Genomic DNA, 72,089 nt, shown 5'->3' with positions numbered 1-72,089 from the left:
TTAATTTTAAAATAATTTTAAACTCAAAGTATCATTAATTTGACTTAAATATTTTTAGAAAATAAATTTTTGAATATAAAATCTTAAATAAATATAATAAATCATAAATAACTCATTAAGTAAATTTTCAAAAATTTGAAGTCTTACATTTAATATGTTAAAACAAAATTTTTTATTAATTATAAAAAAATCTTTGAATTTTGTGACAAATAAATAACTTGTTACAAAAATATTGTTTTTTGTGATAAATTAATTTTTTGTTACAAAATATTTAGAGCTTTTGAAATAAATAGATATTTTGTTACAAAATATTTTGAATTTTTACAACAATATAATCTTTTGTTACAAAACATTATAACATTTTGCAACAAAACAACAATTCGATACGAAAGCCAACATAATTTGTAACAAAAGAAATCACGTTGTTACAAAATATTGAAATATTTTGTAACAAATTTTTTTGTTGTTACAAAATATTCTTAATTTGTAACAATAAATAATTATTGTTACGAAAAAACTATAATTTGTAACAATTTTAAATCTGATACAAATTTTTTGTTACAAATGTTCCATTTTCTTGTAGTGGTACAAGCATTTTGGTAGTCAAATTGGTCCAAACTCAGTAAAAATCTTTCACATAAACATGCGAACGTTTTTTCTTCTTTTCCACATTTTTTTTATCGACATAGAATAGGAATTTTTGTCAAAAAGTACAGAAAATTATCGATATATCACATAAATTTTTGCACATATATAAGCACAAAATTTTTTGCTGTGAATATATATTTTGATCGGATAAGTCAATATTCTAGACATGAGATTTTTCAAAAACTTTTGTGTTGTGCGCACCAAAATATCTATATCCATTAATTTTGCTGGACACACTACAGGGGAGGCGCGAATTGGTAGCGGTTTTTTTTCTTGATTAGCGGTAATTTTAAACTGCCGCAAAATCAAATGCCGACGGTTAACCGAACCGCCATGGATATGGGCACCGGGATTGGATTTGGTGGCGGTTTTCAGCAATAGCTGGTATAACCGCCGCTAAATCAAACTTTCGCTGGACACCAATAAAAAACAGCCGGCAAATGAAACTGTCACGATTTGCTTCATAATTACCGGTGGTTTTCAAACCGCCACAATTTATCTCGATATCTCCATGTTCCTGCATGTTTAGTGACGGTTTTAAACCGCCGCTAAATGGTACTATAGTGTCACTCAAATTTACCGGCGGTTGCAAACCGTCGCCAGATATAACAGTTTTTATAATCTTTTAACCCAAAAAGAGGCAGTTTAAAACCACCGCTAACTTAAGAAAAAAAATGAAAATTGGATTTTTTCAAAAAAAAAGCGCATAATTTATTTAAAATATTATTGGATTATTTTTTTAATTTGTTTTATATTTTTTTATTATTTTAAGAGTGAATATTTTCAACTTAAAATCTAAACTAGTAGCATAAATAAAATTGAAATATAAGTAAAATAAAATAATATATCCATCAAAATACGAAGAAAATAAATCTCTTTCAAAGAGTTGTTCAGTCTAATTCAATAAAATGTTTGCTTCAATGCAAAATATCTCGAATCCTAATATTCTATTTTTCACTTTATCATTCCACGAACTCATCCCTGCAACGATGTCTGGTGGCAGCTCCTCACCCTGCCTTTGAAATAGATAAATCAGAGCACTCTCCATCGCCTTCATCTTTTTCTTCTCTGCTGCTGCCTCATCCTCCATCGCCTTGCTCTTCAACTTCTCGCCTTCCAGCTCTGACTTCAGTTCAAGCAGCTTCCTCTGGGTCTCCTCTTGTTGGACTCCGTTTCCAGGCGCATGTGAATTTGGACCGAAGAGTTGAGTAAGAGTCGGTCCAAAACCCACACCACGTACTCTACCCAATTTCTCTTTTCCAAAAACCTGAGCAATGGAATCATTTTGAGACAACACCCTAGATGACTCATCCTATTGTTCAATCTCCTCAATTTTTTTCTACAGACACAAATTAGCAAATACAATTATTTTGTTGATGGATCCATCTCATGTCAAGAACACACCAAAAGATAACAACATATGATGCCAACTACTATAAAAAGAAATAAGGGATAAATGAAACTCAAACATTTAAATTCTACCCTAACTGTTTTCAAATTATATAGAAGTTCAAAATGTCTAAAAATATAACAGGTAAATTTGCAATGATAATTAAAGTAAGCTAGATTAGAAATTGTAACGATGAAGATTGCATGGCTATAAATGCATGAAACTAGACCTTGTTACATATGGACATAGTAAATTGAATTATTGGGTTTCCCTTATTTGGATTTGAGCCATGGAATGAAGATGCTTTAACAATAATAATTAAAGTAGTAACAATAAAGCATATAATTGAGTTCGGTGAAAATTTTGACTTCATTTGCAATGAAACAAGAATTTGTATTAACAAAAAAAGAATAAGAAAGAGAAAACTTTCGTCATGCAAAGAAATTGAAATCATTTAAATAAATGTTGAATTAAATTAAACACGCAAAGTATATTATATACCCAATATTATTCATACTTGTAAAAACATTAACTTTCCTCTCTTCTCTACAACAATTTCTCTACCAATAATAAATACATAATCCAACCAAGCTAGCTAGCTGCACGAATTAATTAAGTACTATTTTCTAATTTCACATAACGGATAATACAAATGCAACTTCTGTATTCTGTACCATTTTCTAACATGCATGAATGCTGCAAAACATGAAATAGGACTAGGTTAACAATATACAGAAAGTGTAGTCAATGAGCTTTCACAAAATCAATGAATCAGACACAATAAACCAAATACTTTGATAATGCAGCCATCTCAGGAACTAAGCAGTAAAGAGAAATTAAAATTGTACAATGACATGTACAGGCTTAAAAAAGATTCAATTAAGCAAACAGATTTAAAATTGTTTCATCAAAGGTATTTGGATGGATCAAAGTTATCAGATCAAAATTTTGCTGAAATAAAATGTTAACCTTTTCTAGCAAAAATAGTTAAAAAAATACCAAGGTGTAAAGCACAATTAATGGACCAGCAACACAGCATATGAAAAATAAAAATACCAACGTTCAATGGTCACTTGGAAGAGTCAATAACAAAGTCCTTGTTATTGTAAAAAATGGCTTGGTTAGATATGTATTCTCTATATACCCTTCATCCTTTATCCTTAAATCATTACTAGGATTTCAGTCTCGTTAACTCCCACCCTTCCCATTTAATGTTCCTAGCAAGTAATGTATATTTTTATAAACTTGTGCTGATAACGAATCTAAAATACAGGTCATCAACCCAATAATCCACAATATACTATGTTATCAATTATCCAACAATACCAAAAACCACCAGAATATTGATTATAACAATTTGATACAACTGAAACTAGGGCCAAGTTGTAGTGTTGAGTAGTAGCCAATGTTGTATATTGCTTATAACACTTTAAGTATTATAGTTTATATCAGTCTCAATTCCTTCTTATTATTTTCCTTTTCTTTACTATAAAATGTTCAATTCTACTCCTCACAAAGGCTAAAGAGGAATAGTGCAATAATAATAAATCAAGATCATCATATTCATATATATTAAGAAATACTTAAGAAAAATAACCTTATTTGGAGTGTGCTCTAGAAGCCTCTCTACTGCAAATAATTTTGCAATTATTATTAACAGCGAAAACAAAAACACCCTTTGGCAATTTTCATGCACAGTACTTAACAATCGACAACAAACAAAGTCGCTTCCTGCACCAGAACAGAGTTTGTTGAAGAGCCTCTACACACTGTCAGTTTTAGAAAAATTTGCATTAAAACAACACAATTTCAGTTCCTAAAACTGTCTATAGAGTGCTGTATAGTGACTAAATTTCAAATCTTAGAAATAGAACATAGATGTTAGTAGCACACAAAGAGCCTATTGGAGATCATAATTTTTCTTTTATAATGTCCAAAATCCAAATGCATGTATCTTTTAATCCATAGTGTGCATTATTCTCACCTTATAGTCCTATTAATCTGGTCTAGTTTAATTACGTTTTCTTATCTATGTATAAAACAAGTAATACTTCCAACACAAGTTTTCTTTAGTTGGAAGAATTGAATCAAAATCTTGGTTAGGTGATCATCTCAAGAGATTTTAGCCTGGTGAATTATGGTATTGTTAGGGGCAGCCAGAAATGTTTAAGGCTTGTTTAATGTTCATGACTCATCTGAGAAGGAAAATTAATTTAAAGGGTTAACTGGTAAACTTAAAAGTAAAGATCACGTGTAGATAATAGATCGAAAAAGAGTAAATGATGACAACCATTTGGCCTCTATTTATTAGGATTCATCCAAAAACTTGTAACTAGATTAGTCTAAGAGTCTTCACTTTAAAAAGAACATGCATGCGGAGGGGGTTCAGTATGGGTTTAGAGGATAATGCTGTTTTCTTTTAACTCGTACTAAAACTTGCTTGATTCATTTCAACTCATATGATTGCCCTTCAAAGTCTACTAACTAAGGCCGGTTTAAGAGAGAAGGAAAAGATGGATGATCGATCATAAGATAAATGGGAGGAATAAATAAAAAATGAACAGTCGATTGAGAATCACAGTATCTTTAAAAATTAATTCAATTGAATGAGAACAACATGCTCTTTAGATCACTCGAACCAGTCAATCCTGTTTCTCTGCTCCACACTCATCACACTATGCAAAAAGTACTCGAGCTATTTACAGAATAAGAGAGTGACTCAAGGAGAAAGATAGACGAGATTAATTTTCTACAATCTAGTCTCATTACTTAAGAGAAACAAAATAACAGAGTAATTCGTTCTTGCTGATCAAGCACATATGTACGTATACTCTAATCAGCATTGTCTCTTAAAAGATAGAATTACAATATGCTAATTAATCTAACTCAATTAGCTATCTAGCCAATCAACACTCACGTGTTCAATTGGTTAAAATTATGACAGAAGCAGAATAATAATTAGCCAACTGAGCTTGCTCATATGGGACCAAGTCACATGAATCAAATTCCTAACCCTAAACAGCAGCAGTTAACCCCAATTAATAGAAGATATGGACAAATTCTTGTTCAAAATTCCGATCCAAGAGTGAAAACACGAAAGAAAGCTCAAAGTGTTAGAACTAACCAGTGACAGGGAGAGGCCGCGATAGCTCAGGATGGTGAACGGTGGAGGATGGACTCAACAGTTTTGTGCATGGCCAAGGTGATGGGAGACTTCGACACCGGTGGGAGAAGCGTGTATGGGAATTGCGTGACTTCACAACCCAAACAGAGGCACAGGGTGTTGCAAATCTTAGGGATTTCGCACACCCTGGACGAGGGAGTATGGGTTTCCGAAACTGTGGATGAGGCAAAGGCTCGACGGCAGCCAGAGGACAATTGATCGGCAACAGTGGCGCAATGGAGCAGCAACGGCAATATTCGCGCGCTTCCAAGGACTCTTCGCAGGGTTCTGCAAAATTTGGGGAGGAATCAATTAGAATTTATAGGATAAATTAAAAAGGGGTAAAACAGAAATTGAGTTAATAGATCGTTACCTAGCGGCGTTTCACTAAGCAATCGCCGCTGTTGTGGCGGCACACAAAAAGATCCTTCTTCCGCACCTTTACTTTGCGGTGGCAAGGTGAAACGCTGCCAATTTTCTGCCGCTATGCTCCATTTCTGGTGTAGTAACATATATAAAAAGAAGAAGAAGAAGTAACAATAATATGCGTACGTATGAAGAAAAAAAAAAGAAGCGTGCGATGACATAATTTAATTGGACTTAATAAAAAAATTGCTTGATTATCTAGTATTTTTGAACAAATTTAAGTTATTCTCATATCATGTGTCATATTTTTCCTTGGAAATATTTGTTAGATAATATTAACATATTTAAATATTAATTAGATTAATTTTAATTAATACTCTTATTAATAATAGAAAGTATTTATTATTTAATTATTTTTTGAATTGTTCATAACCAATAAATAAATGGTACCTTGTATCATACATATTGTTAGAGCATCTAGTTATTAATTTTATTATTTTTGAATTATTATCATGAATTTTAGTACGGTATTAGAGCTTTGTATTCTCATTGAACTCTTTGAGTTTTTTTTTTTTTAGTGGTCAAACTCTTTTATGAGAGTATTATTTACATTTTTTTTCGTAGTATTTTCATTTTCACCTTGAGTTTATGTAATTTTGTTTGTACCCTATTTTTCGACAGTTTCTTCCGCATTTGTTTGATATTTTATCCCGTTCTGACAATTTTGTTTATGGTTCTAACAATTTAGTATCGTGTTCTAACAATTTATTCAGTTCTAATAGTTTTATCTTTGTTCCGTTTTAACAGTTTTATCTGTGTCTTTTTAAAAGTTTAATCTACATTCTATTTTAATAGTTTAGTTTGCATCTCAAGTTCTAACAACTTTGTCTACGTTTAAGTTCTTAAAATTTTCTTATTCGAGATTTTTTTAGTAATAAGTGGTAAATTCAAATCGACACTTAATTTTGAGAGGAGATATTAGAGAATATTAAAATATTTTAATATTAATTAGATTAATCTTAATTAATAATTTTTTAATTATAAGATGTTAGATAATTATTATTTGATTGTTTTTTGAATTATTGTCCATCAACTATAACTCTATAAGTAAGTAGTGCCTTGTATCATATTGGCAAAGCGTCTAATTATCAAATTTAATATTCTTATTATCATGAAGAATTTTAACAACAATAAGTGTTTGTCTGATTCAATTTACAATATTCATATTACTTGAGGCTTTGAATGTGAGTTACAGAAGAGTATGAAAAACACTAGTTGATGATGTCCAAACTTCATGAAATTGAGAGCAACGAACAACTTCGTTCTTCAAGCTAAGGTAGTAATAAGGGTAAGATCATCCGGGATCCTTTCTTTGTAGGGTACAGATTTTGTAGTAGTCTTTTTGGCATCACAAGTTTTGAATTGTGCTGGAATCTTGGAAGAATCTAGATGATTTTCCATGTCAAAACTTTGAATTGTCACAAGATTTCTTCATGTTGTAAAGTTAGTATCATCAAATTTCTCATTAATTTGATGGTGGAATCGTTGACAGAAAATCATAAAGAACAGAATGCCTAATATATTAAGATTTAGAGAAAATGCCACTCCCCTCCCCTGCAAGATGCTAAAATATCACTCCCTTCTCCTCTATTTTATAAATGTATATTTTCCTCCCTTCTAACTTTTAAAAAACCTCCTCTTTAATCCATTTTAAATTTTTTGTGTTAATAATGTTAACTTTATCTATTTTTTATGAAAAAAATAAATTATTTTTTGAAAAAATATCCATTTACAAAAATTTTATTTTTTATCATTAAATTTTGCTTACCAAAATATCTTTTAATAAATTATTCTTTTATTAATTAAATTGTATTTTTAACGAAATATTTTCAAAAAAATTAATAATTAAATTATTTTTTTCTAAGATACCTATTTTTCAATAATTTTTTAATTATTAAATTGTGATTTTACTAAAATTTTTGTTAACAATTATTTTTATATTTACTATTAATTTTTTTTATATTAATATATATTATTTTAATATTAAATAAAAAAATCTTAACACTGGTAATATGTATAACAATTAATATTTATTGATATTGAAAAATAATCTTACTAAAATTTTTTATTTAATGTTAAAATAATATATAGATATCAAAAAATTAATAGTAAAATATAAACAAATTGTTAACAAAAATTTTGGTAAAATTATAATTTAATAATTAAAAAATTATTAAAGAGTATTTAAAAAAATAACATAATTATTAAATTTTTTAAAAATACAATTTAATCAATAAAAAAATAATTTATTAAAGAATATTTTATTAAACAAAATTTAATAATAAAAAATAAAATTTTTGTTAATGAATATTTTTTTAAAAAATAATTTTTTTCTTAAAAAATGGATAAAGTTAACATTAGTTAACACAAAAAGTTTAAAATGGATTAAAAATAAGGTTTTTTAAAAGTTAGAAGGGAGAGAAATGTATATTTATAAAATAGAGGGGAGGAGAGTGTCATTTTAGCATCTCACAGGGAAAGGGAGTGAAATTTTCTCTAAGATTTATTTCGAACTAAATGATAACATTCTATATTAAGATTCTTTAGCATGGATAAGTAGTAGGAGTGTGTTTTTTGTTTTGAGAATATAAACTTAAAATATATTGTTCTAATATTATTTTATTTTTGTTTGGTTGAAACTTTGCTATTTTGCCTTTTTTCGGTTGGCAACGTCTTACTATACATATTTTATGTTGAAATTAAAAATTTAATTAATTAATAAATTTATGATATATATTAAAGATTTTTAACGATCTAGAAAAAGGAATTAAATCTATGACTTTTTTTATTTATTTTAAACTTTAGCATAAAAAACAGATTTTGTTGTGTCTGCAATATAAATTATAGAGAAGATAATTTAATTGGGAGCCACTCCGATAAAGATACTTCAAACGTTTTTTTTAAATATTTTTTATTAATTAAAATTTAATACATATAATTGGATAAATTGTGTTATTTTTGTCAAAATTAACTCAGACAAATTGATTTAGCTGAAAAATCGATAAACCAAACCTTGTACCAATCTAAATTAATATTTTTTTTATAGAAAATGACTATAATAATCCTATTATAGAAAATAATTAAAATATTTCTATTATATATATATATATATATATATATATATATATATATATTTAATTTTAAAAATTCTAACCTTATAACAACACAGAGAAAAGAAAAAGGTTAGAGTTTAGGATTCTCAGAAAATAATAATAATAATAATAATAATAATAATAATAATAATAATAATAATAATAATAATAATAATAATAATAATAATTTAGTCATTTTCTATAATAGAGATATTGTAATTATTTTTTATAAAAATATTAATTTAAAATGGTTTAAAGTATAGTTTACCAATTTTTTGGCCAAATCAGTTTATCTAATCTAATTTTAATAAAAATAACATAGTTTAATCAATTATATATATTAATTTTTAATTACTTAAAAACATCTTTAAAAAAAGACGTTTTAAATATCTTTATCTAAGTGGCTTCCAATTTAATTTTGTATCCTGATTCAATCACTTTGTACAATATAATATAGCCTATATCCAATCTCCACCACAATAATAGTAGCTAAAATTATCATTATCTTTTCAAAGATTACATTCACTAATTCCTAATGATTCTTCATAACCCTATCAACAATAAACCAAACTTCTAACCAAGCTTGATTTGGCTAGGTTCACTTTCTAAACTCTCAACACTAAGTGCTCACCCAACTTAACAAAGAAAATCTCTTAGATTCAAGAAAAAAAATCATAAAATGATTACAAAAGATATTAATATAATTTTTTATTTTTTTCTAAGCTAACTCTTGTTTTTGTATTTTCTCCTAATAGCTTTTTTTAAATTCTCACATTTATGCCTTTTTTCATTGAATGAAATAAAAAAAGATAAATTAAAGAATCAAAATATTCAACAAATTAAAGAACCACAAAAGAGAAGAAATAATACAGCTTGAAAGCTATAAGAATATAACCTAATTTTAGCGGAATGCTCCCTTTAGTGTAAGTATATTACTTCCAAAATTTCAAACTTGAAAGGTGAAAGTGCTGGAAATTTCATATTTGTGAATTTTCTCTTTTTGCCATAATCTTTAGTTGATTACTCCCTATTATATGAGGTAATGCTTCCAAAACTTGAACTTATAAAAAGGGTGACATCTTAAACATTAACCCACCTGAATTCTTTTTCTTCTCCCAAAAAATTGAAGCAGAAAATTAGAATTGAATATCAGAATAGAATGATACAGAATCACCGAAAAAATAGACAACAGTAGTAACAATATCAAGATTATGAGACCTTTAATTGTTTGCCAAATTAACACTTTTAATCTTATGTTTGGACCCAAATTTCATTTCTAATCCTTGAAGATAAATAAAAAAAAAGTGATTTCCATTATCTTTTTCTTATTCGAATAATACTTCCTCTTTAAAGTAGCTCCAACAAATTATTATGTATGTACAAAAATAATAAATTAATTTATTTTATTTTATTTTTTTTTAACATTCTTGACTTAAGAATTTAATTTTTGCTCTATTAGTTTGACTTAGCCTCCATTATTTCACTTTTTTTTCGATGCTTGTTTAGTGAATTGTTTTAGTTCCCTCAAAAACGTGAACCATTCTTCCTTAATTTGTTTTACTATTTTTGGATAAAATTTCAATAACAGTTCCAAAAATTTGTCATCAAGTTTGAACTAAGTTACTGAACTTGTTAGTATTTGGACTCATACACAAGTTTGGGCTTGCAACAAAAATATTAAAAATATTTGATAACAAAAAATTTTTAGCCAAAATTAATTAAAATTTGTTTTATTTAGTATTTATTAATTATTATAACAATTGATAAATACTAAATAAAACAAGTTCTAACTATTTTTTTTATTTTTCTAATGTTATTGATTAAAATATATATATATATATCAAACAAATTTTTAGACTTTTAAATTCAACTAAAAATATATTTGTCATCATCAACAAATTATCTACTTAATATACTAAAACTGGGTTTTCCCCCAACTACTAAAAGTGACGTGTCGATCTCTTATACCTCCGTTTCCCCTCCAAAACGAATAAATTTTTTTTCTATTCTAAATTATTTTATTGTAATTATATTATAATTAATACTAAATGAATAATATATAATTATACTAATTTAGCAACATATCTTCATTATAATATCGAATCAATATTTAATTAACTATTAAACTACTTATCAATTATCAATTAAAAATATTTTTAATAATTTTAATGATAATAATAATATCAATAATAGTAATAATAATAATAAAAAATCTTTGTTATCCGATTCACGTATATCAAATAATTTTTCTAAATTATTTTATAAAAAATATCTTTAATATAATTATATTGTAATTAATATTTAATGAATAATATATAATTATACTAATTTAGAAACATATCTTAATTATAATTGTATCAAATCAAAATTTAATGCATTATTAAAAAATTACCTTAATAATAGGTAATTTACATATTTATTTTGTTTTATTAAAGTCTATATATAGTGTTTTCCTGTGGTACATGAATCTAAATTTGAGAGTCAATTCATAATTTTATATTTAGTGTTTTTTTTACTACTTCATAGAATAAGAACGTGTTCTTCGTTTTTTTATTGAAGTTGATCCTTTTAAGGTACAATTTATAATTTTTTATAATATTTTTTTATATATTCATTCTATTATATTATTCTTTTGATAATTTTTTATTTGTTATTACTCTAAGTTATTCTTATCGTCTAATGTTCTAGTTCGATTGTCTTTTGCCACAATCATTTACAATGCATCACATCCATAAAATACTTCATCGAGTTGTCTTTACTGATTTGGGTTCCAACTACATGGTTGTAAGCGTTCAGTTTTGCTAAATTCATGACAAATTCAGATATGCAATTTCAACAATTGGTAATATATTTAAATTTTCTTAGTTTAAACTGTTCGTTATTAGAATAATTTTTTAACATATTTTGATTTTTTTTTTCAGAAATTACCAGCTTTCTTTTGCATGCATGCAATGCCATTGAGGGACATAAGAGTTAGTTTGGTCTCTTGGTGTGGCAATTCTATACCTTGCCGCATTGCATGGATAGCGAATGATGAAGCTTATCTAACAAGAGGATGGTCTGATTTTGCACGAATTCTAAATATTGAAACTTACGATGTTATTTCATCAGTTGGTTATCGTTACAAGAATAATTCTATACTATACGTGACTAAGGACTAAAATAGGTTCAATATTGTTTAGGTAATTTGGTTTTACTATTAGTATTTGATTAAATTATAATTATAGAATTTTAAATTATTGCCTCAATTTATATATTACGATTATTTTTTGTGGATGTGCTATTTTTAAATAATTTAATAAAATAAAGTAGTGTCAGATATTATTAAGTTTATTTTTATCCTTTATTTCTTTATTTGTATTTTCATTATATTTGACAAAAAATAAACCTACACATATATTAAATCATTGACCTAAAGACAATTTATTTGCCAATAAAAACATATTTTATTTATAATTGGAATAAAACTTATTTGCCAATAATCGGTGGATAAAATTAAAATTACACCTGTGTCATATAATTATAATTGATTAATTGGTATAAAATGAAATTATACCCGTGCCATGAGTAATAATCTAAATAATTATATCTTAACAAAATATAATTTTGAAATAATTTATAAACAATTATCTTAACAAAAATAATTATTTAATAATTGATTTAAAAATCAATGCAAAAAATAATTATTAATAATAGTATTATTAACTGGGTAAATAATATAATTTCAAATTATTACTTGAAATATAAATAATATATGAAAATTTATTGAGTAAGTCAATGATTTTGCACCTTAATAATTTGACAATTATTACTCAATTAACCAGTTAATTAAATTAGTAATAACAATTTTCAATTTCAAATTTTGTATATTAAGTAGTTATTAAAAATTGGGTAATAACGATTTACACGGAAAAATCATTGATAAATTCAATTAACCATAAAGAAGATAATATACTAACAGTTTTAGTATATTATTTATGGCAAAGGAAATTATTTTCTCAAATTAAATTTTATATAATTATAGTAAGTCTCTATAATTAAAGCAATATAAAACTGCTTTATATATAACAATAATATTATACATATTTATATATCTCTTCTTTTATCTCTTTTTTTAAAATATTGCCATATAATTAATGTAAAAAATATATAATATTAAACTGTTTTGTTATGCATATATATGAATTTATATAATAACCCGTATAATTTATACGTATGGCATAATACATATGTTAAAAAAAGATTCCATAATTTTTGAAAACCACTGTTTTATTATATGAAATTGAAATTGAAATTAAATAATTTCTATTTATATAATTTTTTTTCTATTTATATAATTTATATAATTATGTGTGTGTGTGTCGTAATAGTCAATTGTTTCAATTATTTTGACGTTAATGCTCTTACGAATGAACTAAGTGGGTATTAAGAAAGGCTAACTAATGAGCAGAAATTTGCATACGATCAAATAATTGGTGCTGTTAGTGGTAATATGGGTGGACTTTTCTTCTTATACGGTCAAGGTGGTTGTGGAAAAACATTCTTATGGTCAACTATATCATGCTCAATTAGGTCTAAATGAGGTATAGTTTTAAATGTTACTTCTTGTGGGATTGCTGTACTTTTGTTGCCTAATGGAAGAACTGCACATTCAAGGTTTAAAATTTCTTTGGCCATAAATAAGGATTCTTTGTGTAGCATTAAACAGGGAAGTCCTCTTGCAAAGTTAATATTCAAGGCCAAATTAATCATATGGGATGAAGCTCCAATAATAAGTAAGTATTGTTACGAAACTTTTGACAAATGCCTCAGAGACATCTTAAGGTGCTCAGATTCGTATAATGCTCATTTGCCATTTGGAGGTAAAGTTATTATTCTTAAAGGAGATTTTAGACAAATTTTACCTATGATTCCCAGAGGCTCAAGGCAAGATATAATTCAGTTTTCTATTAATTCTTCATATTTGTGGCATAACTATAAGGTTTTGAAGCTTACAAAAAACATGAGATTGCCACTAGGTGAAAATAACAACATACAAAAACTCAGAAATTTTGCAGAATGGCTACTCAAAATTGGTGATGATTTGGCTGGTAATACAACAGATGGTGAATCGATCGTTCATATACCATCTGACATTTTGATTAAGAACTCTGAGACAGCTTTGGATGACCTCATTGATTTCGTGTATCCAGATATGTTATCCAATTTATCTGTTGAAAATTATTTCAAGGATAGAGCAACTCTTGCACCAACTTTGGATTGTGTCACTGATGTCAACAACAAGATGACTGCAGGGTTACTTGGACAAGAAAGAGTCTACTTAAATTCAGACTCTGTATGTGCTGAAGAGGAAAATATGGAATTTGAGTTAGATGTTTTCTCGCCAGAGATTTTAAATGGAATAAATTGTTCAGGTCTACCACCACACAAGTTGGTTCTGAAGGTTGGCGCTCCTGTTATGTTGCTGCGGAATATAGACCAAACTAATGGTTTGTGCAATGAAACGAGGATGCAAGTTAGAAGAATAGGAAATCATGTGATAGAATGCAAGACTTTAACTGGTAACAAAGCTGGAAGTATTGTTCTTATCCCAAAACTGAATCTAATTCCAAATAATGAAACATTGCCGGTCATGTTTCAAAGAAGACAATTCCCAATTATCATGTCATTTGCAATGACAATAAATATGTCCTGGGACAAACTCTATCGAAAGTTGGAATTTACCTTCCAATGTCAGTTTTCACCCATGGTCAATTGTATGTTGCGTTATCAAGGGTAACGAGTAAAGATGGTCTGCGAGTGCTGTTGCAAGATCATGGACACTTGGAAGATAACTGCACGATGAATGTGGTATATAGAGAAGTTTTTTAGATCCTATAATAAAAAGGTAATAACAAAATGTCTTACTAAATCTATTTATTTATTAAAATTTATTACTATCACTTAAAAAAATTTAAAAATTCTAGGAACTAATAGATGAATTCTTATTGTACATTAATAGTTTGAGAATATTAAAATTATCATTAAAATTCGTATAATTTTATTCTCTTGACAAACAATTTTATAGTTACTTTAATCATATAATTTTATATACAAACATTGATACAGTGTTGTTTTATGTATATATTTTGCAGGTATCAAATGATAGCATTGAATTGTTATTCAGTAGGTTTAAATTATTTATTGTTTATTACAAAACTTTCTACATTAGGATTCTCTATTAATTTGTTCTTCATTTTGAGCTGATTTTGATATTTTCTTACTTCACAGTAAATCAACATATAAAACTTTGTTGATAGATTTAAGTATTACTAAATTATTTATGGTCATATTGAATATATATGCCTGATTTATTGAAAAAAGTAGATTAAATAACTATTTTATAGTTAATACAATTAACACTATATTAAAAAAAGAAAACAACGCATACAAGTTATTTTTTTATTAATTAAATTATTATAATTAAAATAAAATTTAATGTAACAATTTAAAATTATAATTTCAATTTTATCACGTGCATGGCACGGGTGATTAAACTTGTTATTTTCTAAACTTAACATATATATTATATTGAAATGCAAAATAGTTTGATATATGTAACACCAAAACCACTAAAAATAATAGTTTGACGATATATATCGTTGAAAGATTTTTCTGTTTTCAATTTCTACATAGATGGCATAATTGTATGCTAAAATAAAAGGGTGATGATTGTTCGTGATCAATTAGTCCAACTCATTATTAATGTAATAATTAGGTGGTAGTATATTGTTTTTTAATTAGATACCATGAAAAAAGTATGACTTGATCCTCAAATCTTTCTCAATTCAATTATATTCTTAAATTGTTGGATTAATAGTCAATCAATTCACATAATTTTGATGTGTTTAATGATAAAATAAAAATTTAAATACATAAAATCATGTACTTTAATTTTATAAGACTTTTTTCTTTTATATCCACGAACAAGTAAATCAATTTGTAATTACTTAATATTAGTCTATTTTTATTATAAAAATATATTTTTTAATTCTTATTTTTTTAAAAAAATTAGAGATTAAAATTAAGATTTAGAATAATATAGGATTAAAAATTTACGATAAAAGAATAATTTAAAAAAATTTAATTGATATTAGCTAAAAATTAAAATATATTTTTTTAACTATTGTAGCCTTGTAGGTGTTAAGTCCAAATTAGCATGCCTTTTTATGAAAAATAAATCAGAAAAAATTTCGCTTGGAAAACTTTTGAAACTTAGTCAAAACACATTTTGATATAGCATTAGAACAAAAAATGAAGCAGTGTTCTTGGGTCTTCAAACCCTCACAATAGGTGCTACAGTTATTCACTCTTATATAACAAGATAATCTTAATTTATGAAAGGAGAGAAATTCTAATTTATCTCAAGAGTGTAGAATTTTGTGAACATCAAATTAAGGTTAAATAGAGAGAAGAAAACCTTCTCATCTCAAGGATTTTGAATAACACATCTTGAATTTCGAATGAGAGATATGTTGCTTATCAAATATAGACGATGATTAAGATATTAGAATTAGTTATTATTAGTTACTTATTATTCTAATAAAAATATTATTTATATACTAAAATTAATCATCATTAAACTATTTATATATTAAAATTAATTATTATATATTTATATATAATTTTATATATAGTTTAATTTATTTTTAGTATAAATATAAAATATATTAATCAATAAACTTAATGATTAATTTTAATATATATTTAATATAATTTTTATTGTAATTATAACACATTGATTTCAATATTGTTTGTTGGATAGTATATAAGCTGAGCTATGAATTTGTAATCACCGTGACTCGTCACTCTATATTCGTTTTATTGATTCTCTCTTTCTTCTCCGGAATTGGATATCACCATCATTGCCCCTCCTATTTTCAATAGTAATTGTTGCAAGTTTTTAAAATATATATTAGTGTATTGATAGGCTTAATTCACCTTTCTATAAATTAAATTTAATGCGGATAATAATAATAAATTTGATATTAGTCAAAATAATAAGCAATTTATACTTAATATTAGAAAGTTATAAGTTCAGTTCTTAAAATTAATAAGATTTTTTTGTAAATTATATACCATGAAAGATATTTTAAAAAGAACAAAATTATATATTAACTTTTTCACATTTTTTTCTGTTATCTAAATAAAATAAACAAAAAAAAAAAGAAAACAAAGGTTAAAACTATATATTTAAACAGACGGCAATTCTATTTAAAACTACTCTCAAACTTCTTTCAATGAGAGAAAAATTTCACTAGATGAAGTTATAATCTCATCGTCATTTTTGTCATGGTGTCCGCCACCTTATTTATATCTCTCAAAATCAAACGAAAGTCAACACACAAATTCCAATCATGATATTCCTTATTTTAAGCATCAACAAATCAATGTATAAAATCCAAAACTATGTTGATGATTAGTAACAAGATTAAATGCTTTCCCACAATCTATCTCATAAATAACATATCGTTGACCCACATTCTAGATTAAGAGATAACTTCTCCAAATAGTAACAATTCCCCTTAAAGAATACTATTACTCTTAATCATTTCTAAACATTTCGTTTACCAACACCTATCACAATATCTGATAACGCAAACAAAATCGACACTATCATCAAAATCAGGATAATTATCATCACAATTAATCTTGAAAATACCTATAGATGGAGGATTCCAAGTATAACACCCTACCACACAGAGCTTTACGCCTAGGACGTAAATAAGAGGTGGCGAAACGCTACGACCTCTAAAAGTAAAAATACTTATATCTGTGACAAGAGTAATATAACTAGGAGTTTTGAAAGAAACGGTACGATAAAAATAAAAGTGAAGATACAACTCTCATGGTCAACGATAAGACGAAAAGCTTATATAAAAAACCAAAAGACAGATATATATAGGATTCCAACCGGTAAATATAATCAACCTCTAGGCTCAATCTGCGAAGCAAAGGCCGGCTAGAGTATATACATATATACATACATATAACGCAAAATATCCCAGACTCGAAAACATGACAACCTGTTTTTCTAAGTCAACCTCTAAGAGTGACAAGAATAAAATACAAGATGGAGAATCTATATACATATATAAACATAAATAAAATACAACCCTAAGTCCCCAGAGTTCTTCGCTTCCACAGAGTCTCCAGAATGCTCAGTGAGATACCTCCTGACCTGCATCTGAAAAGCAACAATATGTATGGAATGAGAACTAGAGGTTCTCAGCATGGTAAAGTTGTCCACATAGTTAATATAAAAGGTCTTAAAAAAGTCAGAGGCAATCCTAGAACTTCGACACTCAAATATAAAGCTTAGAGTTAAAGTTTAAAACCATAATATAAGGTGAGCTATCTAAGGTTCCTAAGTTCAACTCAATTCTACTTATTCCCTCAACTTCTCGCCTTCCTCCAATCCTCCAAAATTCCGGTGCACAGACAAGCAATACAGACAAAGCCTAACACAAGTAGGATACATATACAGCAGGTAGCAAATATAGCATGTAAGCATAATAATCACATAGACAAGTCCAATTAATACACAATCAAACAAAACACACATATGCATATGATGTATGCCTGTCCTATGACTAATGAGCTCATCTGTCGGTTATACGACCAACCCGATATGTCCTGGTAGCTAACTATTGGATAGAACACCAAACACGGAGCAAGTGAGATCAAGCCGCAACCGTTACATCTTACCCATATACCAGGAGCAGGGGACAACTTCACCCTTGCCTCTTACCCAAGTGGTGTTACAGTTCTCAACTCGGAGCAAGCGGCGACATAACTCAAACCTTGCATCCTACCCAGAGTCCCGAACTCTTCTCCGGAGCAAGTGGATAACACCACTACATCTTACCCGACTTATTGACTCTTACCCAGAGTAAGTGAATAATACCACTGCATCTTACCCGGAGTCACATTCAGAAATTCAGTCTCATTCTCATTATAAATCATTCATATTCATTTAATTTTATAATCAATTTTAGTTCTCATCATTCTTCTCCCTCATTCCTTTTTCGGAGCAAGTGGACAACGCCACTGCCTCTTACTCGGTCACACATATCTCATTATCATTGTAATTCATTCATATTCATTCAACAATTAGACTTAAAAATCAATTATCTGTTAGAATAAATTAATTTTCATATCCTAGATCATCCATATTGAATCACCAAAATAACATAATGCGGAAGCGTACCTGAATTCATAAATATGAATCATATGATCGGAAGAGTTTGGATCTTGTGGTTCTTTCGATCTTCCTCAACCAAAGCCTTCTGTATTCCTAGGCGGCTAAACTGCAACTCTTTTGATGGGGAAAGAGCAACAAAGGCGGCTTTGGTATATTGGGGACCGAAACCCTGAAGGTCTATTTATATTTGAGCATGGCACCCATTAAACCCTTAAGCCCAAATAAAATAGTATCTGTTCCGAGGGTTACCTGAAACGTGTAGCTCGGTCGTCTGGCAAGACCCGAGGTAGGGGTTCCGTGACCCGAGCTTGGTGTGCTGAGCGGCGGGGGGTTGTACCTGCAATGACACTCCGATGCTTAAGTTAGCATGGGTCCAAGCAGATATTGAGTAGAATTAGAGTATGAGTTATACCTGGGTGCTCCAGTGTATTTATAGTGGTTGGCCGTGATCTTCCCTGGATAAGATATTCTTATCTTATCTTATCTTTTGGGAGTTTTATCTCTATCTTTGCGGAACCGCCTCTTCTAGGCCTATTTCGGCCTTTAGGTTTTGGGCTGCGTTCCTTTTGATGGGCCTTCCTTGCTATGATGTCCGAGGTCCGACCTTTAGGCGTGGGCCTTTGGATGAGGTCGGACCTTTCGTGGATTTGCCGAGTATGGAGAGCTCGGTCAGGGTATGAACAGTGCCCCTGTCCGAGTTCGTCCTTTTGAGAGGTCGAGCTCGGGCATAGTCGTCTTTTCAAAATTTGAAAATGGCCGTTTCAGCATTTATTGCTTTTTACCGTTTCTCCTCGATTTCCGTTCGGGCTCTGTGTAGGCATTATTTATTTGCCCCTTTCCTCATTTTCTTTGTTTATTCTGTTCCCTTTCCCTTTTTCTGGGTTTTTCGCCACCTCTCTTTCGAGCATCTTCCTTCTTTCTCTCTGTTTTTCTTCTCCGTTTCTTTCTGGGCGTTGTTTTTCGGGGTTTCCTCTGCGCCGCCGTTTTCGTTCTTCTTGCATCGGAGCTCGTCGTCTTCTTCCTTTTTTCCAGGTTTGTTTCTCGTCTTTACTTTCGTTGTGCACATATGCTTTTGTTTCTTTTTCTTCTATGCTGGGGTTGCCCCGAAAAGAGGCGCCGCCATTGCTTTGGTTGTTTGTATGTGGGGGGGCTCTTTTCTCTTGGTATTTTGTTTTCGGGTTTACTGCATTTTTCTTCTAAAAGAACTTTTGTTTTCTTGCTTCTGCTGAATGGGTTTTTTGCTGTCTGCCTATTTATGTGATTTTTGGCTTGCTGTTGTATTCTTCTTTGTAGGCAAGATTTTTTATGTCTCGAAAGGTGTTTCAAGCAATGTCGACCAAGATTCCGAGTGGTCTTGGTTGGGTAGATCCTGTTCCTCTAAGGGTCCCTTCTGTTGTAGATTCTGAGTATCTAGTTAGGTTCCGTAGGGAGTGTAGTATTTGTGAGAACAGGGAGTCTGAACGGGATTATGAGCTAGTAGCCCCAGAGTCGAGGAGAGAGTGTGCTTCCCGCCTTTAGAAAGTTCCGAGAAGCTATTCTTTTATGCTTACGATTGTTTTTTTCTCTAAGCTGGGTGTACGACTTCCTTTTACCGACTTGGAGTCCGAGGTCCTTTGGTCTTGTAACCTTGCCCCTACGCAACTCCATCCAAATTCTTGGGCGTTTTTAAAGCTGTTTCAACTTTTGTGTCAGTTTTTGGGCGTCTCCCCTTCTGTTTCTCTTTTTTCCTATCTGTTCGCGTTGACGAAGCCGGGGTCGGGTGCTGGGAAGGTGTCTTGGGTCTCTTTTAGGGCTAACCAGGGGAAGAAGTTTTGTACCTTGTATGATGAGTCGTTTCATGATTTCAAGAACTACTATTTCAAGGTCCGGGCTGCTGGAGATGTCCGACCTTTCTTTCTAGATGAGAGTGGGGAGCCTTCTTTTCCTCTTTGTTGGCAGGAGAATGTAGTGTCGGTTAAGTATACTTTTGAGAGTCTAGATGAGGTAGAGCAGGCTTTTGCGGGTGTGTTGAGCAGTTTATGGGGTCGGGCACCTCACTTGGACACGAAGAAAATGTTGGGAGATCCAAGCCTTCTCCGTTCCGAGTTAGGTAGTTCCCGACCTCTCCGAGCTTCATCCTTTTAGTATTTTGCCTGTTTTGGTGGAATTCCTGTTTGTGATAATCCCTTTCTTTTTGTTTCTGCAGAGATGTCTTCTCAGGCGGATTCCATGAAGTTTCTTCGTCGGTCGAAGAAGTCTGCGGCTGCTCGGAATATCGAGGCTGAGGTTTCTGCCCGATCTTCTCCGCAGAAGACTACCGTGGGTGTTCAGACTCGGTCGAAGACCATTCCGACTCCTCAGTTCCGAGCTATAACTCAAGATCCTCCGACCTCCGGACCCGGTCACCTTTCCCCGTCTTCGACCTCGGGTCCTCCCCCAAGAAACAGAAGACCTCTCAAGAGCTTGCTGGTTTCAATGATAAGGATTTTGACGCTCTTGGTTGGATTGAGCAGCACATTCTCCCCCAGACCTTTATTTCTACTGATGATGCGTCTATGGAGCATCACTTTCAGTATATGGCGCGGAGCTGTGTTCGGATGGCTAGTCTTCATGCCGCTATTGCTCGGGAGTTCAAGAAAGCTCCCCTTGGGGCGACCAGCTCCCGACTTGAGAAGGCACGGTCTGAGCTTGATAAGATTAGTCAACTGAAGGCTGCCAGGATTACTGAGCTGGAGGCCTCTTTAGAGGAAGAGAAAACTAGGGCCACCGCGGCTGTGGCGGCGGTGAAGACATCTGAGGAGATGGCGAGGGTGGCGACGGAGAACTATACTAAGCTGTATGCCGAGCTTGTGGAGACGAAGGAGAAGTTGCAGTATGCTCGGGATGATTTTTACGAGCTGGAAGATAATGTGGCCAAGGGTATGGATGCTATGTTTGTGAATTTGAGGGATCAGGTCCGGGTTCTTGCTCCCGACCTGGATCTGAGCTTATTCAGTACGGAAAACATTGTTGTGGAGGGAAAGATTGTTCCTGCTCCTGCCGAGGATGAGGTTCCGGTGTCCGACCACAAGGCTCCGGTGTCCGACCCCGAGGTTCCGGTTGTGAACCCGACTTCACCTTTGGCTGAGGATAGATCTGGTGTGGAGGTTTCAAACCGGGATGACGTTGCCGTCGATGCAGTCCCGATATCTATGTTTCAGCCTGCTGTCGATGTGGAGTCCGGAAAGGGCCTCGATCCTCTGTAGTCTTGTACTTTCTTGTTGTTTTGCCCGATCTGTGGGCTCTTTTGTTTTTGGATGGTTTCTGTTGAACACTTTGGACACCTTTTGTTTTATTTAGCTACTTGTAGTAACTTTATTATGCGGTGTTTTTTGTTCGCGCTTGACTTTTTGTTTCCACTTTTGTGCTTTTTAGTCGTTTTCGGATAACAACTTTTTAGCTTAGCGTTTTGACTTCTTGTTTTCGCTTTTGTGCTTTTTAGTTGTTTTCGATTAACAACTTTTTAGCTAGCGTTTTGACTTCTTACTTTCGCTTTTGTGCTTTTTAGTTGTTTTCGATTAACAACTTTTTAGCTAGCGTTTTGACTTTATGTCTCCGCTTTCGTGCTTTTTAGTTGTTTTTTGCATAACAACTTTTTAGCTAGCGTTTTGAAACTTCTTTCGATTTCGTTCTTTTCGCTTTGTACTTTTTAGTTGCTTTTTGTAAAGCAACTTTTTAGTAAGCGTTTTTCGAAATCCTGGTTCTTGCCGTTTTAAGGCTTCTTTCTCGGGCCGAGCTTTTTCTCGGACATCGGGTGCTCGAGTACCTCCTTTTTGTTAGGTCCGACTTTGCCGTTGGTCGGTTCTTCTGAGTTATTTCTGTAATCTCTTTTTATTTGGCTTTTTTGAGCCATTTTAGAGTTACTTTATAACTTTTCCCTTTGTTGGGTCCGACTTCGTCGTTTGGTCGGCCTTTTTAAGTTATTTTTGTAACCTCTTTTTTATTTGGCTTTTCGAGCCATTTTCAGGGTTACTTTATAACTTCTCACATTAATTTGAACCTCGTCGCTTTATCTTTGCCGACCTTGTATGGTCTTTTGGCAAATGATTTTTTGCGTTTTGCCGAGCATAAATTAATGCGCCTTGGTGGGGTACTTTCTAGGATTTGCTTCATCACGAGGAAGAGAAAATAGAGAAATTTGATTAGTATTAAAAAAGAAAGAATATTTACAAAGTGTTTACCCTTTAGGTCGGGTATCCTGCTTAACCGGGTGTCTCATTAAAAAACCCTTGTAGGGAAAAAGAGTACACCTCGGGTTAAGTTTTTCTAGCTGTAGTACCGTCTTAGATTACAGGCGTGCCAGGTCCTGGGCAGCTTATTGCCTTCTAGGTCGGATATTTTGTAGTAGCCTGTCCCTAAGACTTCTGTTACCTTGTAGGGCCCTTTCCAATTTGCGGCTAGCTTTCCTTCTCCCGACTTTTGTGTTCCGATGTCATTTCGGATTAGAATCAGGTCGTGACTGGAGAAGCTTCGCTTTATTACCTTTTGATTGTATCTGAGGGCCGTTCGCCGTTTTAAGGCTTCTTCTTGAATCCGAGCTCTTTCTCGGACCTCGGGGAGGAGGTCGAGTTCTTCCCTTTGTGCCTGCGGGTTATCTTTTTCGTTGTAGAAGATGGTTCTAGGTGACCCTTCCTCTATTTCAATAGGAATCATTGCCTCCATCCCGTAAGCTAGCCGGAATGGGGATTCTCCCGTTGTAGAGTGCGGGGTTGTCCGATATGCCCATAGTACCTGGGGGAGTTCGTCGGCCCACGCCCCTTTGGCCTCTTGGAGTCTTCGCTTTAACCGGCCAAGATGACTTTATTTGCAGCCTCTGCTTGTCCATTGGCTTGTGGGTGCTCGACCGATGTGAATTGCTGTTTGATTTTTAGTTCGGCCACCAAGTTCTGAAAACTTGTGTCCGTGAACTGTGTTCCATTGTCTGTTGTGATGGAGTAGGGGACTCCGAACCTCGTGACGATGTTTTTGTATAGGAATTTACGGCTTTTCTGAGCCGTAATAGTGGCTAAGGGTTCGGCTTCGATCCATTTTGTGAAGTAGTCGACCCCTACTATGAGGTATTTGACTTGCCCCGGTCCTTGTGGAAACGGGCCGAGTAGGTCGAGTCTCCATTTTGCGAAGGGCCATGGCGCAGTGATGCTGATAAGGTCTTCGGGCGGTGCCTTGTGAAAATTGGCGTGTTTTTGGCAGGGGGGCATATTTTCACAAACTCTGTCGCGTCTCTTTGTAAGGTCGGCCAGTAGAACCCGGCCCTGACTACTTTCTTGGATAGTGCCCGAGCTCCGAGATGGTTCCCACACATGCCTTCGTGGACTTCTTCGAGGACGCCCTTTGTTTCTGAGGTCGGAACGCACCTAAGGAGGGGGTTTGAGAATCCTCTTCTGTATAATACGTCGTGAATTAGCGTATAATTCTGGGCGTCCTTTGCAAGCCTTTTAGCTTCTTTTCTTTCTATGGGGAGAGTTCCTGACTTCAGGTAGTTGAGTATGGGGGTCATCCATCCTTGCTGTTGGTTGGATATATTTAACGTTTCTTCCTCTCTTAGCACGGAGGGAGATTGTAGGGTTTCTTGGAGAAGACTTCTGTTGTTGCCTCCGGGCTTGGTGCTAGCGAGCTTCGAGAGGGCGTCTGCCCGAGCATTTTGTTCCCGAGGTATGTGCTGGATTTGTATTTCCGGGAAGTGTCGTAATTGAGCCTGTGTTTGGTCCAGGGATTTTTTCATAGTAGGGTCTTTGGCCTGGTAACTTCCATTTACTTGTGATGTGACGACCTGGGAGTCGCTGAAGATCGTGATTCTCTGGGCTCCGACCTCTTCGGCTAGCTTTAGTCCTGCTAGTAGGGCCTCGTATTCGGCTTGGTTGTTTGAAGCCTGGAACTCGAATTTTAAGGATAGCTCTATCCGTGTTCCTTGGTCGCTTTCGAGTATAACACCCGCTCCGCTTCCTGTTTTGTTTGAGGACCCGTCGACATACAGATTCCACGAGAGTGGGGTTCCCGGGGTCTCAGTATATTCTGCGATGAAGTCGGCTAGATATTGAGATTTTATGGCAGTCCGGGCTTCATAGTGGAGGTCGAACTCGGACAGTTCCACCGCCCATTGTAGGATTCGTCCTGCCATGTCTGTTTTTTGTAGGATGTGTCTCATGGGTTGGTTCGTCCGGACTTTGATGGTGTGGGCTTGAAAGTAGGGACGGAGCCTCCGAGCCGTGAATACTAGGGCGTAGGCGAATTTCTCTATTTTCTGATAGTTTAATTCGGCCCCTTGTAGTGCCTTGCTTACGAAGTATATGGGGTGTTGTCCTTGGTCATTTTCTCGTATTAATGCTGAAGCAACTGCCCGATGTCCGACCGAGAGGTATAATACGAGCTCTTCCCCTTTTAAAGGTCGGGTTAGGATTGGTGGCTGCCCGAGAAATTCCTTGAATTCTTGGAAGGCTTTTTCGCACTCCGGGGTCCATGAGAAGGGTTTCCCTTTCTTTAGGAGTGAGTAGAGAGGTAGTGATTTTATCGCTGATCCTGCCAAGAATCTTGATAGGGCGGCTAGCCTTCCATTTAGTTGTTGTACTTCTTTGACACACGTCGAGCTCTTCATTTTGAGTATCGCTTGGCATTTGTCCGGGTTTGCTTCGATGCCTCTTTGAGTCAGCATGAAGCCTAAGAACTTTCCGGCTTCTGCGTCGAAGGTGCACTTGGTCGGGTTAAGTCTCATGTTGTGTTTCCTGAGGGTGCCGAAGACACTTGTGAGGTCGGGAACCAAGTTTCTGTCTTCTTGTGTCTTTACCAGCATATCGTCGACGTACACTTCTAGCTGTAGCCCGATGTGCTCTGAGAATACTTTGTTCATTAGCCTTTGGTAGGTTGCCCCGGCGTTCTTCAGCCCGAAGGGCATTACTACGTAGCAGTAGTTTGCCCTTGGGGTTATGAACGAGGTCTTTTCTTGGTCGGGTCCGTACATTGGGATTTGATTGTATCCCGAGTATGCGTCCATGAAGGAGAGATATCTGTAGCCTGAGGCTGCGTCGACTAAGGCGTCGATGTTTGGTAGTGGATATGGGTCTTTGGGGCAGGCTTTGTTGAGATCCGTGTAATCGACGCACATCCTCCATTTTCCGTTGGGCTTTTTTACCAGGACCACGTTTGCGAGCCATAGGGGATATTTTACTTCCCTAATGAATCCTGCATCTAGCAGTGCTTGTACCTGTTCTTCTATTGCCTGCATGCGCTCGGGTCCGAGCTTCCGGCGTCTCTGTTGGACGGGTCTGGATCCTGGGTATACTGATAGCTTATGGCACGTCAGGTCGGGACTTATGCCTGGCATGTCGGAGGCCTTCCAGGCGAAGAGGTCGGAATTCTCCCTTAAGAGGGTTATGAGTTCCTCCTTTAGGCCTGCTTCGAGGTTTGCTCCAATGTTTGTTACTTTTTCAGGTGTGTTCCCGATTTGGATCCTTTCGGTTTCTCCCTCTGGTTGTGGCCGAAGGTCTTCTCGGGTTTGAACTCGCCCGAGTTCTATTGTGTTGACTTCTTTCCCTTTTAGGCTTAGACTTTCGTTGTAGCATCGCCGTGCTAATTTTTGGTCGCCTTTTAGGGTGGCGATTCCCTTTGCGGTAGGGAACTTCATACAGAGGTGTGGGGTTGAGACCACAGCTGCCAGTCTGTTTAGGGTTGGTCGCCCAATGAGGGCATTGTATGCTGAGGCAACGTCGACTATAATGTAGTCGATGCTTAACGTTTTAGATTGCTCGCCTTTTCCGAAGGTAGTGTGTAGCGAGATGTATCCTAAAGGGTGGATCGGGGTGTCCCCTAGCCCAAATAGGTCGGAGGGATAGGCCTTTAGCTCTTTTTCTTCAAGTCCGAGCTTGTCGAAGGCCGCTTTGAACAGGATATCTGCTGAGCTTCCTTGGTCAATCAGGGTTCGATGTAAGTTGGCGTTTGCTAGGATAATGGTGATCACCATAGGATCGTCGTGGCCGGGTATTATCCCCTGAGCATCTTCTTGGGTAAATGAGATGGTTGGCAGCTCGGGCAGGGGATTGTCTTCTCGGACATGATAGATCTCTTTGAGGTGTCTTTTTCGCGAGGATCTGGATGTTCCTCCGCCTGCGAAACCTCCATTTATCATGTGAACGTGTCTTTCAGGGGTTCGCGGGACTTGTTCGGCCCGACTTTCATTGTCTCCTCGTCTTCTCTTCCTGGTCTCTTCTCCTTTCTCTGCTATGTATCTGTCGAGCTTTCCTTCTCTGGCTAGCTTTTCTATAACATTCTTTAGGTCGTGGCAGTCGTTGGTAGAATGACCGTAGAGCTTGTGATATTCGCAGTATTCGGACCGATCTCTCCCCGCTTTTGTGTTTTAGAGGTCGGGGTGGTGGGATCTTTTCGGTGTGGCATACTTCTCTGTAGATGTCTACCAGGGAGACTCGGAGGGGGGTATAGTTGTGGTACTTCCGTGGCTTGTCCGAGTTGGGTTCTTCTTTCTTCTTCTGTTCTCGATCTCGATCTCGGAGTGGGTAGGTTGAATCCTTCCTAGAAGAGTCTCTTAGCTGGGAGGTTTCCTCCATATTGATATATTTTTCTGCCCGCTCCTGCACCTCGTATAGGGAGGTCGGGTATCGTTTGGAGAGGGATTGGCTAAACGGTCCTTCCTTTAGGCCGTTTGCCAATCCCATGATAGCTGCTTCAGTGGGCAAGTGTTGTATGTCCAGGCAGGCTTTGTTGAATCGCTCCATGTATTCTCGGAGGGTTTCTTGGTTACCTTGTTTGATCCCGAGTAGACTGGGGGCATGTTTTGCCTTGTCCTTTTGAATGGAGAACCTTGTTAGGAATTTCTTAGTTAGGTCTTCGAAGCTGGTGATTGATCTCGGTGGCAGGTTGTCGAACCACCTCATGGCTGACTTGGTGAGAGTGGTGGGGAAGGCTTTGCACCGAATCGCGTCGGAGGCGTCGACTAGGTACATTCTGCTTCTGAAGTTGCTGAGGTGGTGACTTGGATCGGTGGTGCCGTCGTAGAGATCCATATCGGGTGGTTTGAAGTTTCGCGGTACCTTCTCCTTCATGATCTCTTTTGTGAAGGGATCATGATTGCCTTCGGGGGTGGTGTCGCGTTCCGTCCGGTCTTTCAACTCGGCCTCTATCTTCCGCAGCTTTTCTTCTAACTCTCTGCGCTTGCGAGCTTCCCTTCTCAAATCTTGTTCAGTTTTTTTCTGCTTTTTTATGTCCTCTTCGAGTTGTTTCAGTCGATTTTGCTGTGCCCGTACTACTTCTAGAATTTCTGAGCTCTCTTCTTTTTCGGGGTTTTGTGGATTTTTGTTTGGAAGTGATGTCTTTGGGCGATTCTGTTTGTTTCCTCCTGGAGTGCGTGGTGATAGAGGGCTGTCCGGTCGTTCTCCGGTGTCAATTTCCTCTTCTTGCTCTGATGTAGCGTGGTTATTGTTGGGAGGGTCGTCCGCCATGGTAAAGGGATGACTTCCAGGTTCCCCGGCAACGGCGCCAAAGTTCCGAGGGTTACCTGAAACGTGTAGCTCGGTCGTCTGGCAAGACCCGAGGTAGGGGTTCCGTGACCCGAGCTTGGTGTGCTGAGCGGCGGGGGGTTGTACCTGCAATGACACTCCGATGCTTAAGTTAGCATGGGTCCAAGCAGATATTGAGTAGAATTAGAGTATGAGTTATACCTGGGTGCTCCAGTGTATTTATAGTGGTTGGCCGTGATCTTCCCTGGATAAGATATTCTTATCTTATCTTATCTTTTGGGAGTTTTATCTCTATCTTTGCGGAACCGCCTCTTCTAGGCCTATTTCGGCCTTTAGGTTTTGGGCTGCGTTCCTTTTGATGGGCCTTCCTTGCTATGATGTCCGAGGTCCGACCTTTAGGCGTGGGCCTTTGGATGAGGTCGGACCTTTCGTGGATTTGCCGAGTATGGAGAGCTCGGTCAGGGTATGAACAGTATCTAAAGCCCAAAAGATAATATACCTAAAATCCAAAAAGATAATTATCTAAGGAACAAAAGATAATATCCGGTTTTATTCTCATTTAATTCCAAATCGAAAGTAATAATGACTTATTCAATTAGCATTTATAACAATAAATGAGATCATCATTATATAAGTCATTTAATTTGAAATAGCATCATTTGTGATTATAATTGATATATGTATTGCCCACAAATAAGTTAGCAATCTCTTAGTATCTCAATTCTTAATACAAAAGAGGCATCACCAAAATCTTTCATTTCGAATTTGTCCGATAGAAATTTCTTAGTTTCATGCAACAAGCCTATATCGTTACTAGTAAGTAGAATGTCATCAATATCTAAGACCAAAAGGATATATTTACTCCCACTGAACTTGCGGTATACACATTCATCTATAATATTTACCTCAAAATCATTTGAGGTAATGACTTGATTAAACTTGTGATACCATTTAACAGGAAGCTTGTTTGAGATCATAGATGGATTTTCTCTTTTCTCTATTGGATCTCCTTAATGACACTTCTTGAGGTTGTTGAGCTTGCTGTATGGATTGGGATTGAGGAGGATTCTCATTATTTTTCTGTGCTGTAGCAGTATCTTGAGCAACAACGACATTCTCATTGTTCTCTTGTACTGTAACTGGATCTACAGTAGGATTCTCATTGTGCTTTTGTACTATAACTGTGTCTTGAACAATAATAGGTACAAAGACCTGATCATTGTCAGTTACAGAATCCTCATCAAAAGCAACATTTCTAATATCTCCTTCCCCCAAACTCAACATCCTCAAGAAATCTCGTATTTCCTGTTTCAAAATAGACCTTGATGCAGGATTGTAAAACTTGTACCCCCGTGAGCGCTCAGCGTAACCAACAAAGTAGCAACTAATTGTCCTTGAGTCCAATTTTCTTTCATGCGGCCTATAAGGTCGCGCCTCAGCTGGACATCCCCAAATATGCAGATGCTTTATACTGGGCCTTTTTCCAGTCCAAATTTCATATGGGGTTTTGTTAATTGCTTTGCTTGACACCCTATTAAGGATGTACACTGCGGTCTTTTAATGCTTCTCTCCAGAGTGATTCAGGTAAGGAAGAATGACTAATCATACTTCTCACCATGTCCTTAAGAGTTCGATTCCTTCGCTCTACAACATCATTCATGCTAGGTTTGCCTGGCATGGTGTATTGTGGAACAATACCACACTCCTATAGGAAAAGAGCAAAAGGCCTGGGATGTTGCTCACCTGAACCGTCATATCTTCCATAGTATTCACCACCACGATCAGATTTGACAGCTTTAATTTTCTTTCCAAATTGAAGTTCAACTTCAGCTTTGAAAGACTTGAAAACATCCAAGGCTTGGGACTTTTCATGAATTAAATATAGGCACCCGTAACGAGAGTAATCATCTATGAACGTAATAAAGTACCGTTGTCCATTCCAAGAGATAGTAGGGAATGGGCCACATATATCGGTATGTATTAGTTCTAAGACATCTCTAGCTCTCTTGGCACCTAATTTCCTTTCGTTTGTCCTTTTCCCCTTTATGCACTCAATGTAGACATCAAAGTCTACCAAATTTAGGGGTCCAAGAATTCCATCCGACACGAGCCTCTGAATTCTCTGTTTAGAGATGTGGCCTAGGCGCTTGTGCCATAATGATGCCGAATTCTCATTAAGTTTTTTTGTTTTTGTTTTTGTACCCGTTTGCAGTATTTCATTATTATAGGAATTTAAGTTAAGCCTATATAGATTATCTACCAAATGACCAGAGCAAATATTATTCGAATTATAAAAGAGACTGACTTTGTTGTCTCCGAATGAACAAAAATAACCTGATTTGTCCAAACGAGAAACAGAAACCAAATTTCGTCTAAATGACGGTACATAAAATGTCTCTAATAAATCCAAATAAAATCCACTCGTGGAACATAATCTAAAGGTTCCTATAGCTTCGACTGCAACTATATTGCCGTCTGCCACGTAGATGTATCTTTCAGCATCACTTGGCGGTCGGCTCCACAGGCAACCCTGCATAGTGACACTTACATGAGTAGTAGCAACAGAATCTACCCACCAAGTATCAACAGGTGCATAACTTAAACTAGCCTCAGAACAAACGAAAGTGAGAATTATACCCTTCTTCACACGCCAAGTGGCATATTTGGTACAATCCTTCTTCATGTGTCTCACCTTCTTACAGAAGAAACAGGTTGAAACTTGATCCTGTTTCTTAGCCTTTTTTCTGCTGAGAAGGTATATTCGCAGTAGTATCACGCTTTCTTTTATACTGAGAAGATGAAGCCATGTGAGCACTTTCAGTCTTATCTTGCTGTAGCCTCTCTTCTTCTTGCACACAGTGAGATATAAGCTCATTTAAGGACCAAGTGTCCTTCAGAGTGTTATAACTCACTTTGAATTGCCCAAAGTGTGTAGGAAGGGAAATCAAAATGAAATGCACGAGTAAGTCTTCAGACAACTCTAATTTTAGTGCTTTCAACTTTGAAGCAAGATGAGACATTTCCATAATGTACTCCCTTATGTTTTCTGTACCTTTATACCTCATGGAGACAAGTTTGCTCAAAAGACTACTTGCCTCCGCTTTTTCATTCTTAGTAAAGAATTTTTCAACATTCTTTAGGAACTTTTTGACATCTTTATTCTCAGTAATTGAGCCCCTAAACGCCTCAGGAATTGAGTGTTTCATGATCATAATGCTCATTCGATTGGATTTCTCCCGCTTCTCTATTTTAACCTCATTGAGGTTTTCCGGAGTGGAAGTGGGTTTCTCCTCTCGAAGAGCTGTGTCTAGATCCATACAACCGAGGACAATCTCCACGGTATCCTTCCAAACTTTAAAGTTTGAACCATTCAGCATAGGAATACTGCTAATTTGCGCAGAAACATTGGTAGCTAAAGCCATAGTTTCTGGATTAGAACAAAAAGAACATGCAGTAAATATTAGATATTAATGGGTAAAAATCTATATTGAGATATCTAGCACAACATTAATTTTCAATCTTTGGATAGAAAAATTAACTGTAAGTGATACTCTTATTGCAGTAATCAAATATTGTCAAAATTCCTGTCACACATTAAGCCTTTCTTTGGACCGACTTAATGCGCACATGGAAACTTAAACTTCGCAACCTATTTATTACCGCATATATTTTCTATTAATTGGCCAAACAATAACCTTCCTTTGGGCCGATTATTGACCGCATAATTAATAGAAAATAAACAGAAGTATGCAATACTTATTATTTGGCCAAACAATAAACTTCCTTTGGGCCGATTATTGTTTGCATAAATAATAAACATTACTTTATTCTTAATTAGTTACCCAAACATGTATTTACTATCAATATGTGTATGTAATTCGGCCAAATATAGATCTTCCTTTGGGCCGACCAATATTCGCATGAATTACATATCACCATATTCCTAATGTTTTGAATAAATCAATTTTCACAAAAGAGGCTACTTTTATAGCATAATGTTCAATCAATTTATTCCAAAACTAAATCTTTATAAAATATGTGGGTATAATAATCCAAATTTGTTACTAATTTCCTTATGTAACAATTAAAAAAAATATTTAAATCGCAAAAAGATTTAAATTTTAATGGTGTCTTCTTAGACCTTTAAAAATTATAATTTAATAGTACTCCATCACAAACACACAGCAACGTGTATAGCCGAAAAACAATTTGATAATATCTCCGAATTTACATACATGATACTGTAATAGTACAAGTATATATACAGAGAGATAACTAACCCATAATGGCATATATATTTATATATAACGCAGGCACATAGTAAATTATACATATCCAGTAGTAATAAACCGAACCACGTAAGAATGTTTAAAAGATATATATGTATATAATTTTACTGCATAAAAAAATTCCAAATGTATACGTCGCACGCATATACATATATTAATTCAAAAGGAATAATAAACGGAATATTTTGATGATTAAATTATGGATGGCTCTGATACCACTTATTAGAATAAATTAATTTTCATATCCCAGATTATTCATATTGAATCACCAAAATAACATAATGCAGAAGCGTACCTGAATTCATAAATATGAATCATATGATCAGAAGAGTTTGGATCTTGTGGTTCTTTCGATCTTCCTCAACCAAAGCCTTCTGTATTCCTAGGCGGCTAAACTGCAACTCTTTTGATGGGGAAAGAGCAACAAAGGCGGCTTTGGTATATTGGGGACCGAAACCCTGAAGGTCTATTTATATTTGAGCATGGCATCCATTAAACCCTTAAGCCCAAATAAAATAGTATCTAAAATCCAAAAGATAATATATCTAAAATCCAAAAAGATAATTATCTAAGGAACAAAAGATAATATCCGGTTTTATTCTTATTTAATTCCAAATCAAAAGTAATAATGACTTATTCAATTAGCATTTATAACAATAAATGAGATCATCATTATATAAGTCATTTAATTTGAAATAGCATCAATTGTGATTATAATTGATATATGTATTGTCCACAAATAAGTTAGGAAATTAAATAATTTCCTAACATTATCATCATCCTTCATTCCTTATTATCCCACATCCCATTTTGTTCATTAACAATTTATACTCAAAACACAATTCATTCTTTTCTAAATAAAGTAAACTCAAAACGTTATCATTTTCTTAATAACTCAAAATCAAATTATAAAATCCTTATAAATTTAAATCTTTCTAAATAACCACTTTAAATGAAGTATCCTATTTTCATAAAAATTTTCGCAGTATCTCCTCTAAAACTTGGACTTTTGCCACCCCTCAAGAGTCCCGACCACCAAACCAAACATCTATCGGGCATTCAAATAATTTTCAATATCAAATTATTTCAAAATCAAACCAATTCCAACATTAAATCTTTTCCAAAAACCAAATAACTCCAATATCAAATCGTTTACAAAATCAAATCACACATTTTCTCAATTAATCTATTCAATTTAATTTCACAAACCTATCATCAACCCTCAATACATCAACAGTCATCATTAATTTATACTCCTCCGTGTCATAATGCAACTCATATAAATTCATACACACATTATATACCAAATACACAATCCATCAATAATTCATTCAGTTCATTCCTATCTTAAAGGCTTCTAGCCTAAGTTTTTACGTGACATTAAATATTAACTACGAGAAACTAAAACCATACCTTGGCCGATTCCTCCCTAAGCCTGGAACACATCAATTATCCACCGTTCCTCAAGATCCAAAGCTTCAACTCCACACCAATTGAATTTTCAGTTCTCAGGATTCAATTTCAAGCTTCCAATATCCACCAATTTAATTCCAATTCAACAAGATACATGATCTAATTCATACAATATCACAATAATCAATATTGAGCTTACTAAATCATCAATCCATAAGGATTAGGATATTTTTACTATTACTCATTAGCCGAATAGACAAAATCTGATGATTATCCATCACTAAAATACCCCTAAACCATCAAAATCACAAAATTTCTCAATCACCAAAACCTAAATCACAAGCTAAATCTCTCTTACCAAATTATTCAGTGAATTTTGTAGAGAATTTTGAGACGTACGCATGGCCACTAACGGCTTGTCAATTGAAGCTCCGGATTGAAAGTTATGGACGATTGAATTCTTTGATATGTTAGGGTTAGGTTTTTACGTTTATCTCTCTCTTCTTCAACGTATTTGTAGCAATGAAAATGAAGAAGGCTCATTTAATGGTTTTATAGATTGGGCCTTTGGCCCGATTTAGGTGCGGTCTAATTATTTCGGCCCGACGGTCTAATTTTAGGCTAAAATTTTTAAAATTAGTGTCAAAAATCACATTTTAATTATTTCTACCCTTCTAACTTATCAAATTTGATTTTCTAATTTTTTTAAATAAAAATTAATTTATAAACTATTTTTAACTACCCGAGTTTTATACCAATACCTATTTAGAATAGAGGGGAGGGACATACATTGCAATTCAAAAATACTCCTATGCTCCTTTTTTAAAGCTAAAGTCAGACAAATTACTTTTTTTGGAGGCCAAGTCTCATGAAGATTAAAGAAGACATTATTCTTTATTCGCCATATTTACCAAAGTTTCAAAAAGAACCTAAACAAATACTCTTTGCTATAATACAAGAACCGATTCTTCAATTCAGAGAATGACAAAAAATATCCAACTTGTGCCATACAAGTTGAGCTTTCGGACAAGTCCAAATACAATATAAAATCGATTCCTGACTAGAAAGACATCTTGGACACCTATCCGATGACAATATCGCTCTTCTGAAGTGAAAATTTGCAGTAAGAAGAGCCCTCTAAGACACAGCCAAGCTAAAAACTTGTTCTTTTTCGAAATAAGTTGGCGCCAAAGCCAAAACCAATTCCCCCGTTCCTCCCTAACAAAAACTGCTTATATAGTCACAAGTAACGTTGCATGAGTCATAGACTTTGGATTCAACCTTAGACCAATACTAAGTACCAACCTACTTCCGGACCCATTTGCATATTTAGATTGTAAGAAAGAATGTTACTTTTTAGATTCTAAGATAGAGGAGAATAAAGAGTCTCCAAATGTCACCTACCAATTCACAAGATATCTTGTATTTGGAGGTTTGAATCAGAAACATAATTCATCTCATTAGATAACTGTCCTTCTCTTCTCCAGCTAGAAAATAAAAAATTCTGGCTCAAATTTTCAATACACCAAGCAAACTCATCCTTCAACACTTTCTAAACCTTGCAAAGACTCTTTCAAATGTGACAGCTCTTGATCTTGGGACAACTAAAACAATCATCTTGAGATAATTAGTATTTGACATCCAATAATTAGACCCATAAGTTGTTTGGCTGATGGAAAAAAGTTCAAACTATCTTTTCAAGAAGAGCAATATTCACACAATAAATATCTCTAATTCTCAAACTTTCATATTTTTTTGGAGTAACCAACACCTTCCAGCAAACAAGATTCAATCCTCTTCCATCAGTCCGTCTTTTCAAAAAAAAATTCTCATTATAGACTACAGTTTACTGATGGTCCCTTTAAAAAAAATAGAGACTTGCATCTGGTACGTGGGAATAATAGCTACAACAAAATTGACTAAGCAGAATCTACTTGTTCGGTTGAGCAAACTTCTTTTCGAACTTAATAGTCTATCTTAAATCTTATCCAGGACATCATTAAAAGTTGAACGGGTAACTCTAGAATGGCTAAAAGTAACTTTAAAATATTTTTTCAAGTTCTGGACAAATATGATGGAAGACACCGCAGTGAAGATCCCATTCCTTATCGCAGAAACGTTCTTGAAGTAAAGCACTTTTTATTTCTCCACATTAATCTTCATCCTAGATGCTTTGCAAAAATTCTCCAAAACCACCATCACATTTTGTACTTGTCTCATTGTATCTTTACAGAATAAAAATAAATCATCTATAAACATTAAGTGGGATATTCTTGGTCCCTTTTAGAAACAATAACTGGCTCCCACAAGTCCAGATAAACCTGATGACTAATAAAGCATGCCAATCTCTCCATACACAACACAAAAGATAGGGTGACATAGGGCCTCCTTGCCTAAGACTCCAACTAGAAATAAATTCATTCTGATGATTCCCATTCCATAGAATAGACAAGGAGGAAGCAGTGACACAATTCATAATCAAATTAATTGTAAGACTGAAAAAATTAAAGTTCTGAAGGATATGGGTCAAAAACCTCCAGTCAACTCTGTCATAAGCTTTCTCCAAACCAATTAAAAGCCAGAGTGCCTTTCTTAAATTTAGTCTTCTTCATAAAGTGGAAAACTCCTTATTCAATAATGATGTTGTCAGGAGTTCCTCGTCCCGGAATAAACCCTCCTTAAACTGGGCTAACAATCTCCACAAGATGAGGACGAAACCTATTAACAACGATCTTTGTGTTGATCTTGTAAACCATGTTACAGACACTAATTGGCTTGAAGTCTTACATAGATACTAGCATTTTAACCTTCGAAATAAGAATCAATAAAGTCTCCATCATCTTCGGATCAAGATCAATACTAAAAAACGCCTGCTTAGCCATATTCCAAACATCAAGACCAATAATCTTTCAATATTTCTTGAAAAAGAAAGCTTGAAACCCATCAGGATTTGGAACTTTAAAAGAATTTCTGTAAAAAATAACTGTCCTCACTTCCTTTATAGTAACTAGCGTTGTAAGATCACTGCAAGTTTCTTCATGCAGAGAAGGAAGAGGCACATCATCAAGACAACCCAAATCAATATATATCATCCAAATGATAGAATAAGCTTTTGTAGAAAAATTTTGCTTCCCAACTCAAAACCTTTGGAATAGTCTCCCACATCCCATCCTTGAGGGAAAGACCATAAATCTTATTATGCTTCTTTTGCACAAGAGTTTGAACATGAAAGAATCTTATATTCCTATCTTCAAACCTTACCCATTGCTCTCTTGACTTTTAGAGTCATAGGAGCTCTTCTTACATTAGAGTGTTATTATAATCATCAATCAACTACTGCTCTTTCTAACGCAAATAAATGCTATCCACCACTTCCAAACACTTTTGCAAATAATTAATCTGGAGCTCTAATTCACATTTTCAAACAAAAATGTTACCAAAACACTTTTGAATTAAACTATAAGAAATTCTTTTGCATTTTTGAAAACTTGACATGAATCCTTTTATTATCAGGCTACCATAACTGATTCACAATATCCCTGTACCTGGGATGAGTAGCCCAAATAGCAACAAATCGAAAAGGTTGATTTTCTTTAGGACGAGGACAGCGTTTACAACACACTTGGATAGAATAAAGATCAGACTGAAGTCTATTTAAAACTTCTGCATAGGTCTATGAAAAGATAGATAACCAACAACTATTTATATAAACCCAATTAAGTTTTGTTGCCACGTCAACATAATTTTTTACCCTCATGTACCAAAAAAATCGTCTTTCAATAGTCTTCAGATTAAACAAACCACTATCCCCTAAATGAAGCAGCAAACCTATCTGCTCTTTGATGAGAAAATTGGCAACCTTTAGATTAATAAGAAAAGGTTACTTTATTAAAATCACTAAGAATAATCCAACGTCCTTGAAAAACCATGAATTATGCAACACGATAATCCCAAAGAAAAACTCTTTTATTAAATTGGGAACTACCATAAATACTACTATACCTCCAAGTCAAATTATCAAACTAAACTTCAACCATAACACCTTGATCAAAAGCATCAATAAACTTACAACTAGCATTCTGCATAGAGGATAGAAACCAAATACCCCCTTATGCCCCTCCACTTCCAATATACCAATAAAGCGATACCCAAATCTTTTTAAGAACAATTTCAAATGCTAAAAAGGAGAGTGAGTTTCAACCACAAAAAAATAGGTCTAAATTTTTTAACAAGTTTCTTACAATGCACCGAGCTAACTTATTATAAGCACCTCTAATATTTCAAATAATTATATTTAAACTATTCACAAAAAATAGGCAGAAAATAAATAAGAATATAATACTCTAAATAGAATCACCAACCTCAATAGATGATTTGTTCTACGATATTGGCACTCCCTGATCCTCAATAATTGCCACCCTCGGACTCCCAATGCTGCATCGCTGCCACGCTTCCATCTATTGAGGCTCTCTCTGTTGCACTGCCATTTCTCTCAATCAGGGAGTTTTGCAGGGAGGAAGATCGCAAGAACTTCCAGAGAGAAATTCCACGACGTGCAGGAGTGTCGTACGATGAAGATGGTACATTTTCATGTTTTTCTCGCTGTCTCATTCTAATTTCAATTGATTTGCATCAATCACCATGCAAACTGGGCTTATGGACCCTTTTCGAACCAAACTTGTGCTGCATTCAATCTTGAGCCTTCAAACTTGATTTATAGCCCATTATAAATTTTTTCTTACGTAGAACTTGTTCTGAGCCCTTTCCATTATCCATGCATGCCTCATTAACATGAACAGCATTTACGTGAGGAGTCAATAATTTCGTACACATATGCTTTCTTTTAACAACTCTTGATTCATCACCTAAATCACGAGAATCCTTGCCCAAATCACGAGCTTCTGATTCAACCTCTTTTTGAATTTTTTGATAGTGCACTGGTGTCGGGGCCTCATGATTCTTTCTATTACTAAAAGCATCACCCTTTTCTTTTGAAGACTCCTTTTCTTTGCACACTAATTTATCATGTCCATACTGTGTATAAATAGAACAAATTAACTGTAAACTCTCATACTCCACTTCATGAGTGACGCACTCCACGATAATATGTTTGATTACCAACAATTCTAAGATTAATCTGAACACAAACTCGAGCATATCTCCCTCTCTTTGTAACCTTTGTGGCCAAGTTCACTTTCACCAGAATTCCTATGACAGATGCCATTCACAATATTGCTTGTTTCAGGTGGTACCAAATCGAAAGTTCCGAGACCCAAATTCATATTAGCATTGATCCAAAAGATTATTTGCATGGCCTAAAGTCCACATCTTATGGTTTTATTGCGACATAGTGACTATTGATCAACCACGGGCCACCAAACATGACCTTCTCACAATTCGCAACTACATCGAATTTAACCATAAAATATCCAAATCCTCCTTTAATGTGCCATACTATCCGAAACTTATGCATAAGAGCCATGTAACTATAATACTTATCCAGTTATCCAACATCTTGATCACAATGGCTTCCTGATATGGTTCAGTTAGATAGCTCTTCGCCTCTTTCGTAAAAATGATATTCGATGGATGAAAATCACCCTGATTACCTATCACTTTGAGATACCATCCCTAAATAAAGACCCTACTAATGCAAAGGCTTTGCACTTCTCTGCACCAATGATCTTATCTCTAAAAGAGATCTTGGATGGTTTTTCTAAACCCTCTCAAAAATAATTCTCCTTAACATTCGATGCACACCCTTTCATGCTCTTTTCTTTATCCTTTCTGACGACAAGATCGTCTTTTTTATTGAGTTTTATCCTCAAACTCTCGCTCCACACTCTCCTTCTCTCATTTTTTTAGTTCACATATTTTATTATATCTAGTAAAAGAAAATGGCATAAATTCTTATTTAGTAATTGATCACCCTTTATACTTATATCAAATACATAATTTTTTATTTAAAATAAAAGGACAATTATTTATAAACAGAAATATAATATATTTTTCTAGTAAGAGTCTTCTAGAAATTTATCGTTGATTGATAAACTTGACCGATCTTCCAATACTGTGTGAATACATTAGGAACCAGAATGGTCTTTCCTTTGGTACCATTGGGATAACGTTGAACGAGGGTCAAATTGAATGGAGGTTGTATAGAATAGCCACCAGCAAAAACACTCCAAGTTGCACCCCACACATGAGAAATCTCTAAACCTTGTTCAGGACCATTTTCTATATGAACATCTGCATCTCCATTTACGTATTCCATTGATAGTTCTAACTTATTTGGTTCAGAGTTTTCACCTATCGTAAATGCTATAGAACGTCCAAATGAGCATGAAACCCTAAAGAACACCACACAAACAAAAAATGAGAGAGAGATATACAGAGAAAATAATAGATTAAAGTATTATTTTTATCTTTAAATAAATATCCCAAATTGATCTTTAACAATTCATGCTTCAAATGTTGTTCCCTAACAGAAAAAAGTCTCTAATATTTTTTAAAAATAAATAAATTAATCCTAAATAAAATAAAAGTCATTTTAGTTTTAAAAAAAAAACTAATTTATCATTTTGTTAAAATTAATTTTTTTTGGAGCTAATAATTTATCCAAAACATAAATAATTAAGAAGACTAACTTATTGTATTACTATAGAAAAAGTTTAGAGTGCATCACTCTTATTAAAATTTGGTCAGTACATAATTAACAAAAAAATAATAAATAATTTCACGCCATTAAATATAATTTCACACCACTAAAAATACTAATGATAACTAATTGATAATTACAATGCTCCAAGATAATTAAAAAAAACGACAGAAACAGAGAAAGGGGGATTCTCTTATATAACACAACACATTATGTTTTTTTGGATACAAAATTTTTAAGAAATTAAGTGATTTTAAGTGATTTCAAAGAAATAGAAAAATTTTGAAATTTCTTTGTATTTGTATGTAGTAAAAGTACTTTTTTTTTATTTTTTTATTGTGATTAATAATATACTATTATCAACATTTGTATCACAATCTTTTTTTCATATTCACAACTCGAATACTGATGGTACACTCAAATCTAATACAAATCGAATAATAAAAGGATTTGTCAGTGAAAAAAAACGTAAAAATGAGGAAACAATGACATGGTCTTGATTTTTCTTGTCTATCAAAAAATCTCAATATTTGAATCGAGGATTCCTAACACTCCTCGTTACCATATATAAAAGATTTAGTTTGAAAATAATAAATTATTTGCAAAGCATTATACCTTCTGTATTGAAGATTGACTTGTCCAAGTTTGTGAAGAATATCTTGTTGACCTGGATTTGCGATGGAAGCAAAAGCAGCGCCACTGAGATTGAAATGGTATCCTGAACACGATGGACATTCATCACTTACCACCACTCTCACTGGCTTCCCTGAACATGCTGCATTATCTGTGCATTTCACCTATATATCATAACCATCTTCATTTGTTATCATATTTTCCATCATTAATTCATTCTTTAATACATTTTTATGTTCATTGATTTTTTGAAAATTAAAAATTGTAGCATATTTAGAAAAGATATATTTTTATTTTCCACTATTTTTATTTTATCAAAATAAAAAAAAAGATAGTTTTTATGAAAAATTAAAGCAAATAAATGTACCTCATAACAAGCACCACATCCATAACCTTGGCGGAAAATATAATGGCCAACAGCCGCTGTCAATTTAGAGATTGGAGGACTCTCTACAGTTTTACCATAACTACATGCACCACCTACACATAATTACATTAATATCATCAAATTAATCTCTAACATTAATAAATTATTAAAAATATAATTATTTATATATCTCTTTTTATTCGTTTAAATTTTTATAAAAAATTATTTTATAACATAATATTAAAATTTTTATATAATCTAAAAATTTAGAGTACAATTTTTGTTAACTCTAAAAAAAATCATCACAAGAAAAAAAAATAATGAATGGAGGACTAGCAAAAGTTGACACAAAACTAAAAAGAATTCTTACGTGAGAAAACGTATTAAAAATAATATAGTTATTTATATATCTTTTTTTTTTTATCAACTTAAATTTAAAAAAAAGTTGTTTTATCACACAAATTACTTTGATTGAGTCAATTGGAATATCTTTAATTATGACTTGCATCCTTAATATGAATGTATATATTATTAAAATATATTATATTAGATATAAAATCATATATCATATATTTTCTGTCTCTATATCTAAATTCTTAAGTGTTTTTAAAATTAATAATTATAACTAAAATATTTAAAATTCAATTCTTACAGTCCTATTTTTTTAAAAATAAAAGCAAATAAATAAATAAATAAATGTCAGCACAAAATATGACTAGATCTACACATTATTCATTTTTCAAACCAAAGAATAATTCTATTGCAAAAAATATGTATTATATATATATATATATATATATATATATATATATATATATATATTGTTTAAATGTCTTTATAAATTAATTTAAAATGATTAAAATCAACTATGGGAGTTGATTTGGCAGAGTATAGTTTATAAACATGAAAAAAATAAATAAAAGCATTTTACTTGGTACATACAAAAAAGAAAAAGAAAAAATTCATAATATTAGCATGTGAATTAATTAAATATACAAAGTATATATAATAAAAATAATTTAACTTGCGCACTCACTCTCTGAACCAGCACCATCGGGGGTTCCATACCATGTAGCTTGTGCTTGGTCCCATGGTTTTTCATCATTTGGAACTTTTGAAGGATTGAAAAATTTGGGGTTAATGCAATAGCAAGTAGTGCTTAAAAGCATAGAACAAAGGACTACAAGAGTAAAGGTGTGAACCTTCATGATGAATTGACTATAGATTTTGCAACTGTAGTAATGTATCATGTTTCAAGTATTTATATTACATATTTATACTTCAAAATATTAATTCTAATTTTCTGGTATAATTCAAAAAAAAAAACTTCAAAATATTCACTTAAAATGTTAAGCGTGTGCAACGTTGATTTTATTCTTGTTATCTTATAAATCCTTTTTGAAGATGAAGATAAGAGAGTATTAATTGGATGCATGATTAAAATTCCAAAGGAGTAAATTAAAAAATTATGTAAAATTAATTTTTTTTCTACATATAAAAATGCGTATCTTGCTCAAGAAGAAAATTCTGATCCATATAAAAAAGGTTTATAAGAAAAGGAAAGAATCATTATACATTATTATTAGGCAAAATATAAGGTACATATCAAAGTTTAAAGATATACTTACGTGGCAAAATATAAATCATACATTCTAAAGCCACACTTTTCACCTAAAACCGTAACTCTTTATAAAGAAAAGCGTCACTTAATGAAAAAAGTAAATTAGAAGATTTAAGAGAAGAAATAATTAAATTATCAAAATTAATAGATCAAAAATTAATGATTTTAACTAATGTTAATTGTAATGACACCGAATTCTTAAAATCAATACAAAATGATTTTTCTCAAAATCTTTATTTTACTATAAGTTTTATTGAAAGACTTCAAAAACCTGAAAAAACTTATTTTTCACACGGAATTTCTAAAAAATGCTACCATGGAAATGATTCCCCACATCTTTATCATACTTTTAACCCACAATTAAATTCTATAGTAGATATGTTTGAAGAAATATTAGTATCCATAAAAGTTCAAAGAAATAAGGAAAAAGAAAATCCCAAAGAAAAAATTTTTTAAAATATAATCAATATAACAGACTTAAAAGTAAAACCACCATTGAAATTATGAATATTGAAGAAAAATTAGAAGAAGTTACAATGCTTTTTAAACAATTAAAAATGGCTCAAGAAAATAATATTATGGAACATGGTTTTCAAATAGAAGAAGAATTAGTAAATTCTGAAAATATAGAAAATGAAGAACACATTCTAGATTATTCAAGTGACAAAGAACCAGCAATTCCAATACAAGTAAAAAATGAAGCTGGAACATCTAAGGATAATCAATCTCAATTTAAATGGGAAACAGGTTTTGATAATTATGCTTTTAAAAAAGGGGTTTATAAATAAAGATTCAAAATATACAAAAATACCATCAAAATACGTTCCTAAAATCCAGGAAATGGAAGGAGAAAGAATGCTTGACTTAGACTGTAAAAAGAATGAAATTTTTTTTTTCGAAAATTGGTTGAATTCCTTTTTATTAGAAGCTTTTACTAATCCAAAACTTAGTGAATTGTCTAGAAGAGATATTTGGAATTACATAGGGTTTCATACTAAAGGAACTATAAGAGATTATATGACATCAATAGAAAACCAAATAATAAAAGATTTAGCAACAAAAACAACAGCTTATGATAAGATATTATATATAATGATGATTCTATATAAAGAATTTTTTGGAAACAATATTATAGATCATAGACAAGAAGTCTATAATAAAGAATATCAAGAAGCAAAAAACCATTTAGCTAATATTCAGATATATGATCTATGTGATGTAGAATCTTATATATGCGAATATAGAATACATTATTACAAATTAAAATAAGAAGATAAAAATCATTATCTTAGTATGTATATAACAAAACTTCCATATCCTGCTAATGAATTTATAATGGGAAGATTTATAAGAGAAATAAATAGAGGGACAATTGAAAATAATTTTGGTGGAGCAACCTCTGCAATAAGAGAGGAAATAAAAGAACGTTGTATGCAAGAAGCAACTCAAAAAAGATTTGTAAATATAATTAGAATTTGTTGTCAGGATAATGAAGAGATACCCCAAAAATATGGTCTTAATAAAAATTTTTAAAGAAAAAGAAAATATCAATTTAGAAAAAGAAAATACTATCCAAACTGGAGAAAAAATAGGTATTTTAGAAAAAGAAATAACGATAAAAACAAAAGACAAAGAAATGACTATTGCCCGAATAAAAAAGAAAATTGTAAGTGTTGGTATTGCCAAGAAGAAGGACACTATGCAAATGAATGTCCGAAAAAGAAGGATAAAAGGGATCTTACTAAACAAATAGAAATTGCTAAGTCTTGTTTCATGGAACCTTTAGAGGAATCTGATGATAACTTAGACTATATTTTTGAATATGTCTCGGAAACAGACTCAGAGACTGAGTAATAATGCCATATTTATTACTATAAAAATAACAGAAAAGTTTATAAATGCTTTCATAGATTCTGGAGCAACACAATGCTTTGCTAGTTCAAATATAAAACTTGATTGGAAAAAATTAAAGAAACCATTAAGAGTTAGAATAGCTGGCAAATCAATACATAAAATTGACCAAAAAGCAGAGATGGTTGAAATTTTTATTCAAAATTATAGGTTCATTGTTCCATCTATATATATGTTAGATTCTGGAATGGATTTTATCATAGGAAATAACTTTTTAAAGCTATATCATCCATTCATTCAAGAATTAGCATATATAGTTTTAAAAGCTCCACATGATTCTTCAATAAATCAAAAATCAAAACGTATAAAAATACCAACTACTACTATAGATAAGATCTTAAAATTTAAAATATTTTCTATATTAGAAACATGTTATTTAAATTTATACTTTCAGATAAATATTCCAAAAAATAATCTTGAAATAAAGATAGAAGAACTTTTGGATGAAATTTGTGCTGAAAATCCTTTAGATATTAAAAATACAAATAACGAATTAGTAAGTATTAAATTAAAAGATCCTACAAAAGAGATAAATGTTCCAAATAAAATTCCTTATTCCGCAAGAGATAGAGAAGAGTTCTTATTAGAATGTAGAGATCTTTTGGAAAAAGAAATTACAAGATTAAGTAAAAGTCATCATGCGGCTCCAGCCCTTTATGTCGAAAACAATAATGAAATTAAAAGGGGAAAACGAAGAATGGTTATTAACTATAAGAAGATGAATGAAGCAACTATTGGTGATGCTCATAAACTTCCAAGAAAAGATTCTATTTTAGAAAAAAAATCAAAGGAGCAACTTGGTTTTCATCTCTTGATGCAAAATCAGGATATTGGCAACTTCGTTTAGACGAAGAAACAAAAAAATTAATTGCTTTTACTTGCCCAACAAAAGAATCAACAAGTGTGTTGCTCTATGAATGGAATGTATTACCATTCGGATTAAAACAAGCCCCAGGTATTTATGGAAGAAAATCTAAAAGAGTTAAATGAATTTGTTTTAGTGTACATTGATGATATACTAATTTTTACAAAACAAGATAAAGAAGATCATCTTCAAAAATTATTAATAGTTTTAGAAATATGTAAAGAAAAAGGATTAGTTCTTAGCAAAAAGAAAGCAAGAATAGCAAAACAAGAAATAGAGTTTCTTGGATTGATTCTATCCACTCAAGGAAAGCTAAAACTTCAACCAAATATTTTGGAAAAGGTAAATTTATTTTCTAATAAAATAGAAGATAGAAAATAATTACAAAGATTTTTAGGGTGTATAAATTATATTTCTGATCAAGGATTTTTAAAGAATATAACAGAATACAATAAAAACTTATTTCCAAAAATAAGTACTAAAAAAGTATGGAAATGGGATGAAAAAAGATAGTATGCAAATTCAAAGAATTAAAGAATTATGTGAAAAACTTCCAGAACTTTATATTCCAGAAGAAAATGACTACTTAATAGTAGAAACAGATGCTTCAGACATAACCTGGTCAGGATGTCTAAAAGCTAAGAAAGCTATAAAAAGTCTGGAACAAGAAAAAGAATCACTAGATTCTAAATATTCTCCAAATGAATTACTTTACAGATATATTTCAGGAACTTTTACTCCAACAGAACAGAGATATACTACTCATGAAAAGGAAACTCTGGCAATAATTAAATCTCTTAAGAAATGGAAAATTGATTTACTACCTAGAGAATTTACATTAAGGATAGATTCAAGTTACTTAACAGGTTTCATACGATATAATTTAAAAGTTGATTATAATCATGGACGATTGGTAAGATGGCAATTATTTTTGTTACAATATCCAATAAAAATTGAATATATTAAGGGTGACAAAAATGTTATTGCAGATACATTAACAAGAGAATGGAGTTCGTCTACAACGCATTAGATCAAGAAATTCAAAAATATGAACAAGAACTCGAAAAATGCAAGCATTGTCAGCAAATAAGGACACAGATCCAATCCCTCAAGAAGGCCATCGAAGCAATGAAATCAACACAACAACCAAAACCATCAGAGTTCAGCCAGCTAAGCGTAGTGGACAAATCAGGTGAAGAAAAAATTTCAGAAAATAAAACAATTGCTGAAATTATCAAAAAATCCACCCAAGATAAAAAATATTATGTAATTTATAATGGCCCCATGAAGGGAGTATATGATGCCTGGGAAAAAGCAGCACCATTTACACATCAATCAAGGATAATTCATAAAGGAGGGTTTTTAACACTGGACGAAGAAAAGGAATCCTTCAGGGAATATGAAGCTCTTCATCCAGAGCAAACCCTAAAAAGAGCAGATAAAGCTCCAATTCAAACTCAGAGAACAGGGATAATAAGAAACATTCCTACAAGGGCTGAAATCAAGGAAAAGAAAAGGGTCTGTAGATCAAATCTCAGAGAAATCCTTAACATAGTCCTGAATTGGACTAAAGAAAAAAGGACAATCTTGGGATATTATCCTATTGCCAAAGAACAGCTAACAAAGCTGGTTATATTTCCAGATGCTTTCCCATCTGACACCTATCAGTTTTTCCAGTATGGATTAATTGATACAATTTTAATTTTTAATGATCTAAAAATTATTAGTGAGTTTCCTGCAGGATTCATTGATGCAGTAAAGAGATTTAAAAATATGATTGACAATGTAAATCCAAGGGATATATCCCTAAAATTTACAAACAGTCAACCTATTTTTAATGAAGAAGAAGAATGCTTGGTTCCAGCACACCAGGTAATATTCATGTCCGTCTTCCCAGGAAATTTTCAACCAATTGATCAGATTCAAGATTTAACAATTTACAGTCATGAAGGAAGGCTAGCCAGCACATTAGCAATGGTTTTTGAAAGAACTCAAAAAATAACGAAGGAATCTCACACAATGATTAATTATAAAAGTAGAAATACTCTGCTTGTGTCCAGTAAAAGAAATGAAATTGAAGAAAGAGAGATGAGACTCTTGGTGGAATTTGAATCAGCATTCTACAACTTATCTGGACTTTTAGAAAAGCTCCCTGAAGGGATAAAGAGGAATCTCTGCTATTTAATAAAAGACAGAGAAGACCACAAGTGTCAGCTATGTGCCTCAGAGATATATGAAGAAAGCAATAATGAAACGGAATCAACCCACATGATAAAGGAAGAAGACAACGCATCTGAAGGTCACATGATGAAAGAGGAGGACAGCACATCTGAAGCATCTCTCAACATTATTGCATAGTGACGTAAGCACTTAGGTAATAAAGCACCAACAATGTAGCTGGTGCAAGATAGCAAACAATGACGTAAGCAATGACGTCATAAGAAGGGTAAGAATGGGAATTGTCCATCAAACCCAACTATTATAAATAGGTTGCTTAGGCAATTGTAGAAGGCATCAGACAATAGAAAGCAGGAGGCTAAGAGTACTCATATGCTAGGAGAGCAAGGAGGAAGCTGCCGAGGCGATTCTATAGTCTGAAGAAGAATTCCCTTAGGGAAAATCAATTCTAAACTCCCCTCTGGAGTTAGTATCTACAATCTCCCCTCTGGAGATAAAAACATCTTATGTAAAATATACTAAATAAATGAAGTTTTTCTCCAGAAAGGTACGCCTTTATCCTAATCTCTTAGTTATGAATTATTTAGAAAGCTTAGAATTAACAGAAGAATCTGATTATTATAGATTAACTGCTTTATTAGATAATGAAAAACAGGCTGTTCTAAAAACAGAATTAAATCTCAAATCAAATGAAAATTTTAATAAACAAAATCTTTTAAAAGAAGTTTTTAATAGAAAAAATATAATATACTATGGAAAAATTCAACTTGAAGCCCCTATAAAGATAAAATCCGCCAATGGAGAACTTGAAATAGTTTTGATAAATGATGAAGAATTGAGTAAACAGATCGAGAAAATTAAGGATCAACAAAAAAGATCTAAAATTGGATGGATTCATATTAGTACTATACAAGTCTTAATCAAATCTATATATATAAAAGGAATTAATTCACCAATAAGCTTAGCAATCTGTGACAAAAGAATTACTGATGACCCAATAGATCAAATAATTGGAATTGTTCATGGAAACTTGGCAAACGTAATTGTTAAATTCAATGCCCATCTTGGATATGCTATACCTTTATCAACTGAAAACCTTGGAAGATCTATAAGTTTGGCTTATAAATTTCATAGAAAGAATCTAATGGAACAAGACGATGAACCTTTTTCAATTACATATGCAATAAATTATGCTTTAACAAATAGCCATCATAGTATAATATTTAAAAACAAAGAAAGAATTTATGTTGATGAATTATTTCAGAAAATTGTAAAAACAGAAATACCAAAATATAAAGCTATTGAAAACCTAGTTCTATTATTAAAAGAACCATCAGGAAAATCAGTTTCATCGAATTTTCAAATAAGAGAATCTAAAATTAATAGCCCTTTAAGTTTATCCAAGTTAAAGATTAAAGAAGAAAATTCTGAAATAAAAGAATTAACAAAAAAGGTCGAAAAATTAAATGAAACCCTAAACATTAAATTATGACAATAAATAAAGAAAAAATATATGTAACTTATCAAGACAAGAAACAAGAGCTCTTTGAAAGAGAAAATCGGTTGAATTATTTACAGTTTTCTGAAATAAATCAAAGAGCATTTGAAGCTCTAAAAATAATCTATGACAAGTTAAAAAGAGAAGTCGAAGAGCTAGAAAAATTAATAAAATCTCTAGAAAATAGTGATGAATCGATGATAGAATTTGCAGAAATTCTAAGATAAATAATGAAGCATACAAAGATTGAAAGACCAGAAAATAAAATAAAAAGAAAAAGGGCAAAAAAAATTAAAAAGTAAAATAAAGCAGTATAAAAGGGAATTAAATAATCTTCAGATCGAAATTGATGACCTTATAATAAAAAGGATAGAAATAAGAATAAATATAAACAAGTTGGAGTTAAACTTAAAAAAATTTATAAATGCCTGAAAACCCATATTATGACTTAAAAGAATTAAAGCTGTTAAAAAAAATAGAAAATGAAGTTGAAAAATTAAAAAGATATTTAGAAACAACAGAAAGTGTAGAAATAAAAGAAGTTTTTGAGGATTTAAGAAATTATATTAAAGAAAAAGACAAACAGATAAAAGATTTTATATACAATAATCCATGCAAAAAAGAATATTATAAACTAAAACAAGATTGAAAAACTATAAAAATCAGAATTATAAATACTAGTAATACGGTCAATACTTTTATTATGAATTGGCAAATTATTCAAAGAGTTAATAGAAATTTCGAAAAAGAAATTAAAAGAAAAGACGACTTTAAAAATTGGTATCAGAGCCAAGTTAACGATTAAGGGTAACACTTTCTCTTTAAGCAACACTTTTAGTGATATGCTTTTAAATCAAAATCTGTAAATTTGTACAAAAATACATCTGTACAGTAGATGGACCGTTATTATTATTATAAATTGTATAATATTCTGACGCTAAATGTATTTACATGACATATTTTGGTTCAGTTCTTATCTGTCTCTATTATCATATATAGTTATTTAAGAAAAATATTAAATATAATTACGAAATTTGCAGATTAATTTTTAGAGTAAGTTGGAAAAAAAATTTACAGAATAATTATTTACAAACTACAGAATATTTTTTAAAATAATGATAATTAATTACACAAAAATTATTAATTATGACTACTTAAAAATATTAAAGTAATTAAATTATAAAATATTACTATCATAAATTATTAAACTTGTAATAACAATTAAAAATGATAATACACTATATTATATTTGTAAAAAATTCGAAATTGTAAAATAATTACAAAAATTACTAAATTAAATAATTATTACCGTAATTAAATACATTACATTAAATCTTAATTACATTAGACAACAAAAACCTTTAATTACATTAAAAAAAATTATAAATTACTACGTGATAATTAAAAAAACTAAAAATTATAATCAAATTATAAAAAAACACAAGAATATAAATTTAATATACATCATTAAAGTGATTAAAATTAATATCATCTTACATTTTAAATAATAAAATTAACCAAATAACGATGATTATAAAATATCTAAAAAATAATAAAAGTGATTAAAACTAACATGTTGAGAATGATATAAATGCTCAAAAATGTATTCTACCGAGTACCGACAATGTATACAGGGGTAAAGCTAGGCAACATTTAGTGGGAAGGGGAGGGAAGGGGAGGGAGTCTTTTTTTTTTGAGTTTTTTATTTTAACAAAAAATCATTAAAAATAATTAAAGGAAATAGTAATTTTTTATAGTGAAAGATTCGAATGCTGACATTTCTATTTATAAAAGTTAAAAATTAAAGTTATACTCATAAAAGATGGGTTTTTACAAATAAAATTATCCAAATTTTATAAAATTAAATAAAATTTTCAAACTACCCTCTAATATAACCTATTTCTAACCTCTAATTTTACTCTACATCGCTCTACTACCACTTTCATCTTCTGTCAATGTTGACACCCTTCTTTTGCTTTTGCATTTGCATCTCCTTTGGATCTGAAAGACGAAAGAAGAGCCATCTCTATCACAATCGCCATTCCAACACAGAGGAGAAGGATCAAGATCAGATGCAACTTCTCCGTCCCCTCAAAAAACAACACCATTACCAAGACCGAGCCACACCCCATTTGCACCTCCGTCAAAGCCTTTACTCCAGCAACCGTCGCTAATCTTGGTCCCGGCTTCGACATATTCGACTGTGATGTTGATGGCTCGGTGACACCGTCTCCCTCACCGTTGACCTACACGTCCACCCAAGAAAGATCTCTATCTCCAACATATCCGGTACGAGCAACAACACTACCAGGCTGAGCAAAAACCCTCTTTGAAATTGTATTGGGATTGCCGCGCTCGAAGTAATGAAGATGCTTGAAATCCGCTCAATCAGCCTCTCCCTCTCTCTCTTCAAAAGGGTCTCCCCTTAGGAAGTGGCTTGGGGTTAACACCCTTACTATCAGAATGTCACACTTTCGACTGTATCATTCTGATAGCTAGGATATTATGACGATTTCTATATACTTAATAATAAAATAGGAGTCTTTAACTTGAAACTGTATTGTTGTTTCTTTGAAAAATAAAAAAATTCTTTTTCTTTTTACAAACATGCATATATAAACAAATTCAATCACAATCTTCATATATATATATATATATCTTACAAAAATATAAAACAAGACAAAGGAAAAACTATAACTAATATATATATACAACACAATCAGATACGCAGAAAAAACTCCTTAAACTCCTCATCTGTCCTAAAAAGAGAAATTTATTGGGGTGAAAATCTAACCACACGGTCTCACGAGAAAAGTTTTAGAATTGTTATAAGAGGATACATATAAAGAAACGAAGGAATTTCAAACGTAGATGATAATCGCTCATCCTATGAATCTTTTTAAACCGCAATAATTAATTATCCATAATTCAAATTCAATCTTCGATTGCAAGAATTTTAAAGCTCAAATAATATCCCATAACATAATCAAGTATGGCCTCCAGTTTAATATAAAATCAAATTGCAGCCTCCGGTCTAACATATAATCAATCAACACTCGGTCTCAGAATCATCAATTCATTACCAAAACTCAGTCTCAAAACAGAATCAATCACATGCAACAGACAATGCAAGGTAAACACAATTAAAAAGCAGTTACAGTAAGCACCACAATTAATAGTTAGACAGAATCAAACCAAAATACTTAAGCACACCCAAACACTAACAACCAAATGCAGTATGATGCATGCATGTCCTACTGGCCATGAGCTCACGTGTTGCTAGAACCTGACACATCCGATAGCTAACCTGAACATGGTCTCTCTCTTGCACATTTCCAGGAGAAAAAATATTCCAGTCACATAAGGAGAATACCCTGTCACCGTCTCAGAGGGAGAGTGCCCTGTCACCTTGCAATCAGAGAAAATTTGGACGGAACAACCCACCACATTCCCAAGAAAAACATTTCAAGCTTATCACAAGCTGGTCTCAGCGGGAGAGTGCCCTGTCACCTTCTCTTGGGATGTCAATCTTGCAAGTGGGATAAAACTACCATCCTTACCAATTCAGTCATTCAGACTACAATCAATCATAAATATTGAATCAAATCTCGTCATCAATAACAATCAATTATCATTAATCATAGTCACCAACCTGTCACTCGACTTAATCAAAGTTCTCAAAACCGATTTCAATTTTATTTCTAAATTTAAAACATTCTCAGGAGAATCAGAGATCATTTCGTTGCGCCAAATCAAATTCAAATACTTTAAATTCACTAGATACTTTTCAAAACATAACCCTTAAATTAAAATTAATTTAATAAAATTTACTTTCGATTCAGCCAAATACCCAAAACCACTTTCAGCTTCACTTTTAAATTTAAGACATTCCTGTAAAGGATCGGAATTTATTTCATTTTCACTATATCAAATTCATTAAAACTTTTCAAATGTAATTCTTTAATCAAAATCAAAACAAAATAAATTAAATTCTTATTATTCAAAATTTCACTTAAACTACCTTGAATCAAGATTTATTAAATCAAATTCTACGACAAAGTCTCTAAACTTTAGGGGGCAACAACCAATCTCGTATTTTCTTATAATTCAATTTATTTTGAACTTATAAAAATTTTGACAGCACCTCCTCTAAAATTCAGACTTTACCACTCTTACGGATTCCCTCATTATCATAAATTCTCAATTTATTTTGATCCAAAACAGTATTCAACCCAGAATTAACCAAATCAATTAGAATTTCTGGCATTTAATAAATTCCAATCAACTTACAACAATGCATTTTATCAAACTAATTTCAATCCAATGCCCAAATCCAGGAATTCGACGTAACCAAATATTACAACAACCATCACTTTCAATAAATTAATAAAACCAATTCAACAACATCAATCAACTAATCAAGATAGTTAGCCTTCTTAATTGATCAATAAATCAATTAAACAAATAATTACATTCATCTAAAACAACTCATTTCAATCTATAAGACTTACGTAATCATAAAAAATATTTTTCGTATTAATATTGACTTGTAGCAATTCTTGAAAGTACAATAAGTTTAAGAAAAATTCCCTACTTTAATCGTGACTTAACTACGTGACAAAATTCTTCTTCTTCTGGCTCACAGTAGTGGCAACCACAACCACAGCTCTATTTTACTTCTGCAGTAACAACAGTAGCTTCAATCACGACATGTAATAACCAGAACTTAACCCTACGTTACGAAAACCTTAGAATCTTCACCAAACTCATAACAGAACAAATATACACTAGCAGTGAGAGTTTTCAAGATAACAATAACTTACTGTGGCTAAAGAGGAATAAGACAACAAAGCGACAGAAACACCGGCTGTGTGTTTTGGTGACCAAAATGGCAACGAAGATCCCCGACAGCCACGAAGCAGCAACAACAGCGGCATACCAACTCCTCCCACAACCCTTTCATGCATGCAGCAGTGACGGCCCAAGCAGTAACGACGGTGACGGAAACAATCGCAGTGGGGGCAACTAGCGCGATGGCGGCAACAGCGAGAAGCATAACTACGCAAGCTCTTTCTCTCTCTCTCCTTGCTTTCGTCTCTCTTTCCCTCTCCAGTCGGCAAAGACGACGGCTCTCTGCGAACAGCAGTGACGAGCACGACGGTATCGAGCTCATCCTGGTCCACAGTAGCGGCAGCCACAACCACAGCTCCATTTTACTTCTGCAGCAATAGCGACAGCTTCAATCGCGACATGTAACAACCAGAACTTGACCCTACATTACCAAAACCTCAGAGTCTTCACCAAACTCATAACAGAACACATATACACTAGTGGTGAGAGTTTTCAAGACAAGAACAACTTACTGTGGCCAAAGAGGAATAAGACAACAGAACAACAGTAGCTCCGACTGTGTTTTTCGGCGACCAGAACTGCAGCAAAGATCCCCAACAACAACGAAGCAGCAACAACAGCAGCATACCAACTCCTCCCACAGTCCTCTCACGCATGTAGCAGTCACGGCCCAAGCAGTAACAACAGTGACGAAAACAATCATAGCGGAGGCAATTGGCGTGACGGCGGTGACAACAAAGAGCATGGCTACGCGAGCTCCTTCTCTCTCTCCTTGCTTTTGTCACTCTATCCCTCCACAGTCGGCAAAGATGACGACTGTAAAACCCTCAAAATTAGTAAATAAGTAGCTAATAAATTAATTATTAATTAAAGAAATTGGAAAATAGAATTTTTATAGTTTAATGAGGTAGAATTAATTAAAACATGAATTTTGACACTAATTTTAAAGAATTTGGCTCAAGATTGAACCGAACAGGCCGAATCGAGTAAACTGGCCCATATTAAGCCCAAGACCCAACCCAATACCCATTTAAGGGAAGAACACAGCCACTTCTCCCTTAAACATAAGGGAAGCACGCTGAAAACTTTGGGTAAGGGGGAAAACAAGAACACTAACCCACTCTTGATTTCAATCTTCAATAACTTTCAATTCGGAGCTCCGATTGATGAGCCATCAGCGATCACGCGTTCGTCTCAAAATTCTGTACAAAGCCCACTAATCAATTTGGTAAGAAATCCAATTTTCTTGCCCAAATATCATCTTCAGTTTCAAATTTATGGGATTTTTGTATTGAAGATTATGTGATTTTGATGTCTTAGGACCGAATTAGCTTGCAGAAATTATTGGGTTTTGTTCATTTGAGTCATGGGTGAGGTAAGAAAATCCGAATTTTTAGTGAGTCTTCACTTTAGTAAACTCTACGTTGATTATAGTAATAATATGTGATATTAGATTGAATTTAGATGTTGGTTGGAGTTGATTGATGATGTGGAGCAAGTGATGTTGAGTTGAACTTGCTTGATTGAGAATTTGGAGCTTGGAGCTTGTGGTGAGAAGGAATTTTGAAGGGTTATGTGGCTTAGGAAGAAATCGGCCAAGGTATGATTTTAGTTTCTCATATTGAATATGTAATGTCTTGTGAAAACTTAGGCTAGACAACCTAGGATAAGTTGGATTGAGAATGTTGGATTTGATTGGTAGTTTAGTTGATAGTGTATGTTTGATTTGTTGAGGCATGATAAATTCATTGGTTTTGTGACTTGAATATAGTTGATGGTGGTGGAAAGATGATATTTGAAGTATATGATGATGTAGGTATTGATGAGTATGTATATTGCTTGTTATATTGAACTTAAATTGTTGGATAGGATCATAATGATGTAGATTAAAGTTGTTGTGTTAAACATGGGTTGTTGGATTGAAAACTTGATGGAGGTGTTAATTAGTTTATTAAGGAATGATTTGGTGTAGTTGAATTTGGTTTTGATCCACTATGGTAAGATTTGGTAAGTTTTAAAGGGGTTGGGGTTGAAATATTTTGGAAGTTGAGGTTTAGCAAAATTCTACATAATCTATTTTCTGGCAGCAGTTTCAGACGATTTTTGGGAACGATATAACCATCACAATTGGATGAAATTTATTTTCATTTAATCTATTTGATGTGTAGATCAATCCTACAAAAATTTTTTACAGTTTAACGGTTGGATTAGGAGATATAAAGTTTTGAAGTTTGTTATTTTAAAGCTGGTTTTCTGCTGCTGCATAATCAAACCAACAACTTTCCAAGCTTATATCTCCCAATCCTAACCATATTTTGAGTGAGACCAAAATGACATTGATACTGGGATTATTTTCTTATTTTTGTAGAAATTTCATACTTTCATAAATTATTTTGAAGAAGTTGTGCTTGTTTTAAAAATAGAGCTCTTAGCTGTTTTGACAGCGAAACCAGTTTTTGAAAGACAAACTTGTAATCAGTATAACTCTCTCCAGAAAAATGATTTTTCTATGGGACTTTTATTGATTTAAAGCTCTATAAGTCTATTTTACTTCTGAAAAATTTCAGATATATCAAGTGAAAATATGTTTTTTGGTGAATTTTCTAAGAACAGGGTAGCTTGTTGTTTTAGTGCAGAGCTTTTAAACTTGAAACCAATTTTTGCAAGATAAAATGGCTTTCTTTTTTATTTTATTCAACTTAACTATTTCAAATAGGTTCTTATTTCTAGGATACTTTCATTTTGAGTCTAGAGATAGAAAATTAGGCTTGTAGTCTTCTGTGAATGGATTTTTGGATAAAATAAAGTGTGCGAAAAGGATGATGATGTTATGCATGATGGCAAAATTGATAATCAATGACTGATAATGAATGAATGAATGAATATGATAAATGAAGTCAAAATGAGATTGTTGTTAATGAGTTATAATTGATAATATGAATTGAGATTGAATGAATATATGTTTGAGATACCTGGGCAGTAGCAAGGATTGTGGTTCGTCTCGCTTGCTCCGGGTCAATATTTGAGATACGTGGGTAGTAGGAAGGATTGTGGTTCGTCCCACTTGCTCCAGGTCAGAGATTATGATGCCTAGGTAGTAGAGGCAGTAGTGGTTATTTCACTCGCTCCAGGTTGAGCTTTTAAACACCCTCCTGGATAGTAGCCACAGTAGTAGTTATTCCACTGGCTCTAGGTTGAACGGATAGTAGCAAGGGAGGTTGTAGCTCAAATCCACTTGCTCCGTGATGAGTATTTCAATTCATGGTTAGCTACCAAGACGTGTCGGATTGGCTATATAACCGACAGATGATATCATCAGCCATAGGACAAGCATGCATCATATGCATATTGTTTGAATTGTTTGTTTGTGAATTAATTGGGATTGGCTAAGTGATTATAATATGCTATTTGTTATATCTGCTATCTGTATTACTTATATTCTACCTGTATGTATTTGCCTTTGTCTGCTTGTTTGTCTTTGTAATTTCACCGGAGATTGAGGAACGGAGGAAAGGCAGAGAAGTTATGGATTTTGTTAGGTTTAAGACTTGGTTAAGTTAGGAATCCTTAGAAAACCATCTTGACTTATAATCTGAGTGTCGGCACTCTAGGATTGTCTCTGGCATTTTCAAGACCTTATATCTTATATATGTAGGAACCTTTACCATACTGAAAACTTCCGATTCTTATCCTATACAATATTTGTGTTTTTCAGATGCAGGTCGAGAGGCACCTCGGTTGGTGTCTAGAGCTTCTGCAGCGAAGTGGATTCATTTTGGGGTTTTACTTTTGGGTCTTTTGCTATATGTGTATGGACTCTCCTCATATATATACTTGTATTATTTTGCACATCTTAGAGGTTTATAGAGAACCATGATTGATTATATATGTATTTTGGGTTCTGGGTTAAGTAAATATATGTATGTAAATATTCTCTGACCAATTTTAGCTTCGCAGGCTAAGTCAGGAGCTTGTTATTTTGTATTCTTGACCCTCTGTTCTTACTTTTTATATATATGTTTGTGAACTCTAATTTTTTCTTCGTACGCAAGTCAGTGGCGGATCCAGAAATCTTATAAAGTAGGGGCCAAAAATAAAAAAAATAAAATGCCAAATTAAAATTGAAAGTTTTAATAAAAAAATTAATTATATATTTTAATATTATTTTAAACTAAAATTAATTTTAAAAAATTTATTTATATCAATGTTTTTTTATAAAATTTTAATTTTTATCTTTATTATAAAAGATGTAACATAAATAATATAAATTTATTTCTCTAATATTTTTAATATATGTATTTAAAATAAATTAATGAATATAATATATAAGATATATTCATATTAATAAATAATTTACTTAATATATTTTGATTTTAATATTATAAAAGATAAAAGTTAATCTAATTTATTTTTATGTATATATTTTCTTATTACATTCAATTAAAAATTATTATAAGAACTAAAGTATTTTTATATAATAATAGATAGAAGAATTACAAAAAAAATTGAAGTTTTATTCTTATTATAAAAGATATAACATAAATAATATAAATTTATTTTTTAATACTTTTAATATATGTATTTAAAATAAATTAATGAATATAATATATAAGATATATTCATATTGATAAATAATTTACTTAATATATTTTGATTTTAATATTATAAAAAATAAATTTAATCTAATTTATTTTTATGTATATATTTTTTTATTACATTCAATTAGAAATTATTATAAAAACCAAAGTATTTTTATATAATAATAGATAGAAGAATTATAAAAAAAATAAAAGAACAAAAGAAAATAAATTTAAAATACATGACATGGAATTTGAACTCATGCTTTAAAGTATAAAGTGCCTTTCTATAACTATTGAACTAGAAAGTAAGTTATTAAAACCTTTTAACATTATGTAAAATATATTGTAAGTTTTGAAAATTTAGGGGGCCATGACCCATGCTGGTCCCCTAAATTCGCTCTGACGCAAGTAATCTTTTTCTTGAGCGTTGGGCTTTTGATTTTGTGATTTTGTTTTTACTCATTTTTCAAGACTCCTAGTATACTACGTTCTTTCGACTATTATATATTTTTATATCCTAATATTTTAACATATTATAAATCATAGGGTTATAAATTTATATATCATATTATAATTTTAAGTTAACTCCTTAAATACATTATAACATAAACCATCTAAAAAGATACAACAAATTAACGAATATCACATGAATCACAACATAAATTCTAAATTGTCACGATATTTCAAATAAAAAGAGCATGATGAATACAGAGAAATTAATTAATATAACTAAAATAAAGAGCAACAAAGAGACACACACAAAAAAATAATAATAAAGAGAATCAATAAAAGCATTAACATATAAACCACATATACGAACAATGTATATATTAATTGTGAATCACAAAAAAAAGACTATATATATATATATATATATATATATATATATATATATATATATATATATATATATATATATATATATATATATATATATATATAAAATTTAAAATAACGTAAAGATGACACATCTTTTTTTTTAATTAGAAGTTAAAAGAAAAAAAGTATGCGCATAATAATAAGCAATTAAAATAAATAAAAATTTAAAAAAATAAAAAAATAAAATGTATAAATAAAGATAAAAATACAAAAATTAAATAAATTAAAAAAAGTGTACCTTAAAAATGAGAGAGAGAGAGAGAGGGGAAGAGAGGGAGGGAGGGAGAGAAAGAGAAAAGAGAACGAATGAGTAAAAAATATTTGATCTTGTATAAATATATAGTATTGAGAAAAATAAACTAATTAAATTAATGCATATATTTCGTTATTATATTTATTATTTATTAAATAATTTGATATTTATTCCAATCAAATCAAATAATTAATATAACTAATCAAATTAATTAATTGATATAATTAATTATAATTAATCAATTCATATAAATTATAATAAATAGTGAGATTTGAATGTCTAATCAGATTAATTAATTGATATAATTAATTAATTATAATTAATTTGCTTTAACGAATTAAATGAAATAAATAAGAAAACACCTCAAGAGCATACACATCAGTTCCATCATTAAATACAAAAATTCTATTTTTATATAATAGAATAAATAGAATAGATAGATAATAAAGATATTTTCTTAAATTAGTATAATTATGCATTATTCATTAAATATTAATTGTAATATTGTAATATAATTATAATAAAAATATTTTTTAAAATAAATTTATTTAGAGAAATATAAATTGATTATTAATAACCGGTGCCTTTACCATATAATAATAATAATAATAATAATAATAATAATAATAATAATAATAATAATAATTTATTATTATTATTATTATTATTATTATTATTATTATAATTAAAATGATTAAAAATATTTTTGATTGATAATTGATAAGTAGTTTAATAATGCATTAAATATTGATTTTATATAACTATAATAAAGATATTTTCCTAAATTAGTATAACTATGCATTATTACTTAAATGCTAATTATAGTATAATTATAATAAATATATTTTTATAAAATAAACTTAGAAGAAAAAATAATGCATTCATTTTAGCGGGGAAATAGATTCATGAGGAATCGATACCTCACTTTCATTAGTTGGGAAAAAAATCCAATTTGTTAACTAATTAATCTTATGTCCATATATATAATATTATTATTATTATATACTGATTAAAATTGTGAATATATACTAATAAAATTATTGCATGTGAATGAGAATTAGAACTATATCAATTATATCAGTTATATTAATTCAAAATTATTATTGTTATTATTATTATTATTATTGAATAATGATGATAATTTACGTGATAATAACTTTTATCTATAAAACATCTAAAATAAATAATATTCAAGTATAATTAGGTAGCAATTATAATTCAAATTATTGCATATGAAATCACGTGAATTACTATTATAATTGATATAATTGCTAATTATACTCTCAATCTTATCGATTATATCAATTTAACTATATCAATTATATTCAAATTATTAGTCAATAATTTTAATAGAAATTCTTGCTATAATTAGGTTATTCTTATGTTATTATCTTATATTAATCATTATAATTAATTCAATAGAAATATTTATTCAATATATGTTATCTACATTAATTATGTGTCAATATTTAAAAAAAACTAAAAGAAAAGATATATAAATATATAATATTATTGCTATATAAAAAATAGATATTTTTTTTGGTGACTATATAAAAAACAAATATAAATATATATAAATTATATTATAAACAAAATAAAGCCTATATATAGGAATAACAAAAAACTCAAGTAATTATTTGTTGGTTTTTATGGTTTCTTGTAGTGAATTAAACTCAAAACATTTATAACAAAAATTTAAAAATATTTAAAATTAATGACTAAAAATATTTAATATTATTATTATAATAAATATTTAAAATTATTTAATGACTAAAAATATTTAAAATTAATGTATGTTACTAATATCATAAAATTTGATCATTTTATGATTAGATTCAAATATTCTTATCATGATTACCACGACCGGTGCAATTATCATATCATTATCATATATTATTATTATTATTATTATTATTATTATTATTATTAAAAGTATTTTTAATTGATAATTGATAAGTAGTTTAATAATGCATTAAATATTGATTTGATATAATTATAATGAATATATATATTCCTAAATTATTATAATTATGTATTATTCATTAAATATTAATTATAATATAATTATAATAAAGATATTCTTTATAAAATAATTTAGAATAGAGAAAAGAAAAGTTCATTTTGGAGAGAAAACGAAGTCACGAAGGATCGACACATTACTTTCGTTAGTTAGGAAAAACCCAGTTTTAGTATATTAAATAAATAAATAGATTATTTTATATTCTTATATTTAAAATATATGGATAGATACTTTTAGTGACTAATAATTTTAATACACCTAACATAATTTTTATTCTAATTATATGGCACATTGATTTCAATATTGTTTGTTGAATAGTATATAAGCTAAGCTATGAATTTGTAATCACTTCCCTGTATCTATATTCATTCTCTCTATTTCTCTCTCTTTTTTCTCTGTAATTGGATATCACTCTCACTGCCACTCCTATCTTCAAGAGTAATTATATATTGTTGCAAGTTTTTAAAATATATATTAGTGTATTAATAGGCTGAATTCACCTTTCTATAAATTAAATGCGGATAATAATAATAATTTATTAGTCAAAATGATAAACAATTTATACTAATATTAGAAAGTTATAAGCTCAGTTCAAAAATTAATAAGATTTTTTCTATAAATTATATACGATAAAAGATATTTTTGAAAGAAAAAAATTGGATATTAACTCTTTCACATATTTCATTATATCTAGTAAAAGAAGATACCATAGATTCTTATTTAGTAATTGATCATCCTTTATATTTCTGTCATATACATGTATTTTTTTTTAATTTAATAAAAAGGGCAATTATGTATATATAAAGAGAAATATAATATATTTTTCTAATAAGAGTCTTCTAGAAATTTATCTTTGATCGATAAACTTGACCGATCTTCCAATCCTTTGGGATCATATCACGAATCATAATGGTCTTTCCTTTGATGCCATTGGGATAATGTTGAGCGAGTGTAAAATTGAATGGAGGTTGTAGATCATAACCACCAGCAAAAACACTCCAAGTTGGACCCCACACATGAGAAATGTTATTGAAACTTATAGTATTTTCTATATAAACATCTGCATCTCCATTTACGTATTCCATTGATACTTCCAAATACTCTGATCTAGATTTTTCACCGATGATAAATGCTATAGAATCTCCAAATGAGCATGAAACCCTAAAGAACACCACACAATTAAAATTGAGAGAGATACATAAAAAATAATAAATTCAAGTATATTATTTTTGTCTTTAATATTTGGACTAAATCTTAAAGTTGTCTTTAATATTTTAAATATTTTATTTAAATTTTATATATTTTAAAATTATTACATTGTTATCTTATCGTTAACTCTTTAAAATTTCTGAAATAAAAATGCATATGTAGATATTATAATTCACTGTAAAAAACTAAACTCATATTACCGATAATAAAAATTAAAAAATTAAATAAATAAAAAAATAACACTAGCATATGAGAAAACGAAATACAATTAAAGTTTTGTATTGTCAGTGTCATTTTTTATTTATTTAATTTTTTATTTTTTTACCAACGATAATATAAGATTAGTTTGTCTAAGTAGATTATAATGTTTATATATGCATATCTGTTATAGAATTATTAACAGAAATGATAATAAGATAATGTTGTAATAAATTTTAAATGTTAGAAACTTAAATAAACGTTTAAAATACTAAGAATAATTTTAAAATTTAATTTAAATATTAAAGACAAAAAGTCAAAAACAGTATTTTATTCAAAATAATATAATTAAGATAGAAATATTATATTTGTTTATTTATACTATTCTTAGTTTTTGTATGAAGTGAACGTCAGATAAATTGTCTCCAATAGAAACATTTTTCTCATCAGTCGTTATCTGATTTTCTAAAATAAATTTATATTATTTAATGTCTCAATATTTTTTTCTTAAAAAATTATCAAATGAAGATGGCTTTTTTTATAGGCCTCAATTGTCGTACTAATTTTATTATGCGTGTGCCTTAATAAGAGGTAATAAAATTTTGTGTATCTCTATATATATATATATATATATATATATATATGTAGCTATAATTTTTTTTGAAATATAATTATATATTTAAAACATATTAAATTGTGTTTGTAAATCGCAATGGCTAAAATGGATCAATCGAATTTTATTAGTGCTTAAAATTTAAATTAAACGAATTCCTATCAGATTCTTCAAATTTTAATAGATTTTGAAAAAAAAAAAAGCCAGTTAATTGAAAAGCGATTAAATTTATATTTTAAAACACAGGGAAAATAAATATCCCAAATTGATCTTTAATAATTCATGCTTCAAATTTTGTTCCCTAATAGAAAAAGTCTCTAATATTTTAAAAAGATAAACAAATTAATTTTAAATAAAATAAAAAGACATTTTACTTTTTAAAAAATAAGGACTAATTTGTCATTTTTTAAAATTAATTTTTGTTTTAATTTTTTTTGGGAACTAATAACATAGAATTAACGATAAAAAAAACGCTTCTAAATTATTCTGACGCCGACAAAAATGTCCCTAATTTTTGTTATCAACAAAAATATTTTTAAATAATTAAAAAAATGTGCCAAAACTACACATTCTTTAAAATAGAAGTGGTTCATTAACGTTGTGGTCTAATGTGACAAACAGAACAGTATATATGATAAACAAAAAACTAACGGGGCCTCGTATTATATTTGTCCCAAATTTAAAAACCTTATACCCCAATTTCTTTGAGCAATGCTAGGGGGCCAGCAATTTTTGTGATTGTTAGCCATCAACTAGCCATCAATGATGATTTGATGGTGTGAGATTGGTGTGAGATTTCATCCAATGGCTCACCTTCCTCTGCTGGTTACATGCTGGCCAAAATTCAATAAAACTGCTGGCCCCTAGACTTTTCCAATTTCTTTTCATTCTTTTCCGTTTGCTCACATTTTTTCTCACAGTGACCCACCCTCTAACTCATTCACCATCTGCAACACCCGCCACCACGCGACCCATCATAGTTGTAGCTCCATCTAATTTCGCATTATCTACCTCTCTTCTTCTCTCACTTTTTCTTACTCACCTTTCCTCTCTTCTTTCTGACTTCCTCTCACTCGGTCTTCCTCTCTCAACAACGCCTAAAACGATGAAATTGAGAAACTACAGCCAGAATTGAAATGCGAGCACGATCAGAACTAGAAGGCAAGTGCGAAGATCGAAACTGGAAGACGAGCGTCACAACCAGAACAGGAACGTGAGCACGACTGGATCTGGAAGGCTAGCACGTTCAAATCTAGAAGGCAAGCGTGACGGGATGGAGTTGGCTCCTCCATCAGCGTCGGAAGACTAGCTCGAACGAGATGGTCCTCGTTCATGCTTCTCTTCCTTTGCAGCAGGTCCTGGATTAGGTTGCTCCTCCTGCCTAGTTGTCCTTGCTCGCACTGCTCCTCTCTTGTCAGTAGTCCTCTCTTCCACGCTTTTATTTTCTATTTAGTTTATTGGTGATTACTGATTAATGCTACTATTGTTAATGGATTATGGTTTTAATGAAAATTAGGGTTTAAATTATATTTTTTTATTTTTTAATTTAGGTCTGTTTCAATTGAAAAAGTTTAACTTATTTGGGTCTATTATTATCTCTTTTTGTTTTTTGGAATATCTAAATATCAGTTTAATTTGGATCTTTTTTTCTGTTTTGTGATTTTAAAGAGGACAATAGGTATTGATGATGAGGAGGTGAGAAAAGAAAAACGCGTGCCAGAGAGTGAAAAGAAGTTAGAAAAGAAGAAAGGGAGAAGATAGGGAGGGAGTGGAGCTGCGACAGTAGTGGTTTGTCGGTGACTCTATTACTATGGACAAAGGTGCTGGTGATTGACCGACTTAGAAAATGTATGAGTGGGAGGAAAATATGAGAAAAAAGAAGAGGGTGATTCATTTGCTATATAAATCACTCTGTTTGCCACATCATACCAAACCGTTAACGAACCACCTCTGTTTCAATGAATATGTAATTTTTGTGTTTTTAAATTATTTAAGAATATTTTTGTCAATAACAAAAGTTGGAAAATTTTTTATTTGTGCCAAAATAATGTAGGAACATTTTTTTTGATTAACCAATTACTATATATAAAAGATTTAGTTTGGAAAAATTATTTGCAAAGCATTATACCTTCTGTATTGAAGGTTGACTTGTCCAAGTTTGCGAAGAGTATCTTGTTGACCTGGATTTGCGATGGAAGCAAAAGCGGCGCCACTGAGATTGAAATGGTATCCTGAACACGATGGGCATTCATCACTTACCACCACTGTCACTGGCTTCCCTGAACATGCTGGATTATCTGTGCATTTCACCTATATATCATAGTCATCAACATTTCTTATTATATTTTTCATGATTAGCAAAAAGCGGAGTATGTCTATAGTTACGGTAGTTATAATAGTTAAAAAATTTTAGTAATACTTAAAAGATATTATTAAATAGTAAAAAGTTATTATTTTAATTTTACCAATACTGTATAAGTGTTGCTAAAATTATATAGCTATTATAGTCACTGACTCAATGTAACCATAGACATTATAAAAAAAAGCTCTAAATAAATTAAGGTTAGTTTAGTAAATCTATTTATAGAGATATTTGTGTTTCATATTTTGTGTTTGATAAATCAAAAGAGTAATGTATTTGTATTTGTGCATAAGTTAAAGAAGTACTTTTCAATGTTAGGTTTTATTTATTCTGAATTAAAAAAAAATTAATATAACCTTATATATCAATAAATATTTAAATTTATTCTTATATTCACATTAATTACGGTCTTTTAAATTTAAAAATTATTTTATCAAACATAATTATTATTATTTTGAGTTGAGTTAGGCCTAACTCAAACTCACTCATTAATAATCAAACTTATTTATAAAATTCAAGTTCAACTCATAAAAAAATTCATGAATTAACACAAATAACATGAACATATTTTATTATTTTATATAAATAAACTATAATTTATATATAAAAATATCAATTATCTTTTATGTTCTCTATCATAATTATATATAAAAAGTATATACATATGTATGTAAAGTTATGTATTATTGTTAAATTAAAAATGCAAAATACATAATATATTAATATAAATAATTATAATATATAATCAAACTAACTCACGATTAGTCGCCAAACAGAAAAACTAACTCACGATTTAAACCATGAGTTTATTCAAATTTAAGTTCAACTCATTTAACAATAAAAATTTGGTGGTTAGATGTGAAATAATATCAAATTTGTTTATTTTTAATATTACTAAAAATATTAATTCATCCTTTAATGCATTTTTATGTTCATTGATCTTTTGAAAATTAAAATTGTAGCTTATTTTGAAAAGATACTTTTGGATTTTTCTAGTATTTCTATTTTATTAAAATAAATTTCTCAAACATATTAGAAAAGAATAAAAGAAAAAAAAAGTGAATAATTTTTTAGTTTATTTTTGATGCATTGACAGTATAAAATATTTTATACAGTTATGCAATTATAATCATTTTTAGATGATTATTCATGCGATCAATATAAAAAATAATTATTTTAACTAATGTAACGTTATATAATTAAATACACGTATAAAACGATTTTATACTGTGTATCAAAATTAAATTCATAGTTTATATAAAAAAATTAAACCAAATAAATGTACCTCATAACAAGCACCACATCCGTAGCCCTGGCGGAAAATATAATGGCCAGCAGCCGCCGTCAATTTAGAGATGGGAGGATTCTCCACAGTTTTACCATATTTACATGCACCACCTACACATAATTACATTAATATTATCAAATTAATCACTAACAAAAGAAGATTATTAGAGATATAATTAATCATTTATATATATTCTCTTATTGATTCAAGTTTTTGTAAAAAAAGTATTTTATGGTATAATATCAAAACTTTTATATGATCTAAAATTTTAGAATATACTCCTTATTGATTTAAAAAAAATTTCATCACAAGATAAATGAAAAAAATAAAAGATAAACTTGCAAAAGTTAACACAAAACCAAAATTAAATTTTACTTAAAAGACATATTAGAGATAAAATTATTCATATATTTTCTCTTATAAATTTAAAATTTTAGAAGAATTGATCTTATGAATACATAAATTACTTTTATTGAGTCAATTGCAATATTATTTTTAATTATGCATGCATCCTTAATATGAATGTATATATTATTAAAATATATTATATTAGATATAAAATCATATATCATATATCGTCTGTCTATGTAAATTCTTAAGTTTTCTAAAAGTTAATAATTATATTTATATGATATAATTTTAGAGTATTTATAAGTAAAAATATCAAAAATTCAATTCTTAATTATAGTCGTATTTTTTAAAATTAAAAGTAAATAAATAAATAAAATTTTATCACAAAATATGACTAGATCTATACATTATTCATTTTTCAAACATAATAATAGTTCACTACTATAAAAAAAAGATGTATTATATATATAAATTGTTTAAATGTCTTTATAAATAATTTAAATTTTTAAAAAATAATTCCATAACAAAAGCAATTGGTAATAAATTAAAATGATTAAAATCATCTATGGGAGTTGATTTGGCAGAGTACAGTTGTATGACCATGATAAATAAATAAAAGCTTTTTACTTGGTACATACAAAGAAGAAGAAGATTAGCATAAGTATATGTAATAAAAATAATTTAACTTGCACACTCACTCTCTGATCCAGCTCCGTCGGGGGTTCCATACCATGTAGCTTGTGTTTGGTCCCATGGTTTTTCATCATTTGGAACCTTTGAAGGGTTGAAAAATTTGGGGTTGATGCAATAGCAAGTAGTGCTTAGAAGCATAGAACAAAGGACTACAAGAGTAAATGTGTGAACCTTCATGATGAATTGATGATAGTTTTTGCAACTGTAGTAACGTATCATGTTTCAAACTTGCTAGCTAGTAGTATTTATAGTACATGTTTTTAATAATTAAATTTCATATAATTTTTTGTTTAAAAATAGGCCATGTCAACATTCAAATTTGTCAATAATTAATATTAATAATGTTAATTCTATTTTTCTGGTATAATTCAAAGAAAAAAAAACTTCAAAATATTCACTTAAAATGTTAAGCGTGTGCAACGTTGATTTTAGTTTTGTTATCTTATAAATCCTTTTTGGAAATGATAAAGATAAGAGAGTATTAATTGGATGATTAAAATTCCAAAGGAGTAAATTACAAAATTATGTAAAATTATTTTTTTTCTACAAATAAAAATGCGTATCTTGTTCAAGAAGAAAATTCTGATCCATATAAAAGAGCTTGAAAAGGAAAAAAATCATTATACATTATTATTTTTATTATTATCATTATTATTATTATTGTTATTATTATTATTAATTGCATATAATATTCTGACATACACCAAATCCATTCACGTAACATATTTTGGTTCAGTTCGAAATTTTTTATTTAAATTGAATAAATATATAAATTACGGAAAATACATAAAGTATGACGCATTTAAGTAATTATTTCATATTTTAAATCATATTTTTGTAATTTATATATTTATTTAATGATATTATCAATGCTATTTAAGAAAAAAATTAAATATAATTACAAACTTTGCGACTATTTTTTTAATATGAAAAAAATATGTTTCTCATTGAAATGAAGAAATGAAGCTTAATTGCAAGTATATAAAATTATAAATGTCACAAAATACAGATGACAGGTCCTAGAAGGCTAAAACAGTAACATTCAGATTGCGAGCTGATTTTTGCAGGTTGCATGCTGCTTGTTGATTGGTCGATGCTCCAATCTGCGTGTTGATTCTTTAATTTCTATAACCCTCTGCTTGATAATTTTGTCTATAAATATCAAATTTGTTACTATTTTCTGATTATTTTGAGTTAAAGTGTGTTAGTATATTAGTGGTGTGAGGATAAATAATCTTTAGTGAACTTAAAGAAAAGATTTTTTACAGATTAATTATTTGAAAATAAATAATAATTATTTATAAATTACAAATTATTTTTTAAATAATTATAAATTAATTACATAAAAATTAAATTATGACTACTTAAAAATATTAAAGTAATTAAATTATAAAATATTACTATCATGAATTATTAAACTTGTCATAACAATTAAAAATTATAGTACACTGTATTATAATTATAAAGAATTCGAAATTAAAAATAATTACAAAAATTACTAAAATTAAATTATTTCTTTACATTAAATTTTAATTACAATAGACAACAACAAACTTTAATTACATTAAAAAAATTATAAATTTTTATGTGATAATTAAACAAAACTAAAAATTATAATAAAATTATAAAAAAACACAAGATTATAATTTAATATACAACACTAAAGTGATTAAAATTTATTTCATCTTATATTTTAAATAATAATATTAACCAAATAATGAGAATTATAAAATATTTAAAAAGTTAAAATTTACATACGAATTTATTAAGGATGATCTAAATTAAAAATATCTCTAAAATTTTTAGAAAAAATTAAACTCTCTTTAACCATCTCTGTAAGCAGTAATATACAAGCAAGCTACAATTAGTAGTAGTTAGAGAGTTAGTTACAATCAAAACTTACAAGAAGACTCTAAAAGTAGTTAGTTAGCCTTCAGTTACATTGCCAACTATATAAAATTGTAGCACCTGTAAAACAAACTGAGGCAAATTAATTTCTCTCATAACTCAAATCTGTTTCTTCTCTCTTTCTCTTTGTTAGTTCTGCACTTTTATACACTTCACTTCATTATCTTCATCTCTAGCTTGATACCTCACATGGTATCAGAACTGCAGATCCATGGAGCACACACCTTAGTTCACCACCAAGGCATCTGTGAGTATACCGAATTAGAATACGTTTGCTGCATTCTCTGCAACCAAACTCAACAAAAATAATTTCAATGTGTGGAAAAAGCAAGCTCTCGCGTGCATCAAGATCAATAAACTATAACATCACCTCAATCCTGCAAAGATTCCAACAAGGTTCAGCTCAGAATCATATCATAGAAGTGAAATTGAAAGCCAAGAATATGCAGAATGGGAAGTTCAAGATCAATGGCTAGTTGCGTCCATGGAATCGAGCTTTGTAAATAGAGTAATCAAATGTGAGTATACATACCAGATCTGGATCACGTTAGAGGAATATTTTGCAGCAAGAGTAAAAACAAGAATCAAACAGCTAAAAACTCAACTAAGAACACTCAAGAAGCATAGTTTAACAGTAACAAAGTATATGTCAAAGATTAATCAGGTGACAGATTCGCTGAAAGCGCTGGGAGCACTGCTCTCAAGAGAAGAATAGATTGAAGCAGCCTTGGCAGGACTTGGTGAAGAATACAATACATTCGTCACTATTGCAACAGCAAGAATTGATCACACCACTGAAAGTGAGTTTGAAACACAACTCTTAACTCAAGAAGAGCTAATTGAGAGGTTTAGAAAAACAGAATTGGGATCAATACAAGTGAATATCGCTCAGAGCAATGAAGAAATTCAAGAAAATTCTCAAAGAAGAGGCTACCACAATTACAACAACAGAGGCGGCTTCTGAGGCTACAGAGGAAGAGGACAGTTCAGATGTGGAGGCGGCCGTT

The 72,089-nt window shown here is 31.1% G+C and overlaps 3 protein-coding genes across 3 annotated transcripts; 1 reads left to right on the top strand and 2 right to left on the bottom strand.

Moving 5' to 3' along the window:
- The first annotated feature begins 13,721 nt into the window (after positions 1-13,721).
- LOC130963388 (uncharacterized) lies at positions 13,722-14,864 on the top strand. Its single transcript, XM_057889511.1, has 2 exons — positions 13,722-14,451; positions 14,854-14,864. Exons 1-2 carry the CDS (start codon positions 13,722-13,724, stop codon positions 14,862-14,864), a joined length of 741 nt encoding a protein of 246 aa, XP_057745494.1.
- A 16,312-nt stretch (positions 14,865-31,176) lies between these two features.
- On the bottom strand, positions 31,177-31,866 carry LOC130963386 (uncharacterized). The gene has a single exon (XM_057889510.1). The coding sequence runs from the start codon at positions 31,864-31,866 to the stop codon at positions 31,177-31,179; it is 690 nt and encodes a 229-aa protein (XP_057745493.1).
- A 31,433-nt stretch (positions 31,867-63,299) lies between these two features.
- On the bottom strand, positions 63,300-69,351 carry LOC130963385 (putative expansin-B2). The gene is made up of 4 exons (XM_057889509.1): positions 69,180-69,351; positions 68,128-68,240; positions 66,609-66,790; positions 63,300-63,621 (listed from the first exon to the last, which is right to left on the bottom strand). The coding sequence occupies exons 1-4, from the start codon at positions 69,349-69,351 to the stop codon at positions 63,300-63,302; spliced, it is 789 nt and encodes a 262-aa protein (XP_057745492.1).
- Between the last annotated feature and the right edge of the window lie 2,738 nt (positions 69,352-72,089).

Source organism: Arachis stenosperma, chromosome 2, assembly GCF_014773155.1.
Source record: "Arachis stenosperma cultivar V10309 chromosome 2, arast.V10309.gnm1.PFL2, whole genome shotgun sequence".
Classification (NCBI taxonomy): domain Eukaryota; kingdom Viridiplantae; phylum Streptophyta; class Magnoliopsida; order Fabales; family Fabaceae; genus Arachis; species Arachis stenosperma.
Note: the sequence above shows the minus strand (reverse complement) of the source record. Positions and strands in the feature narration are given on the sequence as shown.

Excerpts from the sequence above, each read along its gene's own strand:
- LOC130963385 (XM_057889509.1), bottom strand. The coding sequence starts at position 69,351 with ATGAAGGTTCACACATTTACTCTTGTAGTCCTTTGTTCTATGCTTCTA. Across the intron at positions 68,241-69,179 it reads CGACGGAGCTGGATCAGAGA|GTGGTGCATGTAAATATGGT; the intron begins GTGAGTGTGCAA and ends AATTATGTGTAG. Across the intron at positions 66,791-68,127 it reads GATGTGGTGCTTGTTATGAG|GTGAAATGCACAGATAATCC; the intron begins GTACATTTATTT and ends TATGATATATAG.
- LOC130963388 (XM_057889511.1), top strand. The coding sequence starts at position 13,722 with ATGAGATTGCCACTAGGTGAAAATAACAACATACAAAAACTCAGAAAT.
- LOC130963386 (XM_057889510.1), bottom strand. The coding sequence starts at position 31,866 with ATGGCTTTAGCTACCAATGTTTCTGCGCAAATTAGCAGTATTCCTATG.